The sequence below is a fragment of the Argiope bruennichi genome, chromosome 1 (assembly GCF_947563725.1).
Source record: "Argiope bruennichi chromosome 1, qqArgBrue1.1, whole genome shotgun sequence".
NCBI lineage: Eukaryota > Metazoa > Arthropoda > Arachnida > Araneae > Araneidae > Argiope > Argiope bruennichi.
The window spans coordinates 4,307,896-4,379,984 of record NC_079151.1 but is presented as its reverse complement, the minus strand read 5'-3'; the positions used below and the strand labels follow the sequence as shown (position 1 = coordinate 4,379,984).

The 72,089-nt window shown below is 29.4% G+C and overlaps 2 protein-coding genes across 3 annotated transcripts; both read right to left on the bottom strand.

Annotated features, from left to right (window-relative positions):
* Positions 1-17,286: 17,286 nt before the first annotated feature.
* LOC129962050 (uncharacterized) lies at positions 17,287-18,648 on the bottom strand. Its single transcript, XM_056075755.1, has one exon. It carries the CDS (start codon positions 18,646-18,648, stop codon positions 17,287-17,289), a length of 1,362 nt encoding a protein of 453 aa, XP_055931730.1.
* A 5,922-nt stretch (positions 18,649-24,570) lies between these two features.
* On the bottom strand, positions 24,571-68,128 carry LOC129979368 (uncharacterized). 2 transcript variants are annotated; one of them, XM_056090707.1, is made up of 17 exons: positions 67,681-68,128; positions 63,843-64,002; positions 59,854-60,506; positions 57,410-57,558; positions 53,446-53,540; positions 51,234-51,465; positions 47,178-47,293; positions 39,403-39,583; positions 38,977-39,138; positions 37,351-37,408; positions 35,744-35,872; positions 33,466-33,646; positions 33,100-33,270; positions 28,678-28,765; positions 27,219-27,327; positions 27,079-27,132; positions 24,571-24,791 (listed from the first exon to the last, which is right to left on the bottom strand). In XM_056090707.1, exons 1-17 carry the CDS (start codon positions 67,687-67,689, stop codon positions 24,669-24,671), a joined length of 2,670 nt encoding a protein of 889 aa, XP_055946682.1. In that variant the 5' UTR covers positions 67,690-68,128; the 3' UTR covers positions 24,571-24,668. The 2 variants fall into 2 exon arrangements, with proteins under 2 accessions (XP_055946682.1, XP_055946684.1); XM_056090709.1 differs by having other exon boundaries at positions 51,234-51,462.
* Between the last annotated feature and the right edge of the window lie 3,961 nt (positions 68,129-72,089).

The following is a 72,089-nucleotide window of genomic DNA, read 5'->3' as shown; positions in this document are numbered from 1 at the left end:
AGAATCGTGTGCAAAATATACCAGCCTAATAATTTTAATTATTCTTTGGCTTTACTGCTAGAATGTTTTTTTTTTATCTGGTTCTTAAAAGTACGGTTAAAAAACAATTATATTTTTATTTTACTGCTTAGATTTAGTGTTATAGCATTTAAAAGAATCTCTCATGGAAGCATATTTTTTTCTCTCTTTATGTTAAACCAAAATAGAAAGCAGCACAAAGTCATTTATAGAGAGGAAGGACAGAATTTGTTATAAAAAAGATTGGAATAATTTCAATGTCACAAATAATCAACAAAAAGAATTGTAAAATTATTTTTTTAAGAAGTTTAGAGTTTATAATAATGATTGCATTAAAAATTATGGGACAATTCTCGAGACGGGTACCATTTGGCGATTTCCCGCCAAATTTTTCTCGCCAAGCCCCGCGGCCGCTGTAATCTTCAGAATTGTATTTCTCAATATTATGACTATTTTCAAGAGATTCTTTTCTGAAGATTACAGCGTCCTTGGGGCGATGGCAGGAGAAAAATTTGGCATGAAGTATACAAAAATAAGAATAATTATATTTAATAGAATATTATATTTAGAATATTATAATAATAAAATAAGAATAATTATATAAGAAATAATTAAAAATAGCTCAATTTGAACAATGTTAAATTTAAAAAAATGCACAAAAATAACAATACAAATTTTTTTGAACTCACCCGATTTAACGATGTGAATTTCGTTAATTTACAATAATGCCCTTCTCTTCTACAAACCTTTCCTTTCTGAAAATACCATATCCTGCCCGCATTCACCATACTTCCATCAGCAATTAAATCCATTTTCATGCACCATTGAACACACGCTTTCGCTACCAAACGTTCTAAATCGAAATTTAAGGGATTCCTCATTTGTCACATTCACACCAGCCATTTTACACCACAAGAAAAATCGACGAAAGTAAGAAAAAAAAATACTTTACAAGCAGAAGAAATCAGAATAAATCCAATCTTCGGAAAGATTTCCCACGAAAAGCTGCCACCACAAGAGAAATCGAAGAGAGAAATAAAAAAATACGGTACAAGACTTGAGGAGCAGCAGAAATTTTTTAGACCTAATTGGGTTGAAATTCAAAGCCAATTCAAACCTGATTGGTTAAAAATTACACCCCCGATATCGCATTCTCTTAACAGGGTTGCCATACATTGGAAGCGAATATACATTATATGTCACCATGAACTTGTATAAATGATTTATAAAATGTTATGAAATTGATGAGACCAAAAGAAACTCAACGAAAAAGTCATTCAAAAATATTTGTGCTTAAAGATTTAGAATCAACTTCTCATGTTTTCCTTCGCATTGATAGAGTACGAAAGCTACTTGAACCCGCTTATGAAGTTTCGTATTTTATTATCAGCCGCACACCAAAATAGTTTACTCTGAGGATAAAGAATAAAGAAGCGAATGTAACGATAGAGATTGGAGCTAGCATATCTTCTACCAAAGAGAAGTTTACAACTCCAAATTGTGTGAAGAGTACGCCTGCGCCGCGGCCAGCTTAGATTCAAACCAAGAAAACTGTGCCTCAATCTGATCTTAAATCAGCTTTAAGACAATCTCGAATTGGCAGAATTATTAAGACGCCTTTGAGATTAAAAATTTAAATTTTGTCGATATTTACTTTCTACTTTCTAACGTAACGTTCATTACTAGTAATATCGAATAAGTTATAAATATTTCCGTTAAGGTATGTGCCTACCCTAAAATCAATGCTTTCATAAAAATTATCGAATTTTTTTATGTGTTTATTTTATAGCCCAAACATTTTAGATTCCAAAACTGTTTCATTTTTGTTCTTACATTAGTTAGAAGCAAAATTACAGCCTAATAAATAAACTGGAAATTGATCTTTTGGACCGGAAGTGGGAATTTAAAGGGATGCAAAAATGTAAACAATACATTTGTGTGACTATTTTGTAACTTTAAAGCGATATAAATGCCAAAATCTTTTTAAAAAATATAAATCAACGTTTCCCTTTTTCATTTTTAGTTAATTTTTTAAATCTGGCAGCAATTTTTTAAATTCAAATTTAAGTACTGAGTTGAAACTAGTGTGAAACTGACTGAAGACTTGACTGAAGAAACTGACTGAAAATTTGGCGCCAAACTTGGCGGCACCCGTCTCTAGAATTTAATCAAAATTATAATCTTGTTAAAAGGAAAAGTTTGACTATTGTAAATATATACTGTATATTTATCCTTATGCACAATTTTTACCAATCAAATATTTAAAGATATACATTTTTTATAGATTTCCAACAGTGGCTGGCAGAGGAAGAAAATAATATCAATGTTAAATTTTTTGTAAACTCGAAAAAGAAAAATGAAAACCATGTTTACACATCTTTCTGGTGTAACCTCAGTGGTTCCTACAAACCAAAAGTTGAATCGCGTAAAAGGCAACTAAAGGCACAAGGAACTATGAAGATGGGATTTCACTGTACAGCTGCAATTTTTGTGAAAGATTTTGTTTCTCATGTTGAAGTTTCCTATTACAAGGGACATTATAAACACGAGAAGTCATTATGCCATGTGCCTTTGCCTGAAGTTGAGAAAGAGTTAATAGCAGGTAAAGTTATTTTTAGAATAACATTTAATAAATAAAATAATATTGCTGGGAATAAAAAGAATGCATTTTTTTTATAACCTTTATATTGCAATTTTTAGTAGTATCGTAGAATTTAAGTTTGAGAATAAGAATCTACTCTTAGTTGCGGGTTGAGTGATTTGCAAGTAGTCTATTTTAAATATTGTTTAATAAATATGTCCTTTAGGAAACAAACCATTAAATCTACTTCTAGATATATTGAAATTTAATTGAAAATTCTTTAATCTTTTTAACTCCAAAGGGTATTTACATTCCAGAGATTAGACTTCATTCTCTATTGTGTAAATAAATTCTACTTATACATGGGTTATTATAGAAAGAATTGTTTTGACATGATTAAAAATTTAATTAATCATAATTCCTTAAATTAACAAATTTCGCATTAAATTGATATCTCATTTTGAAATAAATATATGCATCTGGTATACAAAACTAATATTATTTTAACACAGCTTCTTTATTGCTCTTACGCTTGTACTCACCAAACTAGATGGTGAAAATGGTTGTTAATCTTAAAATGTTGTTAAAATTTTTATGCCTAAAGACCTTTTTTTAAATGTATTTCAGGTAAACTTCTTCAAGGTGTTGCTGAAAAAAATATCTTGCAAGATATTCGGCAGTCTTTGGATACGTCATTTGGAAGAAAACACCTTACTTCCAGGAAAGATCTGCTAAACATCAAGAGAGATTTCGGGATTATGCTTCCTAGTAGAGGATCCATTATTCAAGATGACGAGATGAGTGTCTGTGCTTGGGTCGATAAAATGAAGATCGAGAAGGATAATCCTGTTCTCTTCTATAAAAGACAGGATGATGCTCACCCTACAATTCAAAATAAAGACTTTATGCTAGTTCTCATGAAACATTTTCAAAAATATATATTTTATCGTTTAGGAGCAGATCGAATCTGTGTTGACTCAACTCACAGTATTTCAAATTACAACTTTGAATTGGTTACTGTGCTTGTGATTGATGAATACGAGGAAGGTATTCCTGTTGCCTTTTGTATTTCATCTTCAGTAAACACTGTAATTTTAACCCACTTTTTTCAATGTATTAAGACATCAATGTCTACCAGCATCATTCCAAAAATTTTTATGAGTGATGATGCTGTTATGTTTAAAAATGCTTGGGTTAGTGTGTTTGGTCCATGTGATCATTATTTATTATGTGCTTGGCATGTAGATCGAGCATGGAGGAAAAAATTAAATTCTGTAAAAAAGGAAATACGGGAAGATATATATAAAACTTTAAAGACTCTAATGTATGAATTGGATGAAAATAATTTTAAAAATATGCTTAGCAGCTTTTGCGAGATGCTAAATGAAGATATCAATACAAAAGAATTCTATGAGTATTTTTTTAAATAATTATCATTCAAGATGCGAGATGTGGGCATATTGTTTTAGAAAAGGAGCTAAAATTAATACTAATATGCATATTGAAAATTTTCATAGAAGTTTAAAACATATTTATTTAGAAGGGAAAAAGACAAAAAGAGTCGATAAAGTTATTTTTGAATTAATTAGATTAGTAAATGATAAAAATTTTGATTATTACATTAAAACTCAAAAGGGTAAAATCACTAAAAAGGCAACACAAAATTTTAAAAGGCACAGGGATGATAAAAATTTACAAGCAACTTTCGAGCAAATTAAAGAAAATGAGTGGAAAGTTATTTCAGGTAAAAACGTATATAATGCAATAAAAGTTCATTCTTGCAATGACACTTGTATAATTGCTTGCAGAAATTGTATTTTATGTATGAAATCATATACTTGTACTTGTCATGATTACATGATCTCTAATTTTTTATGTATACATATACATTACATTTCAATAAATTCTAGCCAAAATAATAATTTTTGCGGTCCACTAAATAAAAACAGTTCCATTATTTCTATTATAAATTCTGAATCTAAAATTATTACAGAAGTAGGCCCTAGTCAGTTAGAATGTAATAAGGTTACAATGGGTATAGTTTATAATAAACTGAATTCTTTAACAACAATGGATGATGTTGCGTCACATCAAATAAAAAAATCACTTAATAGCAATTAAACATTTATTAGGAGTTAATTCTGAATATTCCTTTCCTTGTCATCCTAAAATAGCTTCTGAACCATCAAATAAGAAGATTCTTAAGCAAAAACGATTTTATTCGGTTAAGAAGCCTTATTCAAATAAAAAGATTAAGCTTTCTAAACCTAACTCTGCTGAAATTGAAATAAAGAAAAATGTTCTCTTAAAAAAAGAAATGTTGCACTCTAGTAACACTAATCCTGATCATTGTTATTCCAAGTAAGCAAATGTTCTTTTGTATCAATATGTCGTTGGCAACTTTGTATCAATATGTCTGCATGTTTATTCTTGGTTTCATGACAAGTCTGATCTCTTCTTTCTTACAATCGTATACATAAATAATAATTGTCTTTTAATGTTTTCTGTATTTTCACATGTTTATGATTGCATGTGTATCACCCTATTAGATGTGTTAGTGATTGTTAATTTTTGCACATTCCTTTTTAAATTTATATTATATAATAAAATTAATATATTTAAGTAATATTGTGTATGTATGTTTAACTTACTCCACTGTAAAATGTATGTGGATTATATTATTCGAAATTTACTTTGTATCTAATTTCTTTACTTTGTATTTGTATTTTTGTAACATAATCTCCATCTTTTTGTTATTTACACCTTTCAATTGAAAAAAAAATTTGTTTATTTGAAAATAAATTGTTTTATTTGCAATGGTACTTGTTTTCATTCCTTATTTTTCAGATTTTACATATATACATATATGTAATTAATTCTTAATGTAGTTATCCAAGTTACAATCCTAATTTCAAGTAATACAATCACCTCCCCATTCTTCAACCCAGATCTCAAATGGTTTAAATAAGAATCTATTAAAAATATAATGTTCATAGAATGAAAGTAAAAAATATAAAGTTTTTTTTATAAGAATAAAAGTAAGAAATACAGAATATGAGAAAAATATTCTATAAATACATGCATTTTTATTTCTTTCAACAATTAAGTGTATTAGATAAGAGTATGAAATTCAATCATTAGCTCTAAAATTTATATTGAATTGAAGACATATTAATTTTTAAAAGTAATGTAGCTTTAAAAAAAATCAAAATATAGAAAGGATTTGAGATGGAGCTTCTCCCCTTGGAATATTTGCATTCTTTAATACTATCAGCATCACTAAGAACAGTTCGTAATATTTTCTTTTCAAATATAGAAATAAGAGTTTTTCCATGTGAAGTTATTGCCTTAAGTTCTGAACACATATGTTAAAATGAATCCAGTGAGAGTTTTGTAGATCTGAGCATTTCATTTTTATTGAAAGACAACATTTATAAACCTTTTTAATTATATAAAGCTTTATTTGATGAAATGAAAAGGTTTTGTAAGTTTTTCAAATCTATGAAAATCATTCTCAGTAAAGAGAACAGTAATTCTATTTTTTTCATAAAAAATGCATATAATTTGCTTTTTTATGCTTTAATACTCAGCCCATTTAATGTATGGCTATCTCAAGGACAGGGAATGTCTGAAGGCAATAAGAGTTTAGTTACAATGTCAGTGCCCTCAATATATATATGAAGAGTCAAAGGAAACAGCCCTTTTAAATTTGAATGTATTGTCTATTATGCTCTTGTAATTTATAAAGGTTTATTTATTAAGATATCAAAAGAAAAATTGTCCACTCTACTCCAAACTTGAGCTAACCCTTTATGGTAATAAAATGTAACTAGTTATGTTACTGATTTCTTTCTTAATTTAATAACAGCAAATGATGCCCATTGCTTTAAATTTTACATCAACAATCATCAACTATGTTCATTCTATTACTGTAAATTATACCTGTTATGCACCAATGTTCTTTCACAATTAAATTTTTAAAGAGTTAAAATTTCTCAAATAACAATTTTCAGGCAAATTTTTTTATTTTGGAAAGATTTGGTTGCACCTTCTGTAAGAAAAAAAATTATTCAGAAATCTTCACTATTAAAATGTAATACAATTTAGGTAATTTTTCTTATACTTTCATAATTAATATTTCATTTAAAGTATTAGTTTCACTAATTGCCATAGTCATTACATGGTTTATTCTTGGAAAATAAAAAGAATTGTACTTTAAATTGAAAATTAATATTTTTTAATAAAATTCAGTTTTTATGTTTCACTTTTACTATTTCAATTACTTTTTTAAGCTGAAATAAAGTTAGAAACTATAGTCAACACAACAAAAAATGAAGTTCATACATCCTTAGTATTCTTAGTTTTAAATGACATATATCACTTTTTAGAGTGTAAGGAATTCCTGATTTGAAAATAAAAGAAAATTGAAAATAAGGTTTCAAGAAAAATTTCAGTTAGCATATACAATTAATTATTTCATATAATTCTTTCAAAAAAAAATATGCATGTATACTTGTAAATAAACTTAGAAACATGTAGCAGACCCTGATTTCTTCTACATCAGCTTTATTATAAAATAGATGTGTGTAAAATTTAAATCAACTGAATTACAAAACAATATACTGTCTGTCCACGACAAGAATACTGCTAGACATTCGTCTATGTTTACGGCGGGCGTTATAGAAACAGGTTACTGTAGGAAGAGTTCATTTCGCAGAGGTAGAAATTCATTCAAGTTTCTTACATTGGCACGTTTAGCGCCAAAGTGGCGATATTTGGTATTATTGCATTTAATTCTTGAAAACAAATTAAAAAAAAATAATTCACTCAGCTGAAAATCATTTGCATACTCGGAATATTGAAAATATCCGGCATTCCTGTCATATGTATACAAAGAACAAAACAAATCAAATAGAAAAACTGAATAAATATTTGTATGTCTAACGACTACACAAGAAGAAAAAAAAACTAGAAACTAGAACTCGCAGAAACTAGAGCGAGTTCAGCTCAGCGCAGCTCGTATTATCACTGGGCTCCGCAGAAGCACGCCATCCAACATCGTACTCTACGAGGCTGACTTACAGCCATTGAGAGATAGATGTATTCCTAATCTTATAAAGTACTTTAGCAAACTTTATAGCTATCGTTCTCAACATCGAACCGCTAATTTCCTGTGTGGTTGGAAGAACACTCAGAGGTTGAAGAGGTATAGTCCTCTTGGACATGCTGAAAAGTTAGATGTTTTGCAACCCATTGTTTCTTCTAACTCTCTAAAGCCTATTGCTTCCCCTCTTGACAAATTATCTGGTGTGTACTTCCATACAGAACTATTGACTTACACTAATAAATCTTCTCAACATCCTGAATTTCTAAGACAAGCTGCTCTTGAAGTAATCAATAATATCCCATCTGAAGCTGTACTGATTTATACTGACGGTAGTAAAGATGAAAATGGTCACACTGGTAGCGGGGTTGTAATTAAATCCGGCAATGAAGAGACTTTCCTTAGTCAGCGCAACCCTGACTTTAGTTCCGTCTTTGGCTCAGAATTGATAGCCATTGACATGGCTCTGGGCTTTTCTTTAGATCACCAATTAATCGGTGAGATTTGGCTTCTAGTTGATAGTCGTAGCGTCATACAGTACTTAGAAAACTGGAGGAATATTGTAGACCAGAGAGGCATCCGTGTTTTTGAAAAATTAAAATTGATGTCCAAGTCCTCCGCTATACATTTTCAATGGATACCATCTCATGTAAACCTTAAATATAATGACATTGCAGATAGTCTGGCTAAGAAGGGTTCATCCCTGACTCTGAATTCTGCTGAGCCCTTAACTTTCCAGGAAATGCATTCCAGAAGTAAGGCCCTTGTCAACTCATCTTGGAAACTACCACCTTCCCATCCTTGGTACCTTGGCTCTGTCCCTGGTGGTGCTCTGAGCTTTGGCGGTGCTAGACAAGACCAGACGGCTCTGTCTAGATTTAAATCTGGCCACCTCAAGACTATTCGGTTCTCCGGTGGGAACAAGATCTTCCCCATCTGCACAAAGTGCAATTCAAGCGGGGCCACTGCTGAACATTTGCTTCGCTGTATTGGCTTTTCCCGGGAGAACCTGCTTCATAGCCCCAATAATGTCCTTGATGGTTTGAAGGCGAATGGTCTCATGGACCTGATCTGATTCCGATCAGGGGATTAGAAAGAAGAAGAAGAAGAAGAAGGAAAAAAAAAAAAAAAAAAAAAAAAAAATTAAGAAGTAAAATCATGCATGACAAAACATTAATCGTCTTCATTTCATTTGCTCTAAATTTATATAAGTTATTAATATCAAATTCTCCGCAGCAAACGCGAGGTAATCTAATTTAACATAATTAATCGTAATTTAACATAATTAATCGTACTTATTTCATAAATTTTATAAAAGTGCTTTTATTTTGTTTTAAAGTAAAATGCTCATTGTTAAATAGGTTTGAAACCTTTCCAAATTTATATTTATTTTTCTGATGTATATACTATTTCCCGAAACACAAAATTAACGATTACCACACTATCAATTTTCAGATTTTTAAAAATCAAACTGTGATTTGTAACTTATTTTCAATATGCACAAGCTTTTTACAGCATAATTAATTTCGCAAAGTTTATATGTAAAAGTATTCTGAATTTGAAGATAATTCAAGTGTTCATTCATGCACGTGCCAGATGTCCCAGATTTAAAGGAACCCAACTAAATAAGCCCAATATCGCTTTACATTATTCTACGAAAAACGCGGTAAAAGTTTGTTTTTGTATTCCAGATTACCATTTATTCATTTCCCCCGGCTTGAAAAAGAAATACAATTATTTCAAAGAAAAATTTTTCTCACGAGCTGTGAATTCAAATAAGAGTGATAAATGAGCTTTTCCTTTCAATGTATCCTCGAAGCAATAAAGGATCCAAATTCCTGCATGCATTTTATCATTTCGGGGTTGAAAATTCTTCACTCCTAATGTTCTTCACATTTCTATTCAAAGCCTATCAATACCGTTTGAGAATACATATCTGCTACCGTTTTACTATCACAATCAGTGCACCTGAGTAGAAAGGAATCTCGTTAAATACTTTAATCCTTCTAACTCACATTAACGTGCATACAATTTTTAGATTCTTGGAATCCTAGTTAAGAAGGAAAGCTATTGAAACTACAGAGAGGCGAGACAACAAGTCTCAATAAATGACTATTTTTCTTTATTTTATTGAAAAAAAAGTAATATAATATAATATTTTTTCATACCATTATATAGTTGAATAATATTTAGCGATAAAAATTTAATAGAATTACTTCTTAATAATTGCATATACTCATTCAATTCCAGATAAGAAATTAAATCATTTTAATCTCTAAATATTTTCATATAGCATAATAGAATCAATTTTGAATTTCAAAGTAATTCTTTTTTTTTTAAACTATAAATACAATTTCTCATAATTATTATTTAACACTAAGAGCAAAAGGTTAAAACAACGGGGTTTTTTTCCCCTCCTCATTTTTTTTTTATCTTGACAATGATTGTGATAGTAGATAACTAAATTAATTATACCTGTAGATTTAAGAGAATTACTCAATAATTTCGATGAAAATAAAATGCTGAATTGTGAAATATACTTGTTTAAAAAATAATGGAATTCAAAGTTCCCTGCAAGAACTTTTTTTTAATAAATTTTCAATACACTTTTCAAATAAAAAATTCAAAATGAATGATCAATTAATTTTACTTATACAAACAGCTGAGTATAATTTGCTTTAAAAGTTTGAACTGTGCATTTTTTTTATAAATATAATCTGAAATGGATTTCTATATTTTCCAGTTCCATATATCGATCAATTCAAAAGGCGATCTTATTTATGCTAAAAAGTTAAATTCTAATTTACGATAATTATTTTATTAAATTTCAGTTTATAACATTAAATAAAAGTTTTTGATCCAGAAAAAGCTATAAAAGTATATATATAATGATATTTTAAACTCTACTTTCAATTTAATTAATTTCCAAGGTTTTATCTTAATTTAGCCCATAGTAACTTCATGCTAAAATATTCTATTATTTCCTGATAAATATTAGAATCTATTGTTTCTTTCTTCGTTTCACTTTCTACAATTTAAAGTATTATCATAACAATTATAAAAATTAATTAATCAGCAATTAACTAACTAAATTTCATGCTTTAAATTTAATAAAATCTGCAAAATAAATAAATAAAACAGACCTTAAAAAATAAGGACAATCAAAACTATGTTTAACTGAAACTTTTGATTATTAACACAAACATGAATGGTAGAAATCAAGAACACATTAATGAAAAAAATAGAAAATAATAACAATGTATCAGAAACAAAATGTATTAGACTAAATACAATTCCATTCTGCTATAATCTATAATTGAATAATCGAAAAGAAATAAAAAAGCAATTTTAAAACTCACTTTTTATTTATAAAATATATTAATTATGATTAAAAGAATGCAAAACTATATTATTTTAAAATGACAAAACTAGCAGAGATCGAGTGACAGTTGTGTAGTTTCTTAAAAAAATTCTGAATCACTGTCACATGATTCCGTTTCTTCGGAATCGGAATCCGATTCAGTACTTCCAATTTGAACTACCAGTTCGTCTACTACTTCCTCTAAAATTCCATCTTTTTCCCAATAAGAATTTTCAAGTTTTTCCACATGACGACAATGAGCCTCCCATTCCTTGGAAGACACTCCGCCCAAAGCATCGCACAACAGATTCTGTAAGTTTTCTAAACTTAAGTCTCCTGTTATATTTCTCTCTTTGATGAGTCTTTTGACTGAAGACCAAACGTATTCAATCGCATTTAAATCGCAATGGTAGGAGGGAAGTCGCAAGACATAATGCCCATTTTCTTTTATTATGCTGTCAATTTTATATATGATTTCTTTAGGGCGATTCCTATCAATTAGCGAATACAGTTCCGCTTTCCTCATTTTCATATCGCATTCTATTCCGTTATTAATCAGCCAATCGGTCATTTCTTTCTTCGTACTGTATTTGGTTGGTGTCGGATTTGCAACTTTTGTGTGATATGGAGCATTGTCCATGCACACGACACTTTTTGGGCGCAAATTTGGAATGAGTTTTTCCAACACCCATTTCTCAAAATTTTCATAATTCATTTGGCCATGATAATCACCAGTTTTAGTTGACGCTTTGTAAATTAATTGAGCGCCAGGAATAAATCCCGTGGACGAGCCAGCATGCACAATGATCAATCGATTTTTGGAATTTACATTTATTTCGGCTCCTGAAATTGTATCACTTTGCCAGCATTTTCTAAATGTTAGATTACTGTCGACCCACGTTTCATCAATGAAAACTATCTGGCATTTACTTTTTCTGTACTGCCTCATTTTTCGCAAGTAGTTGTTTCTCCAAAACACAATATCATTTCTTTCGATGAGAAATTTTCTTTTATTCGCGCATTTCTTCCAGCGAAAATTCATTGAATGCAAAACTTTCCTCAATGATTCCTTATTCCAATGAAAATTCAACTTCTCTCTCAATACGGGAAGTAATTTTTTTAAAGAAGGCACTTTCTTTTGCTGGACGTAAAAATCTTGAACTGTTTGACGAATAACACATTTGTCGAAGTCGTCAATTTCACAATTTCGGTCAATAGGCCTTTTACGGTGCTTTCCAGGAGTACTCAAAACTTCCGTTTTGTCCAGTGTCGAAACTTCATTTTTAATTTTCCTAATAGTGCCTTTCGACACTCCAGTCGCCTGAGCAGCTCTTTTCATGGCTTGTGGAAGAGGAACCTTCAAAGATTTTGCTGCAGCTTCTTCGGAGCAGAACTCTGCAACATTATACACAATTTTACGTGCTTGTGATTTTAAAGTCTCTCCTTTCTTAAATCGAAAAGGCATTTTAAAGGATGTCAAAATTTACGAGACAAAAAAAATATTAAATAATAAAATGCAGTTAATATTAACCAAAGAAAAGATTAATAAAATATAAAAGAAATAAGTTAAGCGAATATAAAGATACGTGCAACTGCGATTAAAGCGAGAAGACGAATGAGCAATAGATTTTCTGTTATCGCTTCACATTGACGCCAAGAAAAAGAATACCCCCCCCCCCAGACTTCTTTCCGATTCCACCCATTGAAAATGGATCATCCCTACCGCAACCTGTTTCTATAGCGCCCGCCGTAAACATAGACGAATGTCTAGCAGTATTCTTGTCGTGGACAGACAGTACTAACTTATGTAGTTTAGTTTCTCAAAATGAGAATATGGAACAAGTAATCGAAAAATTCTGGTTAGTGGGAAATATTTGTGAAGAAAATACTATGTTTAATAGTGAAGAAGAGTTTTGCGAGGCGCATTTTAAAGAAACTCACACTAGAAAAAGGATGGTTGATTCATAATTAAAATGTCGATGAAAGAAAGTTTGTTGGGTGATACTAAAGCCTTCGCCAACGTTAGACTTAACCAAACAGTTAAACGATTGCATAAGAATCCCATGATGCAAAATTTATATAAGGAGTTTATTGCAGAATATGAAAGTTTGGGTCATACGGAAAAAAGTGAATAATGACCTTTGTGAAGGATCTTATTATTTGCCGCATCATGGACTTTACAAACCTGAAAACTAAACCACAAAATTAAGGGCTGTATTTAATGCCTATGCCCTTAGTACATCGGGACAAAGTTTAAACGATTTGCTTCTTACCGGTGCAGTGAACGAAAATATTTTTGAAATAATGGCTAGATTTAGGACTTATAAATACGCATTTATGGCAGATATTAAGAAGATATATTGTCAAATATTAATTGATGAATCACAAAAAAAAAAAAAAAAAAAAAAAAAAAAAATCTGTTAAAAATATTATAGAAGGATAATATGAATGAATTTCCAACTACTTATCGTCTTAACGCTGTCACTTACGGCCCAATTCTTGGCCATTCGTTGTTTGAAGCAACTCGCTTTTGAATGAAGCTAAAAAATTTCCGTTAACTTCGCAAGTTACACTAACAGATATGTATGTAGGACTGGGTGGGACAAAATGCCCATTCAATCCCATTTGGATCAGTGTCTAGGGTACTGATTAAGAAAACTTTTAAAGAAAAACAAATAGTTTATTTACAGTAAACAAAATTAAAAGGATATTAACAATTAGGACGGGAAACATTATTTACATTAAAGTTAGAAGTAAAATATTTAGATGACACCAAGGGCGAAGCCTAACCAGATGTCTGCTCATAGCTAAGCTATGTAACGCCTCTCCTTCTCCGCTCTGCTCTGATCTCGATCTAATGCCAACAGCTCGCCTTTTCAAATTTATGGTCACGTGACCTAGCACTTTCGTTTAGTAGAACCCGTGGTGCCATCTATTACAATATAATAAAACTAAATTGAATTGGATGCATTCAGTATAACAGTGGAATGGTAATGGCCACTAATTAAAACTCTACAACTCGGCCAATCCTGATAGAACGATGACCTCATCGTTGTTTACATACTGGCACTCAAAATTGACATTCAATTCCACTCGGCCAAACTGTTATTAAAGGAAACAAATTCAGAAATTCACTTTAAATACGTTGATTCTTAATAGAGAAGAACGTTACACTAGTAGTAATAATTTGCTAAATGCATAACTGAAAAAAAAATGTATAAAATATAAATGCACAATTTAAAGGAAAACACAGTTTACATAATTGTTGATAACTCAAGACAGAAGTTCACTACAAAAGAAAAATATAATGGACGGAGCATGGAAAAAAAACATACGTGCACATTCATTGAAGCACAATTATGTTAAAAGAATATAAAAATAGACATAAAAATGGAATACATTACAGAATAAAATACGGTTACTAACAATCGCCCTGATTTCGCTTTATTCAACCAGGTGAGTAAAATTTCATCATATCAGCTGACGACGTGGTCTGATTCGGACCTTCATGGTCGCCTATTTTTTCAACGTCGTACCTGTCTTTCGGCTTTACTTTTATAATTTTATATGGTCCTAAAAATCTAGGTCTTAGCTTTAGTCCAGTCCCTAATTGAGTTCGTTGAATGGCTACCAAATCCCCTTTCTGATATACTGGAGCTTTCTTGCGCTTTTTATCATAGTTCTTTTTATTTTCAGCCTGTATATTCTGGATGTTTGCTTTTGCGTCTTGCCGAAGTAGATCTCTCTGTTCTTGTAATTCTTCTATTAATTCTTCCAACAGTAAGTCTCGTATTCGGAGATCTTCTTTATTCCTCATTGTGGTGCCAATTAACAGTTCAAAAGGTGTCCACTTGGTACTGCGGTTTGAGGTACTGTTAAGAACTCTCTGTAGTTTGTCTACATGCTTGTACCATTTTGTAGGGTCATCAATTGACAATTTGGTCAAGACAGGTATGAGGGTGCGATGCACTCTTTCTACTTGGCCGTTTCCTCTAGGTACACCTGTTGTTGTTTGTAAATGCTGGATATTCTCGTCGATACAATATTCACTAAAGGCTGTAGAGGTGAATGCTGATCCTCTATCAGTGATAATTCTCCTTGGATTGCCAAAAGTTTTCTGTTGTAGTCTTAATTTGTCAAGTGCGTCCTCGGTAGAAGTAGATTTGACAGGGTATAGCCAAGTAAATTTGGTAAATGCATCAACAACTGTTAGGATATGTTGATATTTCTTGTTCGTGGATGGCATAGGACCTATAAAATCGACATGATAGGTACTTAGTGGTATATCTTCTTTAGGAATAGGGTTTAAAAATCCTTCTTTCTTCCCACTTTTCTTATTCGCTAGTATACATGATACACAGTTCAGGATTACATTTTGTACTCGTTTGGTTAGATTTGGAATAAAGAATTCTTGCTTGATGATTTCTTCGGTCTTAGTTGTTGAAAAGTGTCCCTTTTATGAGCTAATTTGATTAATTCGGTTTGCATATCTCTTGGAACAACTATTAATTCCCGACCATTTTCATATTTATATAAAATTTCGTTTCTTTCGAAAAAATTTTCTTGATTAACACTGCCGCTGATGGCCGATCTGAAATTTTGGACATTTTCATCCTCTTGCTGGGCTCTTTCCAATCTTGCTGTAATAGTTTCGTTTGATATTACCGCTACCGGATTTCTGCTTAGAGCATCTACATGTTGCATTCTTTTACCTGGTCGATGAATAATTTCGTAGTCAAATTCTTCTAACTGAAGTGCCCATCTGGCTATTCGAGTGACTAAGTCCTTTTTATCCATAGTCTTTTGGAAAGCGGAGCAGTCTGTAACAATCTTGAAGTGATTACCTAAAAGGTAGGTGCGAAATTTCTTAAGTGCGGTGACAATGGCGAGGACTTCTAATTCGTAGCTACTATACTTTTCTTCCGCTGGAGAGGTTTTATGAGACATGTATTGGATCGGATGCAGTTTTCTATCTTCGCCTTCTTGCAGTAAAATGGCTCCATACCCATGTTGACTTGCGTCCGTATGTAGTTCTGTTTTTCTTCCTTGTCGAAATATATTTAACACTGGACCTTCTGTTAATATTTTCTTGAGCTTTTCGAATGCTTCAAATTGTGGCTGGTTAAACACAAATGGAGTATCCTTTCTAGTCAGGTCACTCAGTGGTTTTGCTATCTTTGAATACTGAGGAATGAACTTGCGAAAATAGCCGGTTAGGCCAAGGAAACTTTGAACTTGTTTGACCGTTGTCGGTACTGGAAATTTTTTTACTGCTAACGTTTTCGCTGTTGACGGACGGATTGTCCCGTTTTCGACGATGTGACCTAAAAACTCTACTCTCTTCTGCAGAAATTGACATTTTTGAAATTTTATTTCTAAGCCAAATTTGGAAGCTACTTCAAACACTTTCTTTAACTTTTCGAGCCCTTCAATTTCGTCTTTAGCTGGAATTATTAAGTCGTCCATGTAAATTATCACAATGCCTTTACGCATAAGTTCTCGGAAAATACTGTACACATACCTCTGGAACACGCTAGAACTGGTACTCAGACCAAAAAGTACCTTGTTGAATTCGAATTGTCCATCAGGAACTACAAAAGACGTGAAGTGTTTACAGTTTTCGTTTACGTCGACATGAAAAAATCCGTTTCTTAAATCAAGGGTAGTGTATACTTTAGCTTCTTGGAGTTTATTCAAAACGTCTTCTATTAACGGCAATGGGAAACGGTCTTTGATGAGCTTTTTGTTTAATTTTCTATAATCGATGCATAGCCTAGTAGTACCATCTTTTTTCTTTACTAATACGATTGGACTCGTGTACTCAGATGAGCTGGTTCTGATTATCCCTTGTTCTAACCATTCGTCGATTTGTTTATTCACTGCTTGATTCTCTGGAAATGAGAGTCTTCTTGCAGGTTGGTAGACTGGAATATCGTCCTTTAAAATAATTCTCATGGATACATCCGTACTTTCAGTTTTTTCTGGTTTGTAACTGGAAATTAGCTCCGATAATTCTTTTCTTACTTCTGGACTAGAAATGTGCTCTATTTCGATTTCATCTTTTGGTCTTGCCTCATATAGCTGTGCATGCATGGAAAATATTTCTACGTCTTCTCTTCTTCGAAATTTAACACCTTCTTTGGCGAAGTCAAGTGAGGCTTGTTCTAAGATGTCTGAACCAATAATTGCCTGAAAATCTAAATATGACGTAGGCACCACATGTCATGTCAGAGAATATTTTTGTCCATCTAATTCGATATCTTGCCGAAATGACCCTTTTGTTTTGACTTGTGATTTTCCTAAACCAGATAATATAATCGTTTCTCTCGAGAGTTCTGAAAGTTTGATGATTTGTTTGCAAATATCTTCTCGGAGGAGTGTGACTGAACTACCAGTGTCGATTAATGCATAGAAAGTTTTGCTTCTTAAAGCTACTTTTCTTGTTCTCATTTTCTCTCGTGAAAGTTCAGAGCAAACTTGTACGATAGGCGCCAAAGGCTTATTACTTTTCGTATTTTTGGGTCGTCGTGGACAATCTACGCCAAAATGTCCTAGTGTCTGGCAGTAACAACAATTCACAGGTCTCCATGGTTTATTCTTCTCGACGCATGAGTTTCTATTTAGCTGCAAAGGTCTCTTCTCGAACTTGTTATTTCCATCCCGGAAATTCGCTGGTCTTCGTGGGTAATTCTGAAATTTATTTGCTCCTTGAACTTCATCTTTCCTTCTGAAGAATAGATCTGATGCTTTTGGTTTCAATGTCCTCCTGACATCGTCATATTGCTCGAATTTTCTCGCCACATCAGCAGGTGAATTTATGGATGACCACTCATCAAGAAAGTGATTCTGTAACTCTGGTGGTGCCTTCCGTTTCATCTGGTCAGCGATAATAAGTTCACGTAACTTCTCGTAGGTGTCTATTTTCAGCCCTGTTACCCATCCATCAAAATAAGTCTGCAATTCATGATAGAAATCTTGCCATGTTTTCTCAGGAGCTTTTTGGTGTGAAACAAACAACTGTCGAAGTTTCTCCGGTGACAACTTGAATCTCTGTAACAACAGATTCTTCACATGTTCGTAATCGTTCGATTTTTCCTCAGGTTCTCGAGCAATTAAATGAGCAATCTCCAGAGGAATTAATCCTAGTAGCTTCTGGACCCATTGCTCTTTTGGCAATAACGCCAAATTGGCATGGTGCTCAAATAGCGTTAAATTTAAACTTATGTCATCTTTCATGTTGAATCGGTGGAACATCTCTTGCGAAGCCTTATTTGTTATTGAAGTATCTGCCGAGTTTCCATGACCAACATTTCTTTGAGCTTGGATTCTCAACTTCTCAAGTTCGTGCTCACGTTCCTCCTTCCGCAATCGCTCTTCTCTTTCGTTTTGTTTTTCTACTTCTGCTAGATGTCTGTCCTCAATGATACTATCTAACATCGCTTTGGCATCTTCCTCATCATAATCTTCGCTTTTCAAAATCAGATCTTTAATTTTGGGTTTCGTCAAGTCGGATTCAACAGATACGCCGAATTGTTTCGCGAGAGCAATTAAATCTTCTTTCTTGCCTTTTAGTAAGAAAGCCATTTTGAGAGAAAAAGGGACCTGGTGCCAAATCAAAGAACTGTATTAATTTTGAAATGTATCTAAAATTCTCTATGCTTTGGCGTATTCAATTAAATGCCAAATTAGATTAGTTTCGCTTCAAACTCGAAATTAAAAATTAATCTTTGGGAAATTTAAAACCAATTCTTTAAAACTATATCTCAAAATGCACAAATTAGTTTTAAAACAGTTCCACTCTGAAATTATAGATTGAAAAAAATGACACTGATAATAACTTTCAAAATAATGCTAGTGACAATAAAACAATTGTAAAGTAGAAAAGCCCAAAATTACATCAAAATATAAGTAAAATTCAAAATTAAATCAAAATAAAAGTAAGATTCAAAATTAATTCAAAATATAAGCAAAATTCACAATTAATTCAAAATATAAGCAAAATTCAAAATTAATTCAAAATATAAGCAAAATTCAAAATTAAATCAAAAATATTGTTCGAATTTAAACCGAAAGTGAATGAATTATCTACAACATTGGTATATAAAACAAATATTTTTAACAATTCGACTGGTTTCCTTAATTCAAAATGCTATTGGAATGAATAGAAGATAAAATACTTTATTAGAAAACCATGATTAACTTTCAGCAATAAATTTCAGATAGTAAGAATATCGGATATTTCATTTGAGATCACAAGTAAAATATTAAAAAAAATCTCTTTCGTTAATATTCATTTATGCAGCTAGGAAAAATTATTTGAATATCAGTTAAGTTTCCTTCGACACGATACATATATATGTATATATACTTTCGTTTCGTTTTTAAGGATATCGGAATGAATAAATACCCGTACAAAAATATAGCATAAAATAATATACACAAATAATAAGAAAAAAGATTTCATACAAGTGGAACTCTTGATTTGGACTCTGGAATCCTAAGGCGCGCCACTCGAGGTCATTGCCCTGCCGTTGATTCGGCGATTGGAAGGGAGGAAGGAATGAGGTTTGTTTTTCCGGCGTATGCTCCTGAACGGATTCTTAGCTTGTGCCGGGTTAACAAAAATCAAACTCGAATATCAATCAATAGAAAAACAGAATAGCGCATACAAATTTCAAAAAAACAAGTTAAATTCAGAACTCAAAACAGAAAAAATATTTTTTTTTCAATAAAATAATTTTTAATTAATCAATAGTTTACTTATAATTAATTTCCCTACGTTTATTATAGAATAGACACTTCAAAAACAAAACTGATATCTGTTGCTATATATATCAAACACATTAATGAATCTGAAATTTTTATACACAACAGTTATCAATGGATTTAAACAAATGGATTGTTACATATATTTAAATAAAAAGAACTGGAGAGTGTCAATAGATTACTTTCAGGTCGGCGATTCAATTCTGGAACGTAGACAAAATATTTCAAAGTACTTACGCGAATCTTGCTCAGTAGCTATATGCGACGACACAACGTTTTATATTTTACTCGGCGGTGCACACTTCTTTTCGATGTTTCGATAATTTTTCCGTTGATGATGCTTTCAAGGTAAGGTTTTTTGACTGATGATGCTTTTGAGATACAATTTTTCCACTGATGACGCTTTTGACATTTGATATGCAGGAACACACATTCTTCCGTTGCACAGGTGGGAACCCTTCCGTTGTATACTTATTTGAAGAGGAGACTGGATGCTGGAGTTTTCTTTAACGATGATTCAAAATCCGGGCCGGGCCCCCAAGTTTGTAGGACTGGGTGGGACAAAATGCCCATTCAATCCCATTTGGATCAGTGTCTAGGGTACTGATTAAGAAAACTTTTAAAGAAAAACAAATAGTTTATTTACAGTAAACAAAATTAAAAGGATATTAACAATTAGGACGGGAAACATTATTTACATTAAAGTTAGAAGTAAAATATTTAGATGACACCAAGGGCGAAGCCTAACCAGATGTCTGCTCATAGCTAAGCTATGTAACGCCTCTCCTTCTCCGCTCTGCTCTGATCTCGATCTAATGCCAACAGCTCGCCTTTTCAAATTTATGGTCACGTGACCTAGCACTTTCGTTTAGTAGAACCCGTGGTGCCATCTATTACAATACAATAAAACTAAATTGAATTGGATGCATTCAGTATAACAGTGGAATGGTAATGGCCACTAATTAAAACTCTACATGTATATGGATGATTTTGTCTCGGGTGCTGCTACTTTAGAAGCGGCCCAGTAATTACAAAGGCGGTTAATACAAATACTGCAAACTTGTGGCATGGAGCTTCATAAATGGACTTCAAATTCATCTGAACTCATAAATAATAGCTCTGAGGAAACTAACCAACAATATTATCTCCTTGATCGACATTATTCAGTAAAAGCTTTGGGTTTGAATTGGCAACCTAAAGAAGATTATTTTCTTTTTAAGGTAGACTTAAAGATTAAGCCTTTCTACACTAAAAGAGACGTGTTATCAATTATCTCTCGTTTGTATGATCCATTAGGTCTCGTTGGTCCTGTTATCACGAAGGCCAAAATTTTGATGCAAAATTTATGGATCCAACAATTGAACTGGGAAGATACTCTCCCTCAGTCAATTCAGCCAGAATGGTCACATTTTGTAACATCTTTGGAAGTCATCAAAAATCTCAAAATTCCTAGATATATCTCGACAGAATCTTATGAAAGAATTGTTATAATAGGTTATGCTGGTGCTTCTGAAGCTGCTTTCGGAGCGGTAGTTTCTATGAAGTCTATTATGCAAGATGGCACAGCTGTCAATAAACTTATTGCCAGTAAATCAAGGGTCGCCCACATTGAAGTAATTTCGATCCCGCGTCTGGAGTTGTCAGCGAGTCTCCTCCTCTCGCAGTTGATGGAAAGAATTCGTCTTTCTCTTCCGATGCTAGTCAGTGAAACAATCTGTCACACAGATTCAACAATTGCACTTGCCTGGTTAAAGACACTTCTGTATAAACTAAAAAACCTTTGTTGCTACTCGGGCATCAAAGATACAAACTCTAACAACAACAAAAAAAAAACTTCCAGTGGAAATATAGTTCTTCCCAACTTAATCCTGTAGATATAATATCTAGAGGCTTGAACCCTCAAGAACTCTTAACCAACGACTGATGGTGGTGTGGTCCTGACTGTTTGCAAGACTAAAAAACATTCTAGTGTTGAAGATGAGTCTGTAATTTCAAATGAACAATATCTGACTGAACTTAAATCACAATCAAACATTACTTTAGCTGCTGTAAACAATACTTCCTTTCTTGAGGACTTTTTAGCCATAAGTAATGACTATTCAAAATTAATTCGTATATTTAGTTTTCTTTGCAGGTTTTTATTCAATGTTAAGAATAAAACGAAAATATCCGGTTCAATCACAAATAGTGAATTGCAAAGAGCAAAAAGAAAATGAATGGAGATTATTCAGGTAAGTAAATTTTATAAAGAGATAAAGACCCTAAAAAACGGAGAAACTTTGAAGAAGGGTCCTTCCTGCAAGTCACTTAAATGACTTTTTAGATGCAGACATTTTGTTAAGAGTAGATGGTTGATTGGCTCATGCAGATGTTAGTTATAATCATAAGCATCAGATAATACTGCCGAAAAAGCACAAAATTATCACTCTAATTTTCCAGTATTATCACTTAAAGAACTTACACGTAGGACCTGTCATTATTACATTTTGTTCGGCAAGAATTTTGGACCATTGGAGGCAAAAATATCGCGAGAAAGGTTGCGCGCAACTGTATAATTTGCTTTAGGTGCAAACCTACTCCCTTAGACCAATTAATGAGGAATTTACCTCCAGAGCGAATAAATCCCAACCCTGTATTTTTTAACACAGGTGTAGACTTTTGCGGTTCATTTTTCATAAGGTATAAAATTCAAAGAAAGTGTAATGTATATGCTTTCGTTTACTTAGTTACTCAGGCACAACTTACTTACTTAGTTATTCATCTTGAAATAGTTTTTGACCTGAAATCACAAGCATTTCTTGCTTACCTGAAAAGATTCTTTTCACGTCGAGGGTAATGCTCAAACTTATTTAGTGATAATAGTAAAACCTTTATAGGAGCCAACAACGAATTGAAAAAACTCACTTCACTTGCTAATTTTCCTGATGGAAATTTATCCACGTTTTTGGCAATTGAAAATATCTCTTAGAAATCCCCCCCCCTCGTGCCCCTAATTCGAAGAACTCTGGGAGTATGGGGTTAATTCCTTCAAACATCATCTTAAAAGAACTGTTGCTGGTGCAAAATTATTTTATGAGGAATTTTTAACTGTTGTTACTCAAGTAGAAGGCATCCTAAATTCACGACCTATCTCATCTTTATCTTCTGATGCTTCGAACATGGAACCATTAACTGGAGGTCATTTTTTAATAGGCAGGCCCATAAATTCTATCCCAGAGCCTTCGGTAAATGAAGTAGACAGTAAACTAACCCGTTGGCAAAAGCAAACAAAAATAATAGAACATATCTGGAAACGCTGGTCGATTGACTATCTAAATCATTTGCAAGACCGAAAAAAAAATGGCAGATTTCAAAAAATAATATTAAAGAAAATGATATGGTTTTACTAAAGGAGGATAACCTTGGACCTTTTAAATCGTGTCTTGGAAAAATAAGCCATGACGACAAAATTCGTGTTTAAAAGACCAATTTCAAAAATTTGCCTCCTACCCATTCAAACTTGATTTGCTAATCTGTAGATAAAAAAACTATATATTGTTCTATACATATTCAAATGTTCATTTTCTATTTTTACATATTTAATTGTACATTTACAGTCCATACCTATTTATATTTCTATGTATTTTTTGATATATATATATATATTGTTGATTTTAACTTTGAATCTTGAATTGTTACTTGTGTTGCATAACCACGTAACGCGGGGTGGAATATTACCGATTCGTTGGCGCTCTTTGTTAAATAATGTTGCAACCATGCGCTGACTTAGCTTCAGCGATTAAATTTATTGTAACCCTGCTGACATGAGATCAGCTCTTAAAAAGAATAGAACAGTTTCATATTGAATCGTTGCGGGGTCGGTTGAACCTCGATCAAATAAAAAGTTGGCATTCGAATTGTCGTTTGATTTTGAATAAGATTACAGTCCATTTATTAAAATATTGAAATGAATCAGCTTACACATATGGTAATTTCGTACCAGTCCTAATCAAACGACCCAAGTCATTACAGACTATTACAATTATATGGGTAAGGTACGTTTGCTTGATAGCCTTGTAGCAAACCGCAAAAGAAAAGTAAAATTAAAGAAATAATGGTACCTCTTTTGTCGTCGCCCAAAATTGCAAAATCAAATCTTCAACAGATTTTTAGAGAATTCGTTAGTGCCCAAATGATTTTGAATTTTTAGATAAATAACTATACGTTTTCAAAAATCGGGAATTAAACTCAAACAAGTAAAATTAAACGATTCATTTGGATTCAATAAAAATAACTCCAATGGCATCGCTCAATCCATAACAGCAACAATGCAAAAACTCATTTTCAAAGAAAATGATCGTATAGACAACATCAACACAAAATAATCACACACACCCCCCCCAACAAAAAAAAAATGTAAGGAAGTCAAAATATGGCTGTGTAAAAATCATAAAGCCTCTGTTCACTGAAAAGATTTTAAAGAACTTAACAGCTTTTCATACTGCATTAGAGTGATGATGTTTATGCAATATTTTTATATTCTAAAATAATAAAAATTGTATTTTTCTGAAATTCTGTCTTTGCTTCACTTTTATAAGTGATTTGTCAGGAAACCAGATTTTGTGAATAGGATTTCTAGAACCATTAACCTTGCAACAGAAATTGGCTTAAAGAATTATTTTACCAGAAAACAATTTAAAGAATAGATATGAACTTTTTTTTTTAAAAAATCAATACTTTATTTGCAATAAATCTGAAGTCATTAGCAAATTATCCAGAAATCTAAAATAATAGGACAAAAAAACATATAAAAAAATTAATTAGAAACAGCTATAAAATGAATGTTAGGAACTGGTATTTCAGCTTGTTTCTACTTCCAATGCATGGAACTGCTTTACACCACCAACAATTGTGGAATTCTTGATATAGCAAAACAGAGGACCAATCTTCTTGCCAAGAACATCACCAATTTTGCACTGGGGCTACAAAGAAAAATAACTCTCACTAAAGATTGGTAACTATTTTTAGCTGAATTACACAGCAAATCAAACAAAAATTTTGGTAGAAGTATATAACGGCTAGATTCAACTGTAAATGGTCATAAACATAATTATCAAATGAAATTGTAATTTCTTCTCTCCACATGATAAATATTAAATTGCAACATATATTAAACATAATAAGCCTGAAAGATCTGTACTTTACCTTTTATTTTATTCATTTTACTTTTTTTTTTTTTTTTTTTTAACCTTTTTGGGCAAATTTTTTGTTAAATTAGAAAGAGAACAGATTTCTTAAATAAAAAAAAATGTTTATAATTGACTACATAAGTGAGGGGTGCCTGAATGTTTCTCTGCCAGGTATGTTTGCATCAGCCCTAGGTTCAAGAGGCTGTTAGGGATCTAAAAATAAAAACATTTAGTTAAAACATGTATATCTTTCTCTTTTTTTCTAAAAAACAAGAATTCAGTGTATGGAAGCTTTCATGTGCAAGTTATATCAGCAATACATATTATATTTTGCTTGTTTCTATGATGAGCATATTTCTTAACACTCAACTCTTAAGGATTCTTAATTAAAAAATTAAGAAAAGCTCTCCCAAAATTTAAGTTATGAATAAAGTAGGGCACAACAAGATTGTATTTTAGAAACAGTTTGCAAGTCATATATTCATCTAGTGATTTCTTTGGTTTATGACTTTCGTGTTTTTATTTCCTTTGTACCACTAAACTACTACCTATTTAAGAAAAAAATATATAAATAAATAGTATCCAAAACACCCAAAATTCTTTTATACTGAAACAAATAAAAAATTAGGAAAAAAGAGCTTTTAATAGATATTGAAGCCCTTTGAATTAGGTCTAAAACATACCTTTTTGAGTGTTGTAGTAAAAATTGTTTTTTTTTTTGTGGGGGGGGGGGAGGCGAAAAAAAATATAATCAATAACAACAAAATAAAACTAAAAAGGCTATAATTTACTAAATTTCATTCTTCAAAATCTTATAACAATACATAGTAGCTGATTAAGAAATATGAAAAACAGAGATAAGAGAGAGTATTGTGGTGAAAGCTTATAAGCCAGTTAACAGCTACATTACAATTGCTTTTGTATTGTGGTCATGTTACTCGGCTGCTAACCACAAGGTCCCAGGTTCTATCCTCGTGCATCACAATCCGCCACAGTATGCATGACTATTTAAAACTGGCAAACGTTTATTCCAAATTTCTAATAACAGCATCCAAATGTAAAGATAAAAAAAAATAATGCTACAATTATACAGAGAGATTTGCTTTATATAAGTAAATTTTAATTGCAAATTGCTTAAAAACAGGCACTCATAAAAATTCTTAAAAAATATTACGAAAAAAAGCCATTTTCTGTAAAAATTAAATATATTTTTAATATTTTCTCACATAATGTAAATCATTATCTCTGTGAAGCTGTCAGATTGTCAATCAGTCTAAAGCACTGTGGATTGTAAACTTGAGTTCTGAAGAACAAATATTGAAGGAGTAAAAATTCCAACCTCTATTTACATTTCAAATTCTCTAACATATCTAAGTAAACATTTATTAGAATGCTAGCTTGAATTGATGCATATATATATAACAGTTATTATAATTCAAAGAATTATAATAACTGATTTCAAATATCTTTGAATTTCAAAAAAACTTTCAAAATTATGCCCACTGTATAAAATGTTATCATTTCTTTGATGAGTTGGAATTATGCAGACCAGTGTATAACATAATATGAATATAATTTGAAAAAGCCCTAATTTCTCAGTTCATTTACAAAATTCTGATAATATTTAATGGTTATTAAATTTCTGCCTTTTATGCTTTCAGACATCTATCAGAATTATTTTGAAGTAAAAACGACAATGGAAGCATAATGCACACTTCATGTAGCTATATGAAATTTGATATAATACTTAATTTCATGTAAGCAATTTTTTATGCTCCGGCTTAACCTTACAATAAGTTAAGAAACAACATAACCTATCTTTACGGTTAACTAACTTGTTATTCGATGCCTTTATATTCAAACTTTCCTTCAAATCTCTGAGCCAAAAATTATATGATTTCTTGCATTAATTTTAAATGTTTTAACGTGAAAAATCATTTCAAAAATTTGAAAATTTTCAGGATGAGATATTAGTTTGTACATCGAAAAATTAAGAAAGATAAAACTCTTTTTTTGATGTCCTGTCATATCAAACAGTTGAAATTATTTAATAAAATGATTTATGCAAAATAATACTTACTTGATGAATATCATCTTTAATTTGCAGAATTCTTTTAATGGTACTTGATAGTAGCTATAAATACAATAAAAATTTAATAGAAGCAATAAATAAATATAAACAGGGTTTGACTTTTAAAAATTGTAACAATTGCCTCATACTTTAACCTCTGCCCTCACATGTGGGGAGTGTTGACAAATCACAGACATTCTCACATTGAGAACAGGCTTTGGCACAATATGAAAACAATTTTCACAGTATATAACCGAGCTGAAATACAAATAAATTTATAATCATGATTCATTCATCATCATCTTATGTTTTTCTTCCTTTAGCATAAAAAGCAACCATCAAATGATTGTAACATAATTTAATACTACGAATGACATGGGCGATTATAGATTCAAACTAACATAATGGTAATAAAATATAATGATTTAAAAAAAAACAAGCTAAAGGGAAAGAGTAAAGATAGAAGTTTCACACTTCGATTAAAATAGGATGTTGTAAGATATCAGTTAATATGAAGGAAATTTGAACCTCAAGTCTGGAACATCATGAAGTATAAAAATATTTGGGAAATGGTTCACCTATATACATATAATTTAAAATTTATAATTATTTATAACTCTTAAAAACTCACACACACAAACATATTTCATGTGTATAAATGCAACTAAAACTATGAAGAGCATCATTGTAAAATATAATTTAAAATATTTTTAAAAATGTATTCAAATTAGAAAAATTGTATTTAATTGAAGCTAATCTCAATAAAAAAAATGTTATTATTTTAAATATCAAAGTGATGTAAAATTATTTGAGTAATAATATGACTTGAAATTTAATTTTGAATAATTCTCAACTAAACATCTAATTAAAATTTAAAAACATTTTCTTTAGTAAGAACAATTTTTGCAACATGCAAGTAATATACAGATAGTACCAATCCTATAAAAATTATAAGTAATATACAGATAGTACCAATCCTATAAAAATTATCATGTTCAAATTATCAAAGAGAAAAATTCAAATATATATTAACATAACTACTTCCATTTTAATAATGTGTTCAACTACTGATGTATGGAAAAAAACAAGCAAAAAAGAAAGAATTGAAAATCTTTAGTTATAATAAAAGGTTGATTACATGGGTTAGTTACAATGATATAAATTATTATTTTTTAAAGTAAGTTACAACTTAAAATGTCCAAGTCAATTCAGTTTAACATTTTTTTTTTTTTTGAACCAACAGGAATCTAAAATATTAACTATACAGCTTCCAAATAATACTTTAACTTCATGACAAAGTATTAATTGGAAATAATACTTTAATTTTATGTTATGGAAATTTAAAAAATGGCTTATATCACTGTAATATTAACCAATTAGAACTGCTCTGAAATCATGAAATAACACCCTACAAACAGTTTTCTATATCTCATTTTATGCCAAAAAAAAAAAAAAAAAAAAAATTGCTAAATATAATTTTATAGTGTGAATAGCTTTTATATCTCTGCAAATTGTCACCATCATTAAAAAGGTTGTTATAGCATATAGTCTAACATTTTATCTTAAAAGGAAATCATACTGAATGTTACTTCAAAGATTGGGACTTACTTAGAATCTTGCACCAACTTTTCACTAAAACATAGATTACATTGCAACCAGGAAATAGCATTGTTTTCATCAACACCAACAACTTCTCCTAAAAGAAATCACAGATTTTTTTTTTTTTTGGTGCTTAATACAAGAAGAACTGTTAATCTTAATATATATAAATTACGTGTCACGTTGTTTGTCCGCGATGGACTCCTAAACTACTTAACCGATTTTAATCAAATTTGCACACCGTGTGCAGTTTGATCTAACTTAAAAGATAGGATAGCCCTTTTTTTGAATTCTTAATTAGAATTTTAATTATTAATTAAAAGCTAACTTTCCCGCCAAAAAAATCTTTTCATTTTCCCCACCGCCAAATGAGTACGGCTTCAGTTTTTTTCCCAACAGTCATGAGGCTAGGCTTAAGAGTTTTCGGCTGATTATTTGAAACGATTCTATTTATTTTCTTAGTGTTTGATGCATTTAAAATTAAACATTGTTAATGAATCGATCTTTCAGATTCATTCTTAAGTACTTTTGAATTAACATAAAACCGAATAAAGGAAATTAAAAATGTCTAATCTGCATAGCGTTACCCCAACTGGCGTAGAAAAACTCACGCATTTGCGTTACGTTTCGAATCCGAATGTTCGAATTATTTATGATTCTATCCGAAAACGTTTTTCATGAATAAGATATCATTTTCCACAATTATTTTTTAATGCATACAATAAATTTGATACGTTGCAACGGATAAAGTATCACGATCTTATGTTTGAATTTTGTATTACTGTGCATGGTGGTAATTCTCAGAAATAAGATATTTTATTTGAAAATGATTAATTACAAACGTTTTAACGGATCACTGATTAATATAACATACTAAAATTCTGCTTTTTTTTAATTATAAAGAAGTTTGGGAAAATACTTTTAGGTGCACACGAATAATTATTACTTTTCGTTTTGAATGAATTCCGATTCTTTATCTGACTGTTTACTAAGAAAAATGTTGTACGGCAATAACATTTGTTACCTTCATTGAATTTTCAATTAAATGATTTTATTTCTTTTGTTAAGGATATCGTAAAAAAGGTAAGTGAACGAGCCAATAATAAGTTCCTCTAATCGGATAATAAAAAAAATATTAACTCATTTGTATGCTAAATGAAATTTAATCTTTTTTTATATAAATTATTAAAGATATGATAATAAAAAATGATTACAATAATCGTTTCAGTTTTTCATTTCTTTACTAATAAACTGCATGTACGTATCAAGTTATGTCAGCTATCATCAACTCAGCTATCATTCACTTCAGCTACAATGCTTATCATTATTTAATAAATGTTTCTGAAACTGATTTCATTTTGTAAATGAATTTTGAATTATTGCAACAGACAAATGTATCAATGACGGAATAAATCTCATGGCAACTTCATGTGTGGAATATAGAACTTTTTTTTTTTTTAATCATTCCTTTAAGCTGAGGAAGCCAGAATCTGTATCACTGAAGTTAGAGGATTTATTATACATCATAAAGGGTTTATACTAAGAAGGAAGGTGTTAAGAAGGAACAAATTATTTGTTCATTATTTGACAGTCGCAATTATCTGTTAGCTCCAAGTGATTGTAACAGATGGCGGTATCTGTTGACTGGATTTAGTAAGTATTCTAACAGATGGCGCTGTGTTAAAAGTACCAATGTTTCACATAAGCTACAATTTAATGGCATAACCACCACGTGTTGCTGAGGCTAAAGTATAAGTTAAATTTATTTCGTAGTTAACGCAATACAATGAAATTCAATTGTTCTTACTTTTTCAATTTTTGGTATTAGCATAGCCAACCACGTGTTATTTAGACTGAAGTATAAATTGAATTCATATTATAGTAAAAGTAATACAGTGGAATTCTTCTTGCTTTTTAATTATTAGTGCTTCATTGTTCAACAATCTTTAATTAAAATGCATGTTTAAAACAATCATTCTTATGGCGAAGTTTTGAAACACTTCGATTGGCCATAAACATGCGCGTACCATTGCAAAATGATCCATCGGCACAAATATTTTCTGAACAATTACTAGATATTGGGAATGGTAAAATAGAACTGCAACCAAATACGCAATGCATAAAACTGCCAGACAATTTCTGCACTGTTTTTCAGGGAAAAAATGAATTGATTCAGAGTATTTTTCCGGATATACAGAGTAATTACTTTAATAACTGGCTCAGTGATCGGGCTATTTTGGCAGCCAAAAATGTTGACGTTGACGAAATTAACTTCCATATACAACAGTTGTTACCAGACGATCTGATGTCTTTTAAATCAATCGATACTGTTGTTGATGAAAATAATAGTGTAAATTTTCCAATTGAATTTTTAAATTCACTAGATATACCTGGAATGCCACCACATAACCTTCGATTAAAGATTGGTTCACCTATTATTCTCCTGCGTAATTTGAATCCACCTCGATTATGCAACGGTACACGCTTGGTCATCAAAAAGATCATTGGAAATATACTTGAAGCTACCCTTTTAACTGGAAAGTTTAAAGGAGAAGTGGTCCTGTTGCCACGTGTTCCGATGATACCATCAGAATCTACGATACCCTTCAAAAGGTTACAGTTTCCAATTTGTTTAGCTTTTGCCATGTCTATAAATAAGGCTCAAGACCAAACAATGTCCATTTGTGATTTAGATGGAAAATCCATGTTTTTCTCATGGGCAACTATATGTTGCATGTTCACGTGTAGGAAAACCGTCAAATCTATTTGTGTTAGCTAAAGACAGGTTAACCAAAAATATTGTGCACCGATTAGTGCTAAATTAAATTGAAATTAAAAGTATTTATAATTCAAAATAATAAACATTATTGTCAAAGATTTAAAACTATCTGCCCTACCTACCTCATTTATAAGTTTAAGTGTTACGTGTTTTTTACTAACAACTTTGTAATGTACTCATTTGTTACAAACTTGAATACAAAAAATAAAGAAATTTAAATTTATTTTTTTTGTATTGATTTTTGCTCAATATCAACGGTAGTAGAAAATCAATCATGGAGGTCCCCATGTTTTTTTACAAATGGCATCTGTGTAAAAAAGCACGGTGGTCCCCATGACTGGTGTTCTCCTACCGTTCCCTTGAATAGTTTACTATTATGTAATATAACAAAAACCTTAGCCACAGCAACGAGTGGCCGGGTCTGCTAGTAATAATAATAATAACCAAGCAGAAATCAATCAATTATCAGAAAGCCATGACTAGGATTTATACAAATAAAAATTTAAAATGCCTCTTTTTAAGAATATTTTTTCAATTAAAAAAAAAAGAAAAGAAAACTATTAATAATGATCATTGATTTTAATAAAAAAGAACACACATATTTTTTATTTAAATTATAAAAGTTCTTCCTCCCTTTCATTCAGACCAATCATTTTATGTAACAGCATTTTACTTCCATTTATAACAGCCTGAAATAAATGTATGGATAATCTTTTTTCCACACAATTGTTTCCAACTTTCATTCGTTTGAAAATCTTCCAACTTCCTTTACAAATTTGGTAAATGAACAATAACAATCCAGAAAAAGACAACTTATTTATAGAAATGAAAAGTAAGAAAACATTTTGAAATTTTTTTTTATACGAAATGAACTAAACAAAGGTTTAATAAGCAATAAATATCATATAAACACAAAAATAACTCATAAAATATATTGTAATTGCCAAAAAAATTCAACCACAAGATACTAATGAACTTCCGACATCAAACTTCCATGAAACTTTACAAAACATGTCTGCCTGTGAATACGATAACTTAAAAATGAAAATAGCTAGTCCAAATGAAATTTAGCATATACTTTCAACATAAGAATAGCAGAATGGATCAAATTTCAGACTCAGTTAGTGGGAAGGAAAATGCCATTTTTAATTTCATTCATTAAACTGCAAAATATGTTTAATGTGTAGTATAATGTGTTGAGGGGTTGCACTCCCACTCATTATCATTTACAGAAAACTTAAAATTAATATTTGGCTTCAGAAAGACCTCCGACTGCATAAAAGGAAACAATAATGGAATGGAACTTTTGCTTTGAACTTTTAATTTTATGCTATCTGGCAAAAGAAATTGAAAGATGCAAACATTTGTCACTTCCTACTTGCAATATTACTGAAGTAATGACTTGCATCATTACCTACATATTGTAAAATAAGAGCCTTTAGCGAATGATTCAGCAAAAATAACTTTTAACAAACTAATCTTTTCTCATAACTAATCCTTTTTATTCCATAACAGAAACAGAAAAAAAATTATATTTGAGACCATAATTTTACTTTCCTTCATTCAATAAATATAAAGCAAAACAAAATAAAGAGGGAAAAGGGGATGATCTTTATTAAATGCTCTATCTTAAGAAAACAAAATAAACTTACCTGTTATGAAAACAAATGTAGAATTTTCTAGCTCAAAAGGAATTACATTTTGTAAATTTACATTTGTAAGCTGATTAAATCTTTTTCCACATGACTGTTTCAGACTTTCATCCATTTGAGAATCTTCTGATAATTGGATAAATGAACTATAATTGTCCAGAAAAAGACAACCTATGTATAAAAATGAAAAATAGGAAAATATTTTGAATCTTTTCAATAAGGCTTATTGCACAATGAATATCATATAAACATAAATCTTTTCATAATATATCTTTATCATATCATATAAGCACAGACTTTTTGAGAACATTCACATATAAACATTAATTTTTATTAAAATCCAAATGAAAGAATTTGCTTACAAACCTTCAAGACATTGGGCATCTCTGATGAGAACTAATGAGCCAACAAGTGAAGGTTCAGAAGGAAGAGGAAACAGGGATTCAAGCTGCACAGATTTTGGAATAGAATCATCACATAAATAGAGTGTTTTCTGGAACTGGAATATTATTTTACCAATGAAGGTAAAACGCTGAGTATTCATTTCCTGTAAAGTTGAAAAAATAATATATAATAAAGACTTGGAGGCCACCAACTTTTTAAAAAAATATTTTATTAATCATTATGTAATTACTATAGTGACGTTTTTCCACAGAGGGTACAATTAATAAAGAACATATCTGGTAGAATCAGGTTGAGATGGGATGCAAAAATTGTAATCTTTAATACTGCTGATTTAACATTTTATAGTAATCAAGACCAACATTTACAAGGTCTCTAAAGTATTAAAAGGAAATCAAACATTACCATAAACAATAATCCAGTGAAAAAAAGATATATATATCACAAAAAATATACCTCTATTAAAATAAACAACAAAAATAAAAAATTAAGGAAATAAAACAGGTTGTTAAAATTAAGGTTCTTATGTTTAATTTCATTAATCCTAAATTTACTACATTATTTGACTAATAGATTGAGGATCTCAATACAACACAACTCATAACGGCATTTCACGTCATATGCTAGAGATTTATTACAATGAATTTTATTATAAAAAAACTGGCAGTGAATTCCAGAAATGAGAACTCTTCCTCTGCAGGAGGCAATAAATAAAAAAAGGAGGAGGAAAAAAGAATTTTCCATTTTTCTGTTGGACCATACTACTTTTGCAAGACCAAGCTTAATTTAAATAACCTTTCCTATCTGAATGGTGAGAATGCAAATGCTACAATAAAAGCAATTCATTAGCAAATACGAATTTTTAAGGTTCTCATATAAACGATCAAATGAATACATATACCATTTATTACATTTGTGCAGTAGAAAAAAACCCTGTACTATTCAATAAGTGTACAATGCTGTTTAAAATTTATTTCTGACTGATTTCAACACTTGCTAAAAATAATTATAATTCCAGATCTGCAATTTATTTTATGCTGAATATAATAACCCCTTTTTACCATAATGTTCAAAAGTTATTACAGTTAATGTTCACTGATGCATATATAATCCATGGAGTTTACCAACAACAACTGTCAAATTTATCTAATCTAAATGACAAAATCATATATGAAATTAAGGCAGGGATTCAGCTAACGAACATAGTTTTCATATTGGATCAGGGATATACAATGTTTGCACATCTCACTGGATTATAACATTAACTAGCCAGAATTCCATACACTAAAATTAAAAATATCTAAGTTACAGAATCTGAAGAGCTGGTTGTTCCAATCTTATAATCTTACATCCTATAGCAAAACTGTCAAACTCAAATGGAAAAACCAACCAATAATTAATAAAATAAAAAGTAGTTAATAATTTACATTACATTTTTTACAAAGTTTGATTCTTTCTCTTTTTCCCCACTAATATCAGTTTACTTATTGTTAAAAAAAAGACATTTAAATTCTGCATATTTAATGCAGTATCTATTATAATTGGTTTCAGTATATTCTATCATTTTTTTTCTCCATGTTTTTTTTATTTGTATTTCTTTATTAATATTCCAAAGAGAAAAATTTCTTACAAAGATGCATAAAAGAATGATTTTTATTCATGTTATCATCAAAATGAAATCAAATGTTCAAGAATCAAATCAAAATGTTACAACAGAATGTTCACCAAATTAATCTTTATTCAACTGTCATTTTTCATAGAAAAGGAAGATAATTTAATTTTTAGTCATTAAATCAATTACAAATCCTTACTTATATCATTTTCATAGTAGAACTTTTTAAAAATTTAGTTTAAAAAGGCCTTTTAAACAGTTTTGTGATAATTATTTTGAAATGACACATATATGTTCTTTTATAAAAGAAATTTGATTTTCAAATAATAGATTAAGAAGAATTTCATCAGAAATTCTTCTTAAATGATAATTTCAAAAATATAATATAACAGCAAATAACAGACTGTTATTCAAATAATTGTTTAGATTGGAATAAGTCATTTTGAATTAACTTATTAATGATTAAGTTATTATTATTGTCATTCAAGATTATCAAAAATAAGATCTTAAAATTTGTTTTAGGGCAAACAATTTTTTATTATATAATTATGCCTAATTATCACATACTATTTAAATATAAATTTTTCTAGGTATACAAGTTAAAAAAATAAATCAATGTAAAACACTTACTTCAAAAAGGCTAGAGAGTAGTTGCAAAGGTACAGAACAGAATGAAGGAAATCCTTTTTCACTGATTGCTTTGGGAGTAACAGAACAATCATTGAATGCCAGTTGATGATAAATCTCCTGCTTTAAACACTTTTTAGAAAAAAGAAACTGTTACAAATAGAAGTAATTTTCCATCAACTTCTTAGTGTTAGCATGTGCTGTATTTAACTTTATTGTATATATTAAAATGAAATGAATATGCATTTTAGAACAGCACCTCTTCTACTTTGTATTGCAGACTGATTTCACACAGATCTCATTTTCCATCTAAAAATTATAAGCTGAATTTCAATGGCCTATTTCTGAATTTTGAATTACCATATTCACACACAGAGGAAAAATACCTTTAGACAGATATGGTATAAATTTTGATATAGATTATCATTTCATTGAATGAAATTTGATGTATAAAGATTACACACTAAACTTTTTATTCAATTTTTATTATTGCATTCTTCAGTTATCATCTTTTGACAAACACAATCTTTTTGTTGATAAATTTGAATAAAAATTTATGACAAAACATATATTTGATATATACAAATTATGATTACATATTGAATATTATCAAAAATCTCCTTCTATTTTTGCATTGTCACACTCAACTACACAAACGGAACCATACATTTTTTTCACATAGCAAATTTTAAATTTACATCAAAATTCTGAAATTGAATTTTTTCATATATATACTGTTACAGAAAATTTTCAAAAGTCCGTAAAATCAACTGGTCTGATGTTGTAGGTATACAATCCAACAATCCCAATTTACAGTAAACAACAACATATAAACAACAAATCAGTTGTACACAATTGTATCAACACAAAGTGCTCAGAGAAAACTTTGCATTAAGAGAAACTTTGTACAACTTTTTATACCTCACTAACATTTACTGTTTTCCAATGTCTACTCTCTTGAGCTGAGTTAAACTGCTTACTCACTACTAATGCAAGCTGGTTGCCTATGAACAAATGAATAATGAATGACGACAATGAATAGAACTGTATAAGACTTAATATAGTGCATGTTAAATGTCTACTGTATTTGAAGTTTAAAAAAACTTCACTGGGGAATCCATTATAAGAAAACAACATGAAAGATTCAATTGAAAATTTTATAGCCATTAGTCCTGATCAACTAGCTGGTCGCCAAAGGTAATTAGAATAAAATATATGAGATAAGAATTAGAAGTATTTTAACTAAATGAAAGGGATGATTGTAATGAAATATAATAATTAGTAATTACTCTTTTCCTTCATGTCTATGAAAATTTTCTTCCTCCAAGAAGCAAAATTCAAACACACATATAACGATTTTTTTCCTAACAATGAATATGGTCAGTAAGAATTATGAAAGTCTTAAGAGAAAAGAAACAGTAATAATTTTTCTAACAACTTTTAAATGTTGAGTTTAAATACTAAAAAAATATTTATCTGTACATACCAGAGAACAAAGTATAAGAGATTTAAAAGAATAAAAAATTAAAGTAATAATATGAAATAAGTAAAAAAAAAAAAAAAAAAAAAATACATGAAATCACTATTCAATTTTGAAATTTCTCACTCACTTTCCCATCATTTTGTAGTAGTGAAAGTGACTCTAACACTCTGGAAAGCTTTGGGTACCTAATTAATAGAAATGGATGAAATAAATGATTTTGAGAATTTAATAATTAATTACGTTTGGATAATACTTAAATTATCTATAAAATTATTTTAAACTATTTGAATATATTATAAAACAATTTTTGAAATCTTGCAACTATATGTAATTTGTACAAAACATTTACAATGGTGAACCATATTACTTATATCGATTTTGAACTAAGCTCACCCTATGTCATGCATAAATTTATATTCTAAAATTCAATATCTAAGATAAAGAGAGATTTTCCAGCTTTTTCTTTCTTTTAAGTTTATACAACATCATCTGATATCAGGTCTGTATATACAGTTTCTGGCAATATACAGTTTTTATTTATTGTGCATGGGAGGTACAAAAAACAATATAGCAAACCTTTGAAGAAAATGGATTAACAGAATATGAAATGAAACATATGCATTTGCTTCACAGTTTAATTTATCTAACATTGGAATTTCATTAATATATAAAATGCCATAGGAAAACGACTGCTTTGTTATATTGAAAATGAAGCAAAAAAATCGTACAAACAATGAGAATAAATTGTTAACATAGGACTTTCAAATACATAAAGAAGACTGAAGTTAAAAAAAATAATTAATTGAAATATGATGAATGACAAAATGGATATTATAACACCAGCTGATAGTGAACACAGAGAGTAGAAAAGGAGTTAAAGTGCCCTTAATTTATAAAAAACATTAACAAATTGTTATAAAGGGCCCAGGGAGAAGAATTTTGCAATGGGGATTCATCCAAGTGATAGAAGAAAAAGAAACGTTATGAAAGACAATAAAAAATTCACACTTCTTGGAGTTATATCAATAATTATCCCAAGTAAAAATTATCAATTATTCTTAAAAAAATAATTATAACTTATGAACTACTTATACATACTTGTACCTACTTATGAACTACTAGAAAAAATCTTTCCAATTTCCATTAATTTTAGTTTTCCATTTTAATTAATATTTAGCTACAATAATATTATTATAATATTTAATTTTATATAAATTACACAAACTTTCAAAATATTAACGATATTTAACCAAATTTTTCTACTGAAAATTAACTATGATGAATATAATATGACCATATGTGTAACATATTAATGATGCAGCCCGTAATCTGGTAAAGACTTATAATATGAGGCAAACCAATTTAGTTATTATGTAAAGATGTTATATCATAGAAAAATGAACACTAAAAGATCAATATTAAATCATTGCAAAAATAGCATACATATATAAAAAGCAAACCTAACTAATTTAACAATAAAACATGAAAAAGAAAAAAGGCATTATACCATTAAAATATTTTAGTATTAAGGAAAAGATAAACTAAAATATGCTTATAATTGATTGAAATTAAATTTCAAAATATTTTAAACTTATTTTAAAGAACAACAAAAGCTAGACAGATTGGAAAGGCAAAGTTTTGGATAGCAATATATATTAGTATAAGCAAATAGTATAATCATTTTGATTAATTTAATAACAAAGTTTACTCATAATACACAGTGCTTACTATATTAAAAACCAACAAATCTTACTTTTTCAAGCACAATCTGTTAACTGAATAAAGATTCTGAAATTCATAGCATTTCCCCTCAGCTTGCAAAATGAATTCTTTCCAAAACTGAGGTAAAAAATGGGTTGAAGAAAGAACTAGCTCATAAAATAATCCATTTTGATCTTGTATAAGTAATGAATACCTAGAATATTGTAAAATTAATAAAACATTCAAATATACATTAAAGTACTGAAGCAATCAAAAGTATAAAATTCCATTTTTAGAATTATTGGGGCTTTCAATTTATAGAATTTATGGTCGAAACTGGAAATATACATGTATTCCACACAATATTTAATATTTTCATAACATTAATATAACATTTCAGGAACTTTTAGAAAGTATATTTTGAGCCAATGTGAAAAAAAAAGTTATTTTATAAATTTATACTACAATGATTCTTTACCTACAATAATTAGTTATGCTTGCAAAAGGAAATATGTTTTTGTTAGTTCCTTCAACCTTCCATATTCTTTGAATTCTGGCACACAATGATTTAGGCTGCTTCCAATGGTAAAAATTTTCATCAAAACAGTTGGAGGCTTGATAGGAGGTTATTGTTGAGGATGAAGACATTGGTAACAATCCTAGAAGAAAAAAAGGATAAATATTAATTACCAAATCAATACCAGAAAAAAACAATTTCATTAAAAAAATCTATATCTAAAAAATTATAAAAATAAAGTTTTGCGTACATGGCAACAAATCTGTCTAGATAGGTGAATCTGATTTTTAAATAAAAATGAAAGTAATTGAGTTATCTACAATAAAGTTTCTGAAACTTCACCTATTCATAAATCCTATAAAGAAAGCAAAAAAGTTTAGTAGTCCATTCTCACCAAAATTTTTCCAAATTCTAAAACTGGAAAATAAATAATACAAAACATGTTTTGCAGCCAGGTGTATCTTTTTAAGTAACATTGCAGATGATTCATAAATCTGGCATTTTCCAATCCAGATTAATAAAAAAGTGAATTACTTGCAATAAGTCACAGGTTCATTTTTTAGAAAAAAAAATCAATCCATATAATTAAATTTTTTAATACAATATATATACTTCACTACCTTTTCAAGAGCAAGGAATTAGCAATAATTGGAATAAAATTCATGAATAAATATTTAACCTTTTTAGGAACTCTTTTCTAACTATTCTTGCCAATAAATGTAAAAAAGGCTAAAAAGAGGGTTTTTTTTTTTTTTTTTTTTTTTTTAAATTCTTTATTAGCTTTTTTTCTACTGTCTGCTATGTTCCATATTCAGAAATTCAACCTTACTATTTTTGCACAAATCCCATTTTATAAGAAAAGGAATTATGAATCCTTAATGTTTTTTTTTAAAATTATGATCAATGTTATTTTTGTTGCTATTACTATCTAGATTATTTGACATCTCTAAAATTTGTTTTTCTCAAGATTAGGGTTATTAATAAAAATATGAATGACTGTGTAAGTAGAATTTGGTTTTCTTATCTTCACCACTCTTTATTTTTCCCTGTATTTTTTCCCCCTTCTTCTTCTTTTTCTGCACAATGTTTGCAAGGATTTCCATGAAATCTCTTTGTCACATTTTCATATGAAAATGCTTGCCTTTAAAGCATGTTCTTTTGATATAATTGCCCAGTCCGTTAATAGAAAATTTTCAATATCTCAATGAAGTGTTTTACAAGTATAACAAAAAAATGATTAATTTTAAATTAAAAGCACATTTGCAATTAGCTTTTATCTTCTCAATTTCCAAAGATTTTATTTATATAATATTTACAAAACTCTAATAAAAGTATTTTTTTGTAATATTTATAATACATTGATAAATTGCTTGAAAATATTAAGAAAGAAACTAAAATAAAATTATACTTCAACAGTAGATACTGCTTAATCTGTCGATTATTGCAACATATTATAATTTTAATGCAATTAATTGAAAATTTTAGAAATATTTAAAAATTATCCTTATTTAACTTTAAGATTTAAATTAGATATACAACAGGCAATAACGAAACAATCCTATTTTTTTTAAAAAACAAAATAACAGTACTTTGGACTAACAGTAAATTTAGGACTTTGTGAACATATTTTTTAAATCATTTTTTTTTAATGATTTTATGTTGATTTCAAACATTTCTTCATTCTGTGAATGATCACACTATTTTCTGTGAGTTACAATATCTATCAAAAAGTAGCTCAATAAAAAAATATAAAGTGACTTCAAAAATTATATAACTTTATGCAGAAATAAAAACAGAAATTTGAGAAAAATTTAACATGTCAATATTCACATAAATCTTGTTACGTTTGGAATAAAAATAAATTTTACTTCTTGTACCTCAAAATTGCACTTCTTCACACACATAAGAATAGTATACAATTCCTTTATTGAATTCATTCCAAAACAGTTTTTACTCAGGTGGGGTGATCTTCAAACAATCATAATTCAAAACAACCCTAAGTAAAATGTTCAGATCAAAAGTCAGAAAAAAGTTATATATCAAAAGCTCCTAAAATATTACGTAATACATTAAAATCTGGACCTATATTTCCAATAAAATTTGTATTTTGAGCATTTAGTAAAAATGGAATACTGTGATAAGAGTACTAAATCATAAGACAGTGCATTGCCTTTACATTCTATTGCTAAAATAATAGCATCTGGATTCCAAGTTGTCAAAGGCCTAAATATGCTATTAGCAGGCAATAAAAATTTGCATTTTGAAAAGAATAATGCTGTACTTTCCATAATTACTTTTAACAATGATGACAAAGGTAAGATAAATATGCAGCATTAAAAATGTATCATCCCTGTAGGAATGTTCGATGATCAAGACTAAGTGTATAGACTAAAGTCTAAAGACTATGTGCGATAGCTGACAAGCGGGATGAAAATGGAGAGGTTGGAAACCTTGGCCGACGACAATTCATTTGTTGAATAGCTAAAGGAATAATTAGTTAAACTTATCCAAAAGTTTTTATAAAATTATTTTTTTTCATCAAAGCTACGTCTATAACTCCACGAACAAATATCAAACATCTGATTAAGACTGGTGAATATGTGCCTATCACTAAATGTGCCTCTCATGGAGGAAATTCTCCATAATACTTGCAAGAAAAAATAGACGGAAATTGGCATCATTGCATAAAACTATTGACAATTCAATATGTTCAAGAAGAAAGGCGGTTATCTTTTATTTCGTATTGATAATGCTCTTGGCTGTTTAGGGCGCAAAAGGTTTTCTTTAAGTGAACTTTTGCTCCGGTTGTTAGAGAAATTATTGTATTCATTACTCCAGAGGAATTATATAAATTTAAAGTCATGCTATTTAAATTTGCAATGCACATACGACCTTCAAAGAACGATGAATAATTTGTTACATCACTTAAAATGAACTATGTGTCTTTGTTATCTAGATGATAAAATAGTATGCGAGGAAGCTTTTGAAGACAACATCACAATTAGTAAGGACTATTCTTGAATGTGTTCCAAGATATGATATTTATATAAATTAGAGGAAGTGCATTTTTGAAGTGCAAAAAGTAAAAATATTAAACCATCTTACATTCAATAATGATATCCAACCAGATAGAGAAAGTTGAAAGTATTTTTACAACTCCAAAGGGTTTGCATGTTATACAAAGCTTTCTTAGGCTCTGATAATACTTCCAAAGATCGATAAATGAATCTTGTTATATAGCTGAATCATTTCAGATGTCATTAAAGAATATCATTGAGTTTTAATAGTATTCTTTAAAAAAAAAAAAGAAAGAAAAATAAAATATTTAAACAGACCGAAAATAGTATTTAATTTGCATCTAATACTAGGAATGCAAGACGGAAATTCTATTACATATGTTCACACGGATGTCAGCAGATATGATAATAGACCTGTTGTAGCACAAATACACAATAAAGCCGATTGCCCCTACAACATTGACAAAAATAGGAAAGAATTATTCCATTACTAAAAGAGAATGACTTGAGTCATATGAGCTATCAACAATATTCGGCTATAAAGAGTTTCCACTCAAATCTGGAAAAAAAAAAAAAATCCCTGTGTTTACCCATGTATATGAAGATACGAGGAAATGTGCAATTAGTCTTATGTTCTAATTATAATGCAATATGGTTATAATGAGCGAAAAAAGGAAGGAAAGGAAACAAACAATTTATCATTATTCGAAATAAAAATGTATTAAAAGATGGTTTATATTTACATACAGACATTCTATTTATTTATACTCTAGAATTTAGCGAGAGAAAATTTATATATTAAGAGGAAGGAGATATATTACATATTATTCATACCTCTAACTGAAAATCACACAAAATTAAGGACTCAGGTGAAATAAAACACAAAACATTTTTGCTATTATGATACAAATTATTTAATGATTACTTAACAAGAAATAAGATTACTCTTTTTTATTTACTCATTTTGCTAATTCATATATTTGGTCATCGATTTCTACAATACATATAAAACACTCAGCAAAAAAAAAGCCACTTTTTTTAAGTTTCATTAGATCTACTAGTAATCAAGTGGTTTGTAGTTACTATTCCAATATCAGTATTTTTTCTCAGTCTTAGATTTTTAGGATCATCAAGCTCTATCAAAAATAAGCTGTCTAATGTATTTGCTTCTTCAATTATGATTCTTTTGGCGTGATTTTTCCTTAACTGTTTAACAAGAATGAAAAGATCTTTATATAAGGAAGGTACCACTTGTTGAGATGTCTGAATTTTTTTAAGAAATGGCTGAAGAATATTAGCAATATAAGCAAAGAAGCTAATTTTAACCAGAATAAATCTATTCTGGCAAGCATTTGTAACATGGCGGATACAAACAGAAAATTTTTACTAAAATCTTTTCTTTTGTATTTCTTTGTGTTGCCAAAAACTTTTAGAGCATGTTTGCAAACACTGACGTCTTCAACCCCGCGAATAGAACAAAATTTCAATGTAAAATCAGAACTTGTAATCAGTAGTTTAGCAGGACTATCTTTGATCATTCTATACCATGCTCTTAGAATAGTATATATTTTCCATCCAAGTTTAGATTTGTGTCCATACTGACATGGATTATGTTAGTTCACAAGTACTTAGTTCCAATATCTTACAGTCATTTTCATACGAAAGTTCTTCTTTGAGATGTTTTAAAAAATTTTAATTTACATTTGGTCTATCCATACTAATTTGTAAAAGTAACTGTATGTCCAAACATGATATAGCTTCTTTAAAAATTTCAAACAATTCTTGAGCTGTGGTATGTCTTGAAAATCTTGTGGAGACTATTGGTTGATTCACAACAATATTTTAGAAAAAGATCCATTACCATTTTTGTAAAATGTGGTTCAAGGCTTCATCAGAGCATATTACTAATTTTTTATTGCTTAAATATTTCTCAAAGATTGTTGGGAAAATGGAGATAATTTATAACAAATAAGGTACAAGATATTTATTAGGTCTAATGTACATTTTTTTGGCTATTTCATTATCAGTAAGCAAGTGTGAAAATATTTCCGATATATCATGCATTAAGGACAAATGAGATGCAACTAGTTTTAATGTCCATAAATATTCAGCTTTCAATTACTGTTCCGGAACTAAAAAGTTCGAATGTGGTTTATTTCCGGACATTAAATTTAATCTTTTTTTATATTCCTTTTATGTACTAAGTCAATGATGATTTTTTTTGAACTGGCATGCAGTCTTGTATGTTTTACTGTTTTGGTATAATTAATAAATGCCTATTTTCTCTTATCACTTAGGCTTATTACCTTCTTACAAAGCAAGCAGTATGCAACAAATCGATTATGTAGATTGAATATTGCTATTCCCATACATATAGGTATATACGTATTGTGCATGCTCATTAGCTGCAATCCAGGAATTTCATAGAAAAAGAACAACTTGTAGATCAAAACTGGAATCGTCTATACAGAAAAAAAAAGGGATGCGTTTTTGCATCACATAATCACGAATGGTTATTGTTTTGTTTTAGGAAGCTATGACTAGGATTTTTCATTCTTGCAGTATTTAGAGAACGGCATTTTTTAGATGAGGGGGAAAAATATAAGAAACTTGAAATTCCCTGCACTTTTCCAGGGAAAACAACTGGGAATAAAAAGTTCAAAATTGGTTTTAAAATTTCCCTGCATTTTCTCGTTTTTCAGACGGATCTCCTGAGGACGTAACAATCCTGGCTATATCTGTTTGGGAAACATTTTTGTTATGACAGATATTCAGTTTGCTGGCTGGCCTTCAGAAAAGCCTGCCAGATGGGCACTTCGGCTTCTAAAACATTTTTCCATCACATGCAAAATGGGTAAGAAACATAAACATTCGGACACACTATTTAGAAATCCGCTAAAGATTAAACTGAGGCATCGATTCCAGCCATTATTATGGATATTGACGTTACTCTTGAATAAAAGAAAGACCCAGACCTTTCAAAAGTAATTCTTGAGCTTACTACCTTATTTATGATTAAGAAGGAATTTGAATTAACACAGAATTCTATGTGAAAATAATTTTGATCCAACAAGGAAAAAGAGGTTGCAAATCAAACCCAACAACTTTTAAATAGACAATTTAACAGCCAGATATCTTGGCTCGCAAAAACATATGATAGAATTCACAAGACCAAAAATGTATGAGACATATTCCCATATGCTATGCATTACCAAGATTGTCATCAAAGAAAATTCATTCCCAAAAGACTTTCAGAACTTTTACTTTCTATTCACTTGGTTTTAGCCCTTTTCCATCGCATTAGGATCGATTTTCTTGAACAATTTCCAAAATCCACTCAGGCGAACAAATAATTATTTTAAATATAGATTATCTGCCATGGACATGTTAAATTGCTATGCAGCCTAAACAACAGCTGAAACAGAAGCAGTGAAGTTGAAGAAAATTCTTCTCATATATGGAGCTCCTTGAGTATTAGTCAAAGATCTTGAGACTGTTTTCTTGCTCAGGCTAGTTACAGTTCTCATAAAACTGTGCAATATCAATTATAATATGGTAGTAATTTATTATCATAACACAAACAGATTGATGAAGCACTTTAATAAGATTCAGGTCGATATGTTGTCTAAGTATGTTGATACAGTACAGGAAAACTAGGATGAAATCTTGCCAGTTGCTATAAAGGTGTAAAACTTGCTTAGAATACTGTTAAGCAGAATAACGCCTTTACCTTTATTACCTTTTACACCTTTCTATTGCATGGACTAGAGGCCAAAACATTGTTTTCCTTCTTCTTGATGTAATGTATGGTATTTCAGAAGATTATTTGTAGAACTGTCATACTACGAATCCGGGAAGATCAGAATAAAAACTACAGTCTTTATGTTGTTGATGTTACAACTCTAAACTTTCAAAGATGTTCTGTGCACCTAAAATGTGGTACGAGTCCATATACCTATCTGAAAAGACAAACTTTCAGAAAACTCCTAAGATAGTTTGATTCCTGTCAAATATTACACAATCTATCAGATAGATTGTATAATACTCAATTTAGTTTCTGTCAGTGTAATATTTGATACTTTCTGAAATGATGAAAACAAAAAAAAAAAAAAAAAAAAAAAAAATATTGTTCATATAATATGTATGAAACTATGTTGTGATCAGGAGAAACAAAATGAAAAAGAAGTCAGTTGTAAATAGAATGGCTTTCCTCTTGAGAAGCAAGATATTTATAAAATACCCATAACATGTTCCAAACAGAAAGTTATTAACCCAAACTGATCCAAGAGAGATACTGTAATTTTAAAAGAAACAGATGAACATATCGAAATTTTACCCACAGTCCCTGTAGCTCAGCTGGTAGAGCATAGAACTGTTAATCTGCTTATATGTGGTTTTAATTTCAACTGCTATTTTGGCTAATTTGTCAATTATTTGTTAATTACATTCTAAATACTTTTTTAAAAAATCTGATTATGTATTCATTGATCAAATTTATAAATTCTGACTCTAAATAATTGTAAGCAAGTTTTCAATTCTTGAATTTGAATTCTTTCTATGAATTTCAAAATAATTAATTCAGTTTATCACTAAATTGCACTCTAGGATTCCTTGCATGAATGAATTGCTAAGATTCCTTGCATGTTCCTTCATAGCAATATAATTAAATATGCTAAATATTTAAATGATATACTTAAATATTCTTAATATCATACTTACTTGGATGATTGTATGAAATTTTGTCTTGTATCAGATTATCTTCAATGGAATTCAAATCAATGAATTTGGCAGAGAGAATAAGTGAACAAGATACCTGTGGAAGGTACAATGCTTGCCTGAAATACAAATCATTCATAAAATATCAATGAGAAGTAAAGAAAATTCTTTAATTAGGTGAAGTGTGGACTGCAGGATTTTTATCAAAACACATTATTACAATCATAATACTAAATCTGTGAGAATATTCTATAGTATAAGGCATAATGCTTTTTACTTTAAAGTTTCATGCAACTTACTTAAACAGTTAATTTGGAACTTCAATTTATTTTGCTGTTTAAAAGTAATTTAGTTGTCGGAAATTTACTCTTGCCATGTAGGAATAATTAATTAGTTTCCAATATAGTGTTTTATTTTTAAATGAAATGTTAATCCAAAGCAATGAAAAAACCTGGAAAACATTGCGATATTAATAAAATTAGAATAATGCAATAGATTGTTATAAAAAATAATAAATTTAATAAAAAAACATTTTAACACACTTTTTCAACTAACAAAGTAGAGATTTTTAAGTTATGTTTATCTAGTTCTCGATCAAAAGGAAATAAAAAGTTTCAGAAAGGTGTCCTGAGCAGCAATATAATTAAGTGCAACAGAATGGCCACATGAAGAATTTTGAAATGTACTTCAAGAAATAATTGCCAAGGCGACTCTTTGATTCCTTGAAAAAACAAAGCTGAGGAAATAAATGAAAACTTTATGGAGAAAAACATAGACATATTAGTAGAAGATCAGTAGATCATGCCATTGAAATTATCAAATTTATATTATTTCAAATTTTGAATAAGGAAAATCCATAAAATGAGTTTTAAGTACCATCAAAGCATTTTTTTCCCCCTTACAGAAAAGAATAAGAAAGCAAAGCTTTGCAATTAAGGAATCCTACCTACAAGTTTAAATTGTGTAAATGCAGAGGAAGTAATAAATAGAAAAATCAAATATTTAATTCTTATTCAGTTTCCAAAATTTATTTAGCTCAAATTCTCATCATTTTCTAACAAGTGGCAAAATCAAATTTTACAGCATACATGACAAATTTATTATAATACCAATTATATCCAAGTAAAATAAATAATAAACAGAATGCATGAAGAAAATCAACTTAAATTAGCTATTATTATCATTTTCATAATGTTTTCAAGATGGTAACTGAAAGTGATAGCAGTGATAACACTATAATAGCAATTTTTATATTTATCAATTTACAAACAAAAATAAGGGTGACAAGACAGTAACAAATGTTGCCACAATATTGAGTAATTTCATATTGTCTACAGTAGAGTAATACCAATTTATGATATATATATATAAAAAAAAAAACAGATTTTTTTTATATGAATTTTTAAAAGATAAACAATTGATTTATTGATTTCCTGACAACGAAGCGTGGCCCACGATGAATCACAATCCAATGAGTATATAAGCACAAATATTTTTTTTCGATTTTTAATAGGTATTTACTCAATCTTTTATTATTAATGTATTTTACATTCTTTGCATAATTTTCCACAAGTATGTATTTTCTTGTTGCATTGATTTTCTAAAAATCCATTTTTATTTAATTATCCTGCAAGGAACTAACTCGAAATTATGTTTTAAAACAGAAACATGAAATCAAGAGATGAAATATGTACAAAATATTACATATTTTTATTCAAATATAACTACTGCATTTTATGCATAGCTTGATGTATAACGAAATAGTTTTGTACCACAACCTTCAGTGACGCATATTTCGCATAGTGAAACCAAAAGTCAATATGTTGGTAGTTGGTTCTAATTAAGATTTTTAAAAATTGTTCTATGGAACATATTTCCATCCTCCAAAGTATATATGGGCCAAGTTTGATAGCTCTAGGTCAGATGGCCTGGCATGTAGAGCAACAACACATACACACATGTATCTAATAATCAGCCTTAGAGAAACTCCAATCACTGATTGGCATATTTTCTTTAAGATGGCGGATGAAAAGATCTAAATCCGTGTGTTTTTATAGAAAAGTGATATTCAGATTTTCATAAATCAGTCTGTTTTAGTGACTAATTTAGTTAACTGGAGTGCACTTCTTTTTATTTAAAATATTGATGTCCCAACAATATTTTGTTAAATATAATTCAGAGGCAGAGGATTTATGTAAAAATTTAAAATTCATCTTTATTATAAATACAGATGATAGATCATTTACTCATGGTTTGATAACTATTTAAATTTTACTGAGTACTGATTTAGACCCAGCACTCAAGATTTCAAGACCATACAGAATCAGCCCTGGCAGCATTTCTCCATTCATTTCAATTACATGGCAATGAAGCTAGTTCTACAACAATAAAATGAGCAATGTTAATGGTAATGTATGTTGGTGGAATGATAAATATTTTTTTGTTGGACTTAATTTCAGATTATATGATTGGATAACATGTTGCTACTTATTTTACACTTCTTCGTAATTTCAAAATATTCCCCCCCCCCTTGAATTTGCTGTTTTTTGACAGCAAATGTCAAATGGTCTAAAAAATTTTTTCATTTACACTAATTAAGATATTTTTTGTTGAAATATCTTATTTTTATAATATCATTTTTAGTGGCATTTTTTCAATTCATAATTGCCCTTTTCATAATTTGATAGATAACACTTTATATATCAACACTTTATATTATTTATAATACTCTAATTTCCTATTTTATAATTCAGTTTTCACAATATATCTAAATGTCGATAGAATAACAGAAAATGCTATTAATATTCAGAAATGCAAGCATTTTGTAAGAATATTGGTTATGTTTGCAATGAGTTTATATAAATGATGATATATATAGAAGCTTTTTTCTTTTATTTGCCTATGCATTAACTGTTTGCTAATTGAAGGGGTTTTCTAAAACTTTCAACTAATTGTAATATTCTTACACTTAACAATATTTAACATTCATGCACATTTTGGAATTACCTTTTCATTTCTTTTCAATTTCTGAAATGTTAAGTTATGTTTATGCCTTTTTGGATGTAACCATTTTTATCTACAAATTGGGGTAAAATTCTAGTTGCATATTTAAATTAAATCTGTCTTTAATACATTTTAAATTTAAAAAAATCTAGTTTATTTATATACGAAATGAAATTTTCATGACATTGGACTTAATTTTCGAATTCGGGATTCATCTGACTATTTAATTTAGTATGTACATGCATGTATTGTGAAGGTTGAAAGGGAAGGGATTGAAATTCTCTAAATTAACTTTAAAGAAGGGCTTCTAATTAGCATTTAAAATTTTTTCATTACTGAAGAAATAAAATATTATGATGTACTAAGACATGAAGACATAAATTAAACAAAATGTTATTGTAACATTATCTATTGAAATTATCATTATATTTTACTTATTTTATAGGATGGAAAAACAAAAATATTTTTAATATATAAAATGAAAATTACTGAGATATTAGTGAAATTTAATGACTAAAAAAGTTCTCTTATTTGGAAAAGTTCTGATAAGTCAGTTTATTAAAAAAGTCTATATTTATTTATAATTTATTGTTGCAATAAATAAAGTCACAATATTACAAAAAGAATTTATTTATCTTATATATTGCAATGATGAAATTCAGTCATTGCCCAGCCCTAATATAAGTACTATCTAAGAACAAGATAGTAATAATGTAATTTCATATAATAATGATACTATCAGCTTGAGAATTATTAGTATACAGAACTCAGTATTAAAATCATTAGGAGGGCTTCACTTTTAATAAATACTGTATTGAATTAAAACTTTAGAGGAAATTGCTGAATTAGCTTAGAGGAAATTGCTGAATTAGTGTCAGTTTAAAGTTTTCATGAAAGTAACTCGCATATAATTCAATTTAAAAGTTAGGTAGAAAGAATTTGAAAGTATCTTCTAATAAATTTTCAGTGCAAAATGTGGGGAAAATTAAAAGAAAACTTTAAAATGGCAATGCCAATTTAAATAATTTACATCGATATTTTTAAAAAAAATCTTACCATGGAGGATAAAGATGAAAAACACTTTGAATTTTCAAGTGCAATTTATTAAAAATATTTTCTTTCAGAAGCACAACAACTCTTTCAGATTGCTTGAACTCAGCAGGAACTTCACCCAACTCTTTGTCTATGTGACACTTGGATGTTTCAGTTTGAAAAGATAAGCAATTAGCAATAACTATGTCTGAAGAACTTGAAACAGATGTTAACTTCAAGGACAATGATTTTCCTGCTTTTGCAGACAAATAAAAGAAAAACGATTATAACAACAATTATAACAGGTAAAATATCTCATTAAACACATTTTAAACAGTCAAACATATTCCTAAAATATGCAATTGAAAAGGCATTACAGGCAGAATTCACTAACAGAAAGCTACAGAAATAACAAATGAATAAGCATATATGTAACTAGCAATAAATTAGAAAGAACCATTTTGAGTTGCACAAAAGAAAAAAAAGTAGATCATAATATTATATACAAGAAAAAGAATGAAAGTGAAATGGAAACACAAGCTAACACATAATTTGATAGTGAAATTGTTTTATAAACTGATTTATAAAATAATTAATTAATATTAATATTGAAATATAATAAGTAAATGCTCTACAAAGAAATAACCATGAGGGGGGGGGAAGCAAAAATAAGCCAAAATGATTGTTAAAATAAACTAATTTGATTTCCATGAATATATGAAATTTTCTTTGGACAATTCCTTCCCCTATCTAGATAAGCAAAAGGAGAAGAATGAATAATCAAGTCAATGAAAGGAATATATTTTCCCTATATAATCAATATTTTACTAAGCTGAGGGGGGGGGGGCTTTTAGCTATGACATCCAGATTCATTCATGATACACAGTAAGTGTCAGAATATTCTACTGAGAGCTGAAAGCTGAAACACCAAAAAGAAAATACAATGATATTATCATGTAGATACAATGCAGGGATTTTTTTTTAAGAATCTCCAAAATGAAAAATAAGCATCCAGATGGGAAAAAAATGAATATTTTGAAGGCTGTAATATAAGGACCATTAAAAGTAAGTAGTTTTTACGGACTTTATGATGCTACGCACTTTATTTAATGATATTTATTGTGAAAAAAATAAGTAAAAATAACAGATCATCTGAATTTTAGTATCAAACAAAAATAACAAAACTTTTTTGTAGATTGTTTGCTTTTAATTTTAAAAAAAAGTCGACATACTTCAGTTAGGAAATTAAATGAATTAGAAATATAAATCATTTACTTCCTCTTTAATTAATTACTTAATGGCCATACTTGTATGTAACATTCAATTGAATTACTGTACTATTATTAGCGATTATAGAAAAGTTATATGTTAACTTAAAAAAACATCAAATTATATAAAAATTATAAGGATATATCTATTTATTTTAAATAAATACATACATTAGATACAAGTTTATATTCCATCAAATAGCAAAGGAAAGAAAACAGTTAATACAGAATGTGTAATAAAAATCTGAAATTAATCTGCAAGTGTAAGCAAAAATCATAAGAATACATATTTCAGATTTGTCCATACTAATAATATTTCTTATTCAAAAATTTTTCCTCTCATTCTAAGATTGAAATGTACAGTTAAAAAGATATTCTTTTACTTATTATTTCAACTGTATGTATATAAGCAGTTAATTTCAAAACAATAAATTTTAATCAAAAAGATCTTCAGATTAAAAAAATATTTAATGAATAAAAATCGCATGACAATTTTTTTTTAAATGGAAGTTTGGAGATTCAATAAAGAAAACAAAGACAATATCAATAACAGACATCTGCAATATTTTTATATAGGCAATGAAATGTATACATTGACCTACAGTTTCATTTTAAACTAATGAACAGCCATTTATTTATATGAAACTTATGAAGTAGGGCAGGACTATGAGTATTCAGCAGAATTATGTCAGAGGCTTTGAGGTGACATGATAATGAAGTAAACAATTTTCAATAAATTATTACTCAGAAATATCATTTATTTATGGTAGAGAGGAATTACATTTGAAGTCTCAAAATATACAGAAAATTGAAAGAATGTAAATTCCAATTAATTAAAAGTAAATTTATTTTCAATAAAACTTATTTGAGAAGAGTTCAGATTTGCAGCATTATTCAAAAATTCATATAATCACAAAAATTTACAATCTAATGTCAATAAAGATTTGAATTGCAAATTACAGCATTACCAGTTTTTTTCTTCATAGATGCATTATGGTCCCAAATTACTTCTTCTGATTTTTCCATTCTTTGCAACTTTAGCATCTGCTCAGCAAATCCTCCTCTATATACATATATATGAAAACATTGGTAAATAAAATTTTTCAGCTACCACAAACTCCATCTTTAGCATAAAAGTCTATTAATAATGCATTCACTTTTAAACAAACTTAGTTGATTTTCAGCTTTTTAAAAATTGTACTACAAAAACAATCTGTAATATACTGAAGGATGGAAGAGATTAAAGTCTGGTACCATTGAATGATTTTGCAAATAAAAAAAAATACCTTCATATTATTGTCAATTTGACTATCATGTGAGAACATTTCACACCTATTAACTGAAGACAAATCTGCATGCTTGGAGTCTCACTATGATTGTTAATAAATGCTGACTACACAGCAAAGATGTCCATTCACTAAGACTGCAGCAGCCTTTAAATTTATTTTTAAAAGTTAAAAATAAAACAATTCATTAATTGTTTATTATTACTTTTTTTACTGTTTTATTTTGGAACTTCAATGTTCTTTACTTACTTTGTCACTCTGAAAATCCAATGATCAACGAAAAGAACAAAAAAAAAAAAAGAAATATTTAAAACTAAGACAAGAAACACATCAATAAGCAAGAGAAACACAGAGGCAACTAAGTACACAATTGATTGGTTGATTTGAAGGGAAAAAAAAAAAAAAAAAACAATTTTCTCCCCTTAAATCTAGAGGGGCTGAAGCTGTAACCAGAGCAGATCCAATCTGGTGTGCTGATTTTTTTTTTTTTTTTCTCGCACTGCCAACCAAAAATTTATCTTAGTTCTCTCTCTCCTTATTTCCCCTTATCCCATCATTGCATGTTTATGAGTTTTTGTTTTGTTCCTTTCTTTTTTTTTTCTTTTTTCCCTTGATAGTAGCACATTTGTTTCATTGAATATTCATTTTCTTTATTTGGAGATTATTCTTTTTTTGGGGGGGGGGGAGAGAACATAGTAATTTTCTAAAACATTATTTGGATGAAATTTTTTTTTATGAGGGATCAATTAATATTTATTATCACATATAAAAAATGAACATTGCAGATCATTTATTACATATCTTATCGAATATTCATGTTTGGATCAACCTTATTAAGTTGACTCCGCAAAGATGGAACAGTATTGGAAAGAAGGGATGGAAATCCTATATTTGCATTCATTGAATTATCACTTCATCATTCAGATTTCATTGAATTGACAAAACTACAAGGAATTTATATTATATATAGGTTATTTAACATGTTTCATATGCACTTCATATGTAACTATGTTTCAACACACTTCATATGTAAATTTGAAGTTATGAATTTTAAGCTATTTAGGGATAAATTATTTATCTGTTTTCCTATATTGCAATCTTTTTTTTTTAAATGTTGTTCATTTCTAAATTGATGAGTCACCACTTATATCCAGTTTTAATCGTAAAAACCATTATTAACGCGCTGGGTACTAGCTAGTATATTATATATATATACACACAGAGATTTGCATCTATCTATCTATATATAATGTTGCTTCCCAACAAGATTGGTTCAATCACTGAAAAGACCTTTTTATGGTGAGCTCTGTTGGATGCTGAAGCCGAATCAGCGATCTCAGGGGTTGGTGACGAAATAGTTATATTAATAATACTGGAATCTTCCAGAATTTTGGTTATAGAGCCAATAGGAACCGATATATAACTGATTGTTCCAGAACCTTCTCTGCCCACCTCCAGAAAATATAAAAGGACAGCAGTCTCAAGCTGAAGTCAGTCTTGTACAGAATCATGAAAAGGGTCAACGCTGAATAGTTGGAACAGTCCAGCGAAGAGCAAGCATTGTGTGGAGCTCAGGCGATCGCTACTGAGCTGAACGCCGAGTCCTGGTGTTTATTGTAGAAGCAGCATTGTTTATTTTAGTTTATTGTAGAAGCAGCTCCACCACCCGGGAACTGTAAAAGGCCGGCAGTTTCAAGCCGCAATGAATCGGTTTCAACCATCAACCGGAATCTTAACCAGAGACGGGAGTCGAAATTGGTGTTGGAATCGTGAAACAAGTCATCGAGAGGTTAACGAAACAAAAGCCAAATAGTCCAGCGTTGTGTGGAGCCCAAGCGATTGCTGAACTGAGCTGTGTGCCGAGTTCTGGTGTTTATTGCAGAAGCAGCATTGAGTTGCGTAAGGAGTAGCCAGTCGAGTAGTAGTGAGTTGTTTGTTGAATATAGCTAAAGTGAGGAGACAGTGGAGAATGTCAGGCGTTTGGAGACTGTAGAGAGTAGCCCAAGCGATTGCTGAACTGAGCTGTGTGCCGAGTCCTGGTGTTTATTGCAGAAGCAGCATTGAGTTGCGTAAGGAGTAGCCAGTCGAGTAGTAGTGAGTTGGTAGTTGAATATAGCTAAAGTGAGGAGACAGTGGAGAATTGCAGGCGTTTGGAGACTGTAGAGAGTAGCCAAAAAGATTCCTTCCTGCTGCTGAATTATTGCTGGCCGCTTTGTGTGCTATGGTTGTTATTAATACCGATAACTACTTGAGGACTACTGTTTGTTGTAGTGTGATGCTATGTTGACCGCACTCGTCTCAGTTGCATAGTTGTTGTCTGTGTATGTCTTTGTATTCGTGTTTAATAAAAGTCATCGTTTGTTACTGAGGAATGTTGATTTTGTTTCTTCATAGACCAACAAATCGCAAAATACACCAAGTTTCATAACAATATATAAATAGATATACATATATAGATTTAGAGAGTGAGAGAAAAAGAGAGACAAAAATAACATATTGTAATCTCATTTAATAATTTGCATACAAATTATATTCTATAAATTTACAAAGCAATTACTTTTTAAAATTGTTTTTATTAAAGATTTATTTCTGTAAATGAATGATTAACTTCAATAATAATTCTTATTTATTTAAATATTTTTTCATATATTCTTTTCTTTATTACACTAATTAACAATATATAACAAAATGCCATAAATTATTTTGCTGCAGGCCCCATTTTTTTTCGAATCTACATTGATAAAGCAATTTTTAAACCAAAAGTAAACTGCAGTAAGTTTTGAATATTAATTGAAAGGAACATAAAAATAAAGCAATTATTATTATTATTATCATTGTAATCTATTATAGAGAAATATAGTATTGCATTTTAATCATTATTTATATGCAATTTGGAATTCCAATAAACTAAGGATTTTTATTTATCAAAATAATGGTAATATTTGGCTGAAAATTCACTCAGCTTTTTAAAATATAATAATTTATAAATAATACTCGTTATAACTTATCTTTTAATGAAAATAAATGTTATCATTTCCCAAAAGCAAATAGCTTCAGTCGCAATAAATCTATGTCAGTCTTTTGTAAAGTTACACTGAAACAAACCTTTGACAAAAATCTTATCAAGAGTCGTTTAAATAAAGTCAAACAATGAATTTAAACTTAATTTCTTGATTTATTATTTTCCACATAAATATGGACTAATTATGTGGCAATACTTGTTGGCTACAATACTTTCTTCGCCCTATAAGAATAATTTGTGTTAAGTTCAATAACTGATATAACATTCTTGTTTCCCTCATTAACAACCAATCTACAAATCACACAAGAAATAAATTATAAGACAGATGTAAAATGATGAGTCAGTGATTAGAAATGGGGCAATTTAATTCAGTAGAGCAAAATTCTAATCACTTTCTGATGTAGCTGAAGTGCCCATCTACAACAAAAATAAAAATTCCCGCAAAAACAATGTTTATATTCTCTGTTAGTAGAAGTATGGTACACTTTAAATTAAATAATACTTTTTTTATCAAAAATATTTTTAGATGTAATGCTTTAAAGATGTCAATAATTGCTTTGATGTCACTAGTTTCTTTATTAATATAATAACATAAAATAACACTTGTTTTTAACAAAAACTTACGGTAAAATATTTCGAATTCTTTTCTTTCCAGCAGCATCTTCTAGAGCAACTTCGGCATCAGAAGTCTGCAGAGACTGAAGCCAGCTGCTGCCTTTGTTTTTAGAAGATTCATCCAAAAGAAATGCAGATAGATTAAAAGATGCATTTTTCTAAGGAGCAAAAACAAAACATGCAATATGTCTTTATAAAGTACAAAGATACGAAAAACATAATTTCTTAATTAAAATACATTCAAATTTTCAGCATACATTTAAATTTTCAAAATTTTAACAAACATTACCAAAGAACTTTTTTAACTACTGAAAAAAAAAATGTTATTCATGAATACAAAGTTTTAAAGAGTGACAACTATTCAAAAATCTAAAAAATTACTGAATATTAAAAATTAAGATACAATCAAAATAATTCTAAACATTGTGATAAAACATATATTTTCATACGTATTTATCAATTAAGCAACTAATGCACAAAATTGTTTTTTTTTTGTTTTTTTTTTCTTAAAGAATTTCTAAGTTTTGTTAGAGTTTAATGGAGTTTTAAATCTTGGTAAAAACTCCTACATTAAAAGAAAAAAAATGCTAAAATTTTGTGAAGCAAGATCAACAAGGTATTTTAACATAGACAATAGTTTTATCCTTAATTTTTCAAATGTCCTATTTGAAACTGAAGTATATATAAGTTAGAGATACAGAATTAAGAGAAGAAAAAAATAGCTTAAAGATGTTAATGAATTTTGGCAAGATTACCAGCTAATTAATAAATTATTCTTTAATTTATCAACTATCTATTCTTTGCTAAAGACAAGGATCTGCAGATTCTGAAACTTCACATGTTTCTTTCACTGAGAATGCACCAATCAGAATAATATCTGCGCTACCAAGGTTCCTGGGTATTATAATATCACTTATCTAATTGATCTCTGGAAGGCAAAAAGTGCTACTAAAATCAGAGTAAAAATATTAAAAGCAAATCAGACATACAATAAAGATCACTTTTACAAAAGTTCATGAAATCAGAAGCACAAAGGATTATCTCAAGCTCTTTCTCTGTGAATAAAATAAAATAAATGCAAGTATCAAAGTGTAAAACAGAGATTTAATACAGTTTCAAGAATAACAACATGCAAAGGGTGTAAACGTTGAATAGCAAGAACTTTTGAATAACATGACATGAACACCGAATGAAAGTATTGCAAAAGCCTGCTGCTGATAATAGTGTCTTATTCACCACTGTATCTGTCACGCCAACTATGACCTGTAATTTATGCAACTATATTCTTTAATAATATAATAATTCCATTAAAGCTTTGTTCCAGTATTTATCTTTCTGCTTGGTTTCTTATACTTAAATCTACCCCAATGAATCCAATGTAGCAGTTGGTCTCTGCATTTGCAATCACATATTATAAAAATGGCTTGTTCCTATATTGTCTAGTATAAAGTTTCTCTCATGATTCTAGAAACACCCTATAAATCAATTCTGAGATTTAAAAAATATATATATATATATTTATTTACATAGGAATGGTAAAAAAATGCTAGAATTTCTTCTGCATTTTGAGTATAAGTTAATTTAATACTATGATATAATTTAAATTACTATGATAAAGAAGAAATATAATTTTTACGTACAAAAATAACTTAGGTAATTGGAAATAAATTTTTTAAAAATTGCAACAAAAAGATGCAACAAAAGAAAACACAGCTGCTAAAGAACTTTTTTGATTAATTAAATCTATATTTTGAAAAGAGTCCTTATAAATTTCTTTCATTTAAAAAATTACTAAAATTAACAGTCCCAAGGGAAATTTGCTAAAATTTTATTACTAAAAGATTTGTATTTAAAGTACAGCATCCTTCAGAACATTTATGCTCTATAAGTAAATAGAATCCTAAGCTAGACAGAAGAAGGGAAATGATTATCCATAAGTTGACAGATTAACAAATTCCAGAATTCCTTTAATGATTAGAATTTTTTTCTATTTTAATTTTTAAAAAGCTGCAGTGACTAATAAAAAAATATAATTCAATTTTTTCATTATTCTTAAATTTTGTTAACATTTTCAGCTTTTATAAAAATTAAGATATATTTTAGAAATGAAAAAAAAAAAAAAATGAAAAACTGTTCAATCAGAATTTTTAGATGCATTTAATATCAAGCATTATATAAACAAAAAGTGTTTTAAAAAATGGGAAATGGTTAAACAGACAAAAATGATATTTTTCTTCAACTTTAAATAGGATGATTTTGATTATGCTTTCCCCCAGGCTTTTTTTGCTTGAAATACAATCATGTGTGTGTGCATGCGTGTGTGTGTGAATCTTAGTGATGAATGTTCATTAATGGACAAATTCCATTATTCATACTTGAAGATAATTGAGTCTATTAACAGAAAATATCTATTTTTATTAGCATTGCTTTGTATCTTAAATTTCTCTACTTACATTTCGATTCTGGTCCGGTAAAAACAATTTTCTAGTATCTCTTAGGAAATACACATCATTTCTGATCTGATGATTCTTTCTTGGATATGAATGTATCAAATTAGAGTTTGTAATTGGTTTGGATGAACTGTCGATCACAGTAGCATCTTTTTTCCCAATAAAAGGATAGAGATCAGAAACAATATTTGTTTTTTTAATCTTTCTAACAGGTACTGAATGGGAAAAGTCATTTTCTTGAAAGATAAACTGGCATGCAGTCACTTGATTCTTTTTAGGGACATTTTCTTGTTCTTCAGTTTTCTTAGCAGCAAGACCACTGATGAAGTTTGTGTTACATTCAAACGAAGATTTAACATGCAACTTTGGCTGATGTGTTAATTTACGGTCTTGGAACGAATCCTGAATGTTCTGCAATTCAAGAAATAAAGAATTTTGGCACATGTTCAAACTGTCAGTTATCAGATCTTTTTGATTTTCTGATTGCAGAGATTTTTTCTGGATCAAATTGCAAAAATCTATGGCTTCAGAGGTGAAATAATCTACTTCTTTATGTTCAATGCTGGGCTTCCTTTTTCTTATTTTATACTCTTTGACAAAATCTTGCTTCTTGAGTATTTTTAGATCACTTATAGGTTTCTTTTGAATTAATCCTTCTAAAAATAAATAAAATCATACTGCATTTAAAATATTTTTCATATACAATTTTCTACTATAAAAGAAAAAGATTCAAGGGATGCCCAATATAAGAAAAATGAGACAATTATGAAAGCATGAAAATAAAAATCAAAAATTTAAAAAAAATTAAAAATTAAAGAAAAACTTGAAATTAACAAAAGCACATCACAGGTTATCATGTTCAAAAATGAATTTTGGTTATCTTTGGTATGAAACTGATTAGCAAGTTTCCACATACATTTGCTGATTTAAAATTTACACTTTTCAATGAAATGAGGAAATGATTACTGAATATCAGAAAAGAAAATAGAACTGCTGTGCCAGCAACAAAATAGGATTTCACTTACTAGCTGTTTCCTAATTGCATAAGTTAGCAATGTGAAAATAAAATAAAGTTCACATTGGTTTCAAGCTTTAGATGAATTAAATTCATATTTCAACAATCCCTCAGAAATTTATTCAATTTCAAATAACTTACAAATAATCTTAATGCAATTTGCTTTGGGGAAGGGATCACCAATTTACCTATCATTATTTAATCATTTATTAATCATTAATTGCAATATTTATGAAAATAATTATAAACCAGTAAAATTTTATTTTGTCAGTTAACTATGTAACAAAAAAAGTTCTAATTAATTCAAAAACATAGCAATTAATTTGATATTTTCTCTCATAAACAGTAAGCAACATTTTTTTGGTGTAAAAAAAAAAACTATAATACAAAATTCTTTAGTTAGATATCGCATCCAACAAAATAAGCAGAGGGCAGGTGCTCATTAATGCATAGGTTGATACGAAAGCAAAAAGTTAATTTTGAATAAAAGTCACAAAAATCAGGAGAAAATATCTGAGTATTTTTCCAAGAATCGCCATAATTAAGAGGTAATTTTTCTGATGTGTCTTCTCAAAAAACTAAAGGTTAGATTAATTTAGTTTAGTTATACAGACATCTCATTTTGTGGCCCTTTTTATTATTATGATTATATAGCACTATATATTATGGTGTAATGATTTTTGCACTAACTTAATGAAAATAATCTAAATAATCTATATGTGGAATATGAAACGCACTTTCATGTCCATGATTTTCTCATTTACCATTAGAAAATTGTTTTATATGACGTACACTCAGTCCCATGTTCATTCTTCATTGGCTATACATGTTGACTGAATTAACAACTTCTGCTGGAAAAAAACTGTATTGCTCCTTTGAGATGGCTTTGAATTTTATGGAACCGAAAGGCTGGACAGCTCTCTGGATTCAGAAATATTAATTCCAGTATTGCAAAAGAATTTCATACAGAAATGCCAATGCTCTCTCACAACAACTTGTATTGAGAGCTACAAACATTGCTCAAATACTAAGAAAAAGTTTGAAATTAATACAATTATTTCCGTAAAAGTTTTAACAATAGATGTGCATCTCTGGTTTTAAAAAAAATCCAAAAAGCATAGTTGGAAGATCCAAATATCAGACCAATTCTGGAGAAGAAACTAAATACTGCAAATCGACCATCTTGCCAAGAAATTGTTCCGAGTTTAGTTTAGTTATATTGATGTCCCGTTTTAAAGCAACACTAGAGCTATTTTGGGACGGACCTCGTAATTTTGAACAGCAGTCAGATGATGAGGATGACACTTGAGCTGGTACTCCCTCTCCAAACTTCCACATCCTACCAGTGGGAGGACATTTAGCCCCAACGAATTTAATGGGCACCAGACCCACTTGCATGAGGGTTATTCAGTGGTATAGGGTCTCAAACCTGAAACCCTCCAGTTTCCTAAGCCGAGACCTTACCACCAGGCCATCCAGCTACAAAACGATATTGGACTCTTTGGGATCCCTTACATCTTAAGGATGGTGTAAGTCATCATAAGTGGGAAACTTGTCAATGGCAATTAATTCTTACAAACAGCAGAATTCCTGACGTTCTGCACCAGATTCGTGTCAGTACAAGGGGAGGGTAATTTGGAGTCCTGAAAATGTTAAGTAAAACTCAAGCCCAATTTTACTTTTATCAACATCTGCTGAACTTGTGATATTTTGCAGAAATGCCATGCTTGTGAAGCACAAAAAAGATCCAAATTTAGAAATAAAGATCACTTGCAGCCTAGAATGTGAATGTACCATTCAAAAGAACGACTTTGAATATTATAGGGTCTTTCCCAGTAACTTCAAATTGTAATCAGTATGTTCAAGGAGTATTGATGGATTATTTTATCAAGTAGATGGAAGAAATTCCCGATCAGGAAGTCTCGACTATAACTGAGGAACTCGTCTGAACTTAGGATTCACTTTATAGCATGCCTATGATATTACATTCAGATCAGGAAACATTTTAATTTCTCTCTTTTTCTGAGGTCTCCTAACATTTGGAAATTCTAAAGAGTCAAAGAACAGCATTATATCCTTAGTGTGGTGGCATACTCGAAAGATTTAATCAAACAATTTTAAATCATCTTTCATCATTTGTTTCAAAGAATCAGACTAATTGGAATATATATCCATCACTATTTTTCTCAGCGTATCAGAGCACAGCTAATGAAGCAACTAAATGAAGTTCAGCAAAATTGCTTTTTGGTCAAAGTTTGTAATTGCATTGTGATAACAGAGGGATACATCTTCATTGCCGAATGAATACATGAAGAGTTTAGACTCTCGGTTGGAAAGCATATACACATTTGACAGAAAAAGACTTAATCTATCAGGTCAAAGAATGAAGGCTCATAACAATGTCAGAGCAACAGATCACCATTTTAAGGAGAGTAATTAAGTCAGATATATATAACCCGAGGAGATGGTCAGTGGACAGCAATAATCCTCATAGTAAAATTCTTTATGGCACAAAATAAAAATTCTGCAATTTGCTGCAGGTAACTTTAAAGAAAAGTAAGAAATTCTGGCACAATTGACACTTTCAGATCTTTCATTACTCGCTATTACTAAGCACTAATCTTCAATTTAATACTAGCATCAAATTATTATTACATTTTTTTTCTATTAGTATGACAAATGTGAAACTGCATGTGTTTTAAATATAAAATATATTGTTTCCATAGCTTTGCATCATGAGATTATTGTACTTGGTCTATACATTTTATCATTATTGCATTATCAAAAAATACTACCTCAGGCTGCCTTAAATGTTTGAAAATAAAAACGTCAATTAAACTGAAAATAAATTCTTGAATTTATACTTGATGACACAAGGCTAATGGAAAGATACTTTTTATCATTATCTTTGTAAAAAAAAAAAAAAATGGAAATATCTTGCATATGGAATTAAATTCCATATTTTGAAATAAAATACCTTTTGTAAAAAGCATTTGTCCAACCTGAAATGAAGCCTTTTTTAAGAAACCAGTGGAGAAATCATTCCAACCTTTCCTGGCAAACTCTCCACCAAGCTTACTTTTCGACACATTTTGCTTTGTCCTGAAAGTTGAAAATGGGAAATGGCGTGGAAGGTCCTACATTTACAATATTAACAATTAATGAAAAGAACTGCAAATACAAACACATATTCATACAGTGATGATACAAGAAAGCATGGTATAATGAATATATAAATAGACAAATATACACAGCAATAAATTTTTTAATTAGTTATAGCTGTGGCGTTAAACATTGTCAGTTAAGCCAATTTCATTTTTTTAAATTTTTTATTAAGACTAATTAATGAAAATACCAATTCAATTAATTAAAACTCAATAATTCAAATTAATTTAATTAATTAAAATTCAATTTCATTTTAATTTTCAAAAGAGACAAGTTAAAGTTTTTTTTAAAAAGAATCACAAACAATTATGTATCTGCAGAGAAATTTATGAATAAGCAGACTTTGAAAGTTAATAACTGAAATAAATGACCAAAGAAAGATTCTCTGCTAAGATAATTAGAGTTCCAGAAATTTTATTCCAACATTAGACATCATGTACATAGACTTCTTCTCTTCTTGTGTACAGTGGACAAAATGAATCGAGGAGAGGGGTTGATATTATAGTCAGGGTGTATTGTATCAGTGGATACAGTCCTATATTTGTTTTTTTTTAGTTTAACTCCACAAGGAATTAAAAAAAATTAATTAATATAAAAAATTCGAAAACAACAAAACTATTAAAAAAATCAATAATGGGAGCCTTAATATAAAGAAATAAGGCATTAAAATGTTTCATTGGTTCAGACATGGCATGGCATAGAACAAAAAAAAGCTGAACTTCATAAAATAATAAATTTTACCAAATATAAACACCAAGTAAAATAAGTATGATTTATAGAACGATAAAATGAATACATTTATATAAAAAGTGCTTGAGATATGAAAAATATTGCAGAATTATTACAATTAAAAAATTAATCAATTTCAAAAATGATAATATTTTATTCAAAAAATGTTGGAATCTGTATCTGTGCAGAAATGCATCATGCCTTTAGTATGCAATTCCTTAAGTATGTAATTTGGGTGATTCGATTTCCTTACAAAGAATATGCAAGACATAATTTACATATTCTTATTTACATTTTTAATTCAATTTCATAGGTCATGACCTCGATTTGAATTTTCAAAATAATCCCTTCAGATTCACTGCAGCAGAAGAAAATCTGATTGAGTTGTTTCATGAAAATTTATTAAACATAAAACTTAGCAGGATAGAATTAGGTAAGGATTAGTAGTAAGTAATAAAAAAAAGAAAGAAAATGTGAAGAGAAAAGGAAAAAAAAAAAGAAACAATACCCAAGTGCTAAAGCTTACAAAATTTTAATTCTGCTTTATAACCTTTATTTGCATGAAGCTAAGTTTTCAAAAGATGTTGCCATAAAATCAATGCATTGTATAAAAATCAATCAATACAAAAAAGTAAATGAAAATAGCAACACTCAGTTTAATTCCACGATTTGAGAAAATGGATAATGATCAATAGTTGCTTCCATCCTACTGCCTTCCATCCTACTATCCTAAGATGTGTTCAACAAATTTTTGTATGACAAAATATATTTTATTTAATTTCATTCAATTTATACAAAACTGATTATTTTGCAAAAAATTCTAGTTGGGGTATACAGAATGCTGTACAAAGTTTTCAAAGTTGTGGACTCTAACCAAACAATAAAACTGAAGTAAAGAAATCAGTACCAGAAAAAATGTTGCATAGCACACCTCCTTTAATTTCAAAGAATACAGCACAAATTCTTTCAGGTTCAAAAGAATGTGATAAAATTTCAACCGTTTAAAAAGTCATAGTATCTCCTTTAAAAGAATTAAAGCTGATTATTTATTCAACATTATAACAACAAAGCTGGTTATTTATTAACAGTATTATTGAATGAAACAAAAATTGTACAGAAATATTTGAATGTAAAAATACAGTGGTTACAAGCAACAACATATGAGCATTCAGATCATAAAATGAAGAAAGCATGTTATTCTCCAAAGCCTATGAAAGTAAAAAATTCTAGTGCAGCAATTCAGAAGTCAAAAGAAAAACGAAAAGTTGAAGCACGATAACATCACTTTCAGATGAAATATCTGCTAGATTTTAAATACTAGTAAAATGCTGAGGTGAAAAAATAAAATAAAATAAAAAAATTTATTGTTGAAATTTTTACCACTAAAAATAGCTTGTTTATTGTCAAATCTCTTCTAGGTGAAGATTGCACTTTTCTAGAAAAGTGAAAATGTAGATGAGATTGAAAGCAAACAGATCATTCAAATACTAGATGATGATAGAATATTTAATACTAAAGGAAATTATATTTTTAATTTTTTATATTGGAATTCAAATGTTAAAATTTATGTGGAAATGTGTATAATAAAGAGTGCATTGTATGCTTTGCAGCTGATCTTAATGATATGATAGGACTTTTATAAATTCTTTCATTTTTTTCATTCATGATCATTACCATACAAACTGTTGATTTTACTCAGCACCAAGGGATGAAATGATAATGATAACAAACCTTTAAAAAGGTAGTGATTATCCAATTTTATTGCTTAAAAAAAGGCAAATAAAAGACTTAGCAACTCACAGGTAATACAATAAAAAATATTTTTTTAAAAATATGAATATTTAACGTAAGCTAAGAAGTGTAGTTTAACAAGGTTAAAAATAGTCAATTTTATGATAATTTAATAAATTTTAATTACATTTTAAATCATGTTTTTTTTAAATTCATATCTAAAATAAATGAACCACAATATGAGATCATCACCATTTTCAGTAAATTTATAATTGATCTTTTAAAATAAGTTTGTAATTATTTGCATCATTGATTAAATTAAAACTTTTAAATATCTTTCCATAAATTCTGCTTAGAAATAGTATTCTATTTTGAAATTGTAATTTCATTATTAAGAACATGATAATATGTTTATTTTAGTCATTTTAATTTTTAAAATGTGGGGGGGGGTATCAGTTGTAATACCTAAAGTATTTGGTGATAAAGAAATGAAAGATAAAGTTATTTGTTTCCATACAATCACATATCAAAGATTTAAATTATAATATATTTATTACCTCATGGTGTATCATGAATTACAGAAATATCAAAACTAATTTGAAAACACTGTGATGTACATTTAAAGGTCCCTTACTGTTTGATCAAAGAAAGCTTTCATAAGTACTTTTCAATTTATAACTTCCTAAAAATAGTATAAAAAAATAAAGTGGATTGTCAACAAAACTCCTATTTATTCAGAAATCTTTAGTCACTTCATTAAGATATTTTCTTTAAAAAATTATGTTTATTTGTTTGTTTTAGAACTTTTTTGATTTTTTCTTGAATTGGAGCCAATATTTAAAAAGTAACATAAAAAGTAAATACATAAATTGAATCAGTAATATTTTTACTATGAGATTATAAAAATTAAAATGAGTAAATCTCAACCCTCTCCTCCTAGGAAAAAAATTATATATTTTATAAAACGTATAAACTTTAATCGATCAAAATGCTGTACAGATTCCATTATACATCAATTATACATTAAATACATATAGGAAAGTACAATTATTATTTTGATGTCAATATCAAAATATTTTTAAATACGCTTGGATGATGGACAAACCAAAGGGACTTTTATGGCTTACAATATAGGCAATATACATTTCCAAATGCATAGTTATATTAAGCTAACAGCGAAATTCACTTACTTCAGTCATGATACAACTCCTGAAATCTCAGATCACATCATAATAGAATTTCTGTACCGTTTTAATGCTCTTAAAGGATGTGTAAACTACAAACATAATAATTTATCTGTTCAAATTCTAGCTAAACGATTACTCAAGGAATGCAGAATTGTATTCCATGATTTCCTTTACACATAATTATAAAACAAAAAACAAACTTAGCGCTAAATTTTATTGCCAGATTTGATTACAAATTGTAGAATTCTTGGCAATTCAGATCGCTTCGGTACTTAGTGCATAGTTAAGTTTATAAATGATTTGATTTAAATGCTCATTCATTTAATCAGGAAAATGATTTGAAATCATTTAAAATATAAATGAACAAGTCCATTCAATGTTCAAAAAACAAAATTTTTATTTATTGTAATGACTGATGTAATATTTAAGTTACTACATTAACTAAGGTATTTACTCCCGGTAGTAAGTCAAAATTTGGCACGCTGCCAAAGTGACGTAGTTGTCCTAACAGGCGCCTCAATCTCAGGAGACACCCGTGCACATGTCAAACTTGATTGGTTCGTTTGATCACATGACTTCAAACTATACGTCATAGGAAATCTTCTGTTGGCTATTTATCTTTCCCTTTGGCAATTAGATGCGTACTTTGGCGAAATTAATTTGGAAATAGAAATTAACACTGTAGTACTGTCTGTCCACGACAAGAATACTGCTAGACATTCGTCTATGTTTACGGCGGGCGCTATAGAAACAGGTTGCGGTAGGGATGATCCATTTTCAATGGGTGGAATCGGAAAGAAGTCTGGGGGGGGGGTATTCTTTTTCTTGGCGTCAATGTGAAGCGATAACAGAAAATCTATTGCTCATTCGTCTTCTCGCTTTAATCGCAGTTGCACGTATCTTTATATTCGCTTAACTTATTTCTTTTATATTTTATTAATCTTTTCTTTGGTTAATATTAACTGCATTTTATTATTTAATATTTTTTTTTGTCTCGTAAATTTTGACATCCTTTAAAATGCCTTTTCGATTTAAGAAAGGAGAGACTTTAAAATCACAAGCACGTAAAATTGTGTATAATGTTGCAGAGTTCTGCTCCGAAGAAGCTACAGCAAAATCTTTGAAGGTTCCTCTTCCACAAGCCAGGAAAAGAGCTGCTCAGGCGACTGGATTGTCGGAAGGCACTATTAGGAAAATTAAAAATGAAGTTTCGCCACTGGACAAAACGGAAGTTTTGAGTACTCCTGGAAAGCACCGTAAAAGGCCTATTGACCGAAATTGTGAAATTGACGACTTCGACAAATGTGTTATTCGTCAAACAGTTCAAGATTTTTACGTCCAGCAAAAGAAAGTGCCTTCTTTAAGAAAATTACTTCCCGTATTGAGAGAGAAGTTGAATTTTCATTGGAATAAGGAATCATTGAGGAAAGTTTTGCATTCAATGAATTTTCGCTGGAAGAAATGCGCGAATAAAAGAAAATTTCTCATCGAAAGACCTGATATTGTGTTTTGGAGAAACAACTACTTGCGAAAAATGAGGCAGTACAGAAAAAGTAAATGCCAGATAGTTTTCATTGATGAAACGTGGGTCGACAGTAATCTAACATTTAGAAAATGCTGGCAAAGTGATACAATTTCAGGAGCCGAAATAAATGTAAATTCCAAAAATCGATTGATCATTGTGCATGCTGGCTCGTCCACGGGATTTATTCCTGGCGCTCAATTAATTTACAAAGCGTCAACTAAAACTGGTGATTATCATGGCCAAATGAATTATGAAAATTTTGAGAAATGGGTGTTGGAAAAACTCATTCCAAATTTGCGCCCAAAAAGTGTCGTGTGCATGGACAATGCTCCATATCACACAAAAGTGCAAATCCGACACCAACCAAATACAGTACGAAGAAAGAAATGACCGATTGGCTGATTAATAACGGAATAAAATGCGATATGAAAATGAGGAAAGCGGAACTGTATTCGCTAATTGACAGGAATCGCCCTAAAGAAATCATATATAAAATTGACAGCATAATAAAAGAAAATGGGCATTATGTCTTGCGACTTCCCCCCTACCATTGCGATTTAAATGCGATTGAATACGTTTGGTCTTCAGTCAAAAGACTCATCAAAGAGAGAAATATAACAGGAGACTTAAGTTTAGAAAACTTACAGAATCTGTTGTGCGATGCTTTGGGCGGAGTGTCTTCCAAGGAATGGGAGGCTCATTGCCGTCATGTGGAAAAACTTGAAAATTCTTATTGGGAAAAAGATGGAATTTTAGAGGAAGTAGTAGACGAACTGGTAGTTCAAATTGGAAGTACTGAATCGGATTCCGATTCCGAAGAAACGGAATCATGTGACAGTGATTCAGAATTTTTTTAAGAAACTACACAACTGTCACTCGATCTCTGCTAGTTTTGTCATTTTAAAATAATATAGTTTTGCATTCTTTTAATCATAATTAATATATTTTATAAATAAAAAGTGAGTTTTAAAATTGCTTTTTTATTTCTTTTCGATTATTCAATTATAGATTATAGCAGAATGGAATTGTATTTAGTCTAATACATTTTGTTTCTGATACATTGTTATTATTTTCTATTTTTTTCATTAATGTGTTCTTGATTTCTACCATTCATGTTTGTGTTAATAATCAAAAGTTTCAGTTAAACATAGTTTTGATTGTCCTTATTTTTTAAGGTCTGTTTTATTTATTTATTTTGCAGATTTTATTAAATTTAAAGCATGAAATTTAGTTAGTTAATTGCTGATTAATTAATTTTTATAATTGTTATGATAATACTTTAAATTGTAGAAAGTGAAACGAAGAAAGAAACAATAGATTCTAATATTTATCAGGAAATAATAGAATATTTTAGCATGAAGTTACTATGGGCTAAATTAAGATAAAACCTTGGAAATTAATTAAATTGAAAGTAGAGTTTAAAATATCATTATATATATACTTTTATAGCTTTTTCTGGATCAAAAACTTTTATTTAATGTTATAAACTGAAATTTAATAAAATAATTATCGTAAATTAGAATTTAACTTTTTAGCATAAATAAGATCGCCTTTTGAATTGATCGATATATGGAACTGGAAAATATAGAAATCCATTTCAGATTATATTTATAAAAAAAATGCACAGTTCAAACTTTTAAAGCAAATTATACTCAGCTGTTTGTATAAGTAAAATTAATTGATCATTCATTTTGAATTTTTTATTTGAAAAGTGTATTGAAAATTTATTAAAAAAAAGTTCTTGCAGGGAACTTTGAATTCCATTATTTTTTAAACAAGTATATTTCACAATTCAGCATTTTATTTTCATCGAAATTATTGAGTAATTCTCTTAAATCTACAGGTATAATTAATTTAGTTATCTACTATCACAATCATTGTCAAGATAAAAAAAAAATGAGGAGGGGAAAAAAACCCCGTTGTTTTAACCTTTTGCTCTTAGTGTTAAATAATAATTATGAGAAATTGTATTTATAGTTTAAAAAAAAAAGAATTACTTTGAAATTCAAAATAGTGATTCTATTATGCTATATGAAAATATTTAGAGATTAAAACGATTTAATTTCTTTTCTGGAATTGAATGAGTATATGCAATTATTAAGAAGTAATTCTATTAAATTTTTATCGCTAAATATTATTCAACTATATAATGGTATGAAAAAATATTATATTATATTACTTTTTTTTCAATAAAATAAAGAAAAATAGTCATTTATTGAGACTTGTTGTCTCGCCTCTCTGTAGTTTCAATAGCTTTCCTTCTTAACTAGGATTCCAAGAATCTAAAAATTGTATGCACGTTAATGTGAGTTAGAAGGATTAAAGTATTTAACGAGATTCCTTTCTACTCAGGTGCACTGATTGTGATAGTAAAACGGTAGCAGATATGTATTCTCAAACGGTATTGATAGGCTTTGAATAGAAATGTGAAGAACATTAGGAGTGAAGAATTTTCAACCCCGAAATGATAAAATGCATGCAGGAATTTGGATCCTTTATTCGAGGATACATTGGAAGGAAAAGCTCATTTATCACTCTTATTTGAATTCACAGCTCGTGAGAAAAATTTTTCTTTGAAATAATTGTATTTCTTTTTCAAGCCGGGGGAAATGAATAAATGGTAATCTGGAATACAAAAACAAACTTTTACCGCGTTTTTCGTAGAATAATGTAAAGCGATATTGGGCTTATTTAGTTGGGTTCCTTTAAATCTGGGACATCTGGCACGTGCATGAATGAACACTTGAATTATCTTCAAATTCAGAATACTTTTACATATAAACTTTGCGAAATTAATTATGCTGTAAAAAGCTTGTGCATATTGAAAATAAGTTACAAATCACAGTTTGATTTTTAAAAATCTGAAAATTGATAGTGTGGTAATCGT

What these genes read in the sequence shown, in the direction of transcription:
- LOC129979368 (XM_056090707.1), bottom strand. An exon ending in ATCTATGAAGAAAAAAACTG is followed by an intron (nt 51,466 to 53,445) that starts GTAATGCTGTAA and finishes TGTCTGCAAAAG; the next exon opens with CAGGAAAATCATTGTCCTTG. An exon ending in TACATTTGTTTTCATAACAG is followed by an intron (nt 28,766 to 33,099) that starts GTAAGTTTATTT and finishes GATTTCTTTTAG; the next exon opens with GAGAAGTTGTTGGTGTTGAT.
- LOC129962050 (XM_056075755.1), bottom strand. Translation starts at nt 18,648, where the DNA reads ATGGCTTTCTTACTAAAAGGCAAGAAAGAAGATTTAATTGCTCTCGCG.